This window comes from Mesocricetus auratus, unplaced genomic scaffold, assembly GCF_017639785.1.
Source record: "Mesocricetus auratus isolate SY011 unplaced genomic scaffold, BCM_Maur_2.0 Super-Scaffold_100029, whole genome shotgun sequence".
Classification (NCBI taxonomy): domain Eukaryota; kingdom Metazoa; phylum Chordata; class Mammalia; order Rodentia; family Cricetidae; genus Mesocricetus; species Mesocricetus auratus.
This window is the reverse complement of record NW_024429210.1, coordinates 14,088,872-14,160,960: the sequence shown is the minus strand read 5'-3', so window position 1 is coordinate 14,160,960 and position 72,089 is coordinate 14,088,872.

Below are 72,089 nucleotides of genomic sequence, written 5' to 3'. Positions count from 1 at the left end.
GGCTGTTGGTTAGCCTGGATATTGGCTAGCTGGGGGCTCATTAAGCTTCTCTGGCTTAGGTATAGAATTGCATCTGAGGAAAGGAAGAAAAAATTCCATCCGTGACTCTCAAACTCCCTGATGCTGTGTAATTCATTCTTTTTCACCCAACAGTGTATATAAGGGTCATGAAGGACACAAAGTGTGACCCAGGCCTTATCAAGCTTGATGTCCAGCAGAAATCCTGTGTCAAACTCCACAGCACAAAATAGATGAGCCTGGTTTTCCAGGCTCCTTCATGCCCTGAGATCTTCTAGCCCTTTTTTCCAGGGCTGGGGCAGGGGCAGGCAGCATCCGAAATGCAAGCCTAGCATCCCATCTGCAGCATGAGAACTTGTGAAAGGGACTCAGCCCCCAAGTTCTCAGGATGCCCCTAGGTCCTGCTGCTTCCATCCATGGTCTGTTCGAGGGAAGCCAGCCATTTGCCTGAAGTTCTCCACCTTCCTCATTCTATCCAGTAGAGACGGGAAGGCCACGTTGTCATTTGGAAGTAGGTAGACCCCCCAAAGCACCTAATAACCCAGAGAGGCTGTCTACAGTGCATATGAGGGAAAACAAGGCCAAAGACACAGCAGTGAGCTACTCCGTCTCAGAGGATCATATTATTGATTATTTACTTTTCAATTAATTTATTTCTTAGAGATGGGGAACGGAAGCCCAGCTCCCCTACTCCCTTCCTAGTTTTGCAAATAATTTTCACTCACTGGCGCCTGTTTCTGGCCAAGGTGAACCCTCACTGTCCACTCAGAGAGGAGGGATCTGAGTTTGAGGCTTTTTGGTTTTGATCTTTTGCCTTTCTTTCTGTCTTTCTGTCTTTCTTTCTTTCTTTTTAAACTTTCTCACACCGTTCAATGCCAACATGAGCCTGACCATTTCCAGATGAAATTCTGCCCCCTTACCAGAATGAGATATTTGCCAAAAGGCCTTTAATGAACTGCAAACATTAATTTGAGAAGCCTCCGCTGTGGAAAGAGTGAGGCTTGGTGAGAAGAGGAAATGACACACACCCTGAAGACTGACAGGCGGCTGCTTTTGCTCGTGCTCTCCGGGGAGAGTGGAGAATGGGCTACAGCAGGTCGGGGTCCAGAACCGCCCCTCGCTCAGCCTGTGGCACTGGAGCCGAAAGTCTGGGCCTCCTTTACTGAGTCCCTACGGTATCTGCTATAAAGGTATCTGTGCACAGGGTTCCCCAGTTAAAAACGTCCGCCAGTCCTGAGGCCCCTCAAGAAACCCTTCCCCACGACCAGGAATCCGAGCCAACGTCCAGCTGGCACTATTTCAAAGGTAACCACAGCTAGAGCGACGTTCATATTAACAGCAACGTCTGACCAGAACTGCCACTTTTTAAAAGCAAGGTGTTATTCTGCCCCTGCCATCAGTGCCACCCATATCGACACCAGAGGAGACAACGTGAGAGTTACAGGCTCTTCTAAGAACGCTGATTACAAGTCACTGGATAGGTATAATTACAGGAATTGCTCGCCCTAGACGAGCTGATATTTATTCCAGCAATTCTGACCCTTCACAGGGATCTTACTGCACCCCCTTCCTCCCCGCACCCCCAAAAGGCTTTTCTAACTGAAAGTGAACCAAGCCAAGTCCTCATACTGTCGGCTCGCTGCCAGGGAAAGTGTAAATTTTCGTGAGCGCGGCCTGTTTAGCCAGAAGTCTGTGATGTGTCTGGACATGAGCAGTTGTTGCCTTTCTGTGAGGCCAGGCCTGAGCACCAGGGAGTTCTAGACGCAGCCCATGGAAAGAGAGGGAACAGACCAGGCAAAGGGGCACATGCAACCCACCAGCCTCCTATCCATCTTAGGAAACATTGGACCCATTTTCTGAAGACTCAGTACTGCAGCTGTGTGCTGTTCTCCATGGTGACTGCCTACTGAGACTCACCTTTCATAATGGAAACTAAGCCACTCGGAGTGGGGGGGCGGCGGGGGTGCTTAAGCCCTGGCATAGCTAACTAGATTTAACTCTTGGTGGGCCTGCAAGCTAGGCAGGGGTGAATGTAACATAGCACTCTGAAGCAATTTGAAAGAAAGAAAGGTTTTTAATGCCAATCAGAGATAACCAAACAAGGAGGGACACGATTAGTCAACCTCCCAAATGCTAAACAAAGGAACCTTGCTACTCTAGAGGGAGTGGGCTTCACCCCGTGGGTAAGGGTGTGCGTCAGGCAGCCCCGTGGGAGTCTCCTGGAGTTGGTGCTTTCTGTTCCTCACAATACTGTATCCAGGTGAGTGTCGCTGATTGCTAAAAGCCCGTGGCCTGTCTCTTCAGCCTCCCTTTCATCCTTACTGAGGAGGGTAATGAACTTTAATGTGGAGAGTGCAATTATTTGGGGGCCAGGTGTGACTTAACTAGCTTGAAGTCTCTGTGAAAAAGCGAAGCCAAAGAGAGGGTATATTTTTCCAAGGGATTAGAAAGCAGGCACCCTGTCCCCTCTGCTCTCAGAAGGCAGGAAAAGGATGAAATCAAGAAACCTGGCTTCAGCCACCAGAAGAAGGGAAGACAGACAACCGCTGCCCAAGATTCTACTGAACTGGTCATGTCTAGAATGGGACAAGGAAGAGTTTGAGAGAAGGCAGTGGGCTGGGAGACCTATAAAGGAACCCATGTGTCTCCAATTACACAGACTCTAATAGTGAAATATCAATCATTTGACCTCACAAACTCACTGCCAGGGTCCCAGCTATTGTTGCTGAAGTGAAGCTCTTTGTAATTGGAATGGGGGTGGTGGCAGCTGCTATTTATCTTTCCCGTCAATTAAATTGTAGAAATGATATGAAATTATCCTAAGATAAAAATGTAGTCGAAGCATAAGGAACTTCTGAAGTTTTAAAAAGTAGAATTCCAGGAGAAATTGTCGCTGCAAGGAAGGGTAACACGAGCCAACTAGCGAGGCTGAGAGGGGAGGGAAGAAGAGGGAGAAAGTCCTCTTGAAAAGGCCAATTCCACTGAGTTAGACCCCCAGTCTTAAGAGGGACAAAGTCCTCATGATAAGTCCATTCCACTGAGTTAGACCCCAGTCTTAAGAGGGCTAGCAATGGGCAGATGAGGCAAGAGAAGCAGACAGCAATGTCAGCCAAGGGTGCTGACTGGAAAGTGAGACCCAGGCTACGTCTTTGAAATCACTCTGGTATGTCTGAAAAGGAAGTAGGAGAGATGGAGTAGAGATACATAGGTCTCCCTTGTTCTCCAGAAAAGAGAGAGAGAGTCCAGAATAAACTATGTCACTGCTACCTTGGAATTCATCATAAAATGCATAAAGCACACTTCTACCACAGGAAAGCATTGCGGAAAGTGTTGCGTCCATGTCGGGAGGTGAAATGCACCCACATCTCTTGGACGCAGGAAGACTCATTTCAAAGACAGACAATGGGAAAGTCAGAAAAGAAAAACTGTAGGGAGACAGGACAGGAAACCTTTGATGGCATTAATCTCTAACAACATAAAGTCTATTTAAAAATCATAAAACTTAAAATTTTTGTTTGTTTTTTCATGCATTTTGCTCAATTTGTTTAACAGGGAAGTTCAGAGTCACTGGTACTTTCCTGTTTATTTTTGAAAATCTGTCTTAGAAACTGTTACTCTTGGTAACTTGTAGAACCCACGAGGATTATGAGCCCCCCCCACTTTGGTACCTCACACGCAGGGAGCTCCTGAACTGTGCAAATCTGCACCTGGCTGACACGAGGTTGTGGCGGGATTGTACACGGCAGTGGGGGACAGGCCAAACAAAGAATTAGCAGCCTTTCTTTCGTTTTAATTGACAGGTATTCCTTGAATATACTGATTTACATGGAGACGCTTTTTCAAGTATGCCATGTCTTTGACCATGTTTACCCTTCTGTCCCAATGTGATTTTTGACAAAAATGTCATGTCCTACATAGTTACTATGGCTACGATGAAACACCATGGCCAAAAGCAAGTTGGGGAGGAAAGGTTTATTTGGCTTACACTTGCACATTGTAGTCCATCGCTGAAGGAAGTCAGGACAGGAACTCGAGCGGTGAGGAGTGGGGGGGGGGGCGGCGACGGAGAAAGGAGCTGAAGCTGAGGCCGTGGACCGGCTGCTTGCTGGCTTGCTCAGCTTGCTTCCCTACCCAGGACCACCAGCTCGGGCGTGGCACTGCCTACTGTGGCTTGCTGTCTCCCTCCACCACACCCGCATCAAGCCCTAATTAAGAAAACGCAGTACAGCCAGATCTTATGGAGGTATTCGCTCAGTTGAGGCTCCCTCCTCTCAGATGACTCTAGCTGTGTCAAGTTGACATAAAACCAGCCAGCACACACCAGAAACATACACCAGAGAGAAGACACCCCATTCAGTAAATGGGGAAACGGCATGTCCACATATACAAGAACGAGATTAGAACCATACACCTCACCTAGCACAAAAGTGAAGTCAAAATGGCTTGACAGCCAGCACCGTTTCCTTTTAAAGGGCCAGCACCACACCAAGAACTTCCCTCTTACTGCTTAAATAATCCTCACACGGGCTCAAGGATGAGATTCCTGGCACTTTACGAAGACGCAAACAGAGATGCTAAGGAACTAAACCCATTGCTGAGGACACACAGTTAAGCAACTGGGCCCAGACAACTGAGAAGAGTCGCCTGCCACCTGTGCAGTTGGGACTCAGAGGCTGGGAGGGCGCTGGTCAGCTCTGCACAATGCTCAAAAGAAAAGCCACACTTTATGAAGCATGGGAAGGAAACCGGTTTTTCTATCTTTGGGTCATTCTTTGCCTCCCCAGCCATCTGCAGGGTTAGAACTTGGTTTCATTAAACATGATATTTTTGTCAGCTCTCTTATGCTTTTTGTTTTGTTTTGTTTTCTCTTGCTTTCAATTAAAGGGTTTTTCCCCTCCCTCCCAGAAATTCCTTGGGGATTTGAAACCCACTTCAAGGAAGAATTTCTTTAAAAAGGAAATTCATCTCACAGCATTAGTCACCATGATGGGTGTGAAGACAACAGGCTATGAACCTGAGTCCGCTGCAGCCCCAACAGCAGAGAACGTGCTCCAACAGACTCATCTGAATTCTGAGCACTAGCAGTGAAGCTGGCAAACTGCTTTCTTTTTCTTAAAATGCAATAATAGTAATTAAAAAATGAATAAAGCCTTCAAATTGTGTCCTGTTGATTATAACCAAATTAAGAAATGGGCTGGGCCTTCAAGTATAAGCCAGGATGTGCCACCAGAGAAAACAGTTAGCTACGAAGACATTAAAATACGAGCTGGAAGTAAATTGACATCTCAAGAGAGTAAATTGGCACGCACCAGCAGACAAATCCACCAGGGAAGCTGTCATGCCTGGGGTGCTGGACTGGGCACCGGGGCCAGCTAGAGGGAGGTCTACCTGAGTGTCTCTCCACCCTGAAATAAAAGTAACGGGCATGAGTGAGGTATCTGCTGTTTGCCCATGGCTGTCCCTCTTCTTGGCAGTCTTGACATAACCTCCCTCTTAATCACAGCCTTGAGTCGCCAGCCACCTTTCCCATGGTATGAAGCGATCCATGGCTCCGCAGGTCAGCTCTGCACCCTTGAAGTCCTCTTCCCACAGCTGCCCACATCAGGGCTCCGCCTTTCTTTGTGTCTTGTCAATCTTGCTGTTCTCATCAGCTAGGAGCCATGGCGGAGGCCAGCTGCCGCCCTCCCTGGGGGAAGTTAAGCCAACACCCCTGGCCCCCACTACACCGGCTCCCCCAGACTGGAGCTGGGTCACAGAAGCCAGGGGGTTCTATATGGGGAGGGGCCCTAGCTCAGGGAGGGGGGAGTTCACACTTGCTGGCACTTCTCAGAAACCTCTGGCCATGAGTTGGGATATTATTGAGCCAAACTGCAGACAGGAGCTCAGTGGAAGTCTAGTCTTTTGTCTTCAGAGACCATTTCCCATGTCCTCCAGGGTCCCCTCTAAGACAGATGGTAATGAGTCTGTGTGGGCCTGGAAATGGCGTGACCATTCCTGCTACCTTTAATCTGCCCTGCAGGGCAGTCAAGAGTACCAGAATTGAAATCAGCCTCGTTAGATCTCCTCACCTCTAAAACCTCATCTCCTTCGTTTCTAGAATGAAGCCACACTTTCTTTACATTGTTTAATAGATGCCCCATGTTATAACGATACGTGTGCAAAGCACCTGCATAGCCCAGGCTCAGCCACCCAGCAGGCACTGCAGTGCAGAGGTTTCGGCTCCAGCCGCCCCATCCACCACATGCATTCCCCCTCAAAGGAGTCTCTGGTACTTCCCATGTACTGAGCTAAGTGTTTTCCAAAGTCGTCCGTAACCTCCAGGAGAGGAGGGCTATGAAGCAAGCGATACCCTTACTTCCCTCCTATAAGTCCAGGCGCAGGAGCCCGTGCCCCACACGTAGAACTCCCTAAACTTTGAAGAGTTCCCCGTCTGGCACAGCTGACCTCTCCACTGCCTTTGTGATTCTTGTGAAAACACCTGCCTGACTTGCTAACTGCCGCCGTTTCTGAAGCCTCCCTCTTAATATTTCCCATTCGTTCACTCACAAACAAGCCCTAGCTCGTGTGTGGCAAAGACTACAAGGGGTTTTACACTTTGAAGGCATTTACAGGATCCACAGCTGAGAACCTCCGTGAGTGTTGGCAAAGAGGAGACAACAGAAAGACACTGTCCTTGACCAGGCCCAAGTTCTAGCCCAGGAACGAGCCGCATTCATATTCCCGGGGCAAGAGGCCCAAGCCTTCACCCTGAGGCGGCACCCACCCGCCCTACCGCCTTCTCCAAGCTCATTTTCACTTATCTTTCCTAAGGCACAATAAAAACGTTAAAAGCATTACTATTTGTGAGTTCAGCTTTCCGTCCACACCCCAGATGGAAACCCTCCTTGCTTTTCAGCCCAAGGCCCCATCTCTGCACACAGCTTTGAGCCGAGTCCGCAGACACCTTGGGCGCGTCCTCAAAGGAGACCTTCTCACAGTGTTTCACACATGGACCTCTCGTCAACCTAAGGAGACTACAAATCCCTCCAAGCCTTGTCTTCTGTTTCTCTAGAAACTTCTGAAGTGCTTAACACCTTACCAGGCATCAAGCAAACGTGTGTTAGAATGTCTGCGGGTGTCACTACCCACAACATGCAAGAAGTCGTAAATGCATGTGCTTTCCCTTTGCCCACCACCTCTAGACCCTGACAGACAAATGATCAGAAAAGGTTATGTGGTCAGGCAGAACCAGAATTAGAAGTCTATAGCCCTGTTTCCATGGACCACAGAGGCCAGCTCAGCCCAGACCCACATTTCTTTGTCCCGTGTGCTCCAAAGACAAGCACATCAACCTGCCTTCCCATCTCTGGTAGCAGAGCCCCATTCCCACTCTCTAGAAAGACCCTCTTCTAACAGTCAGTGTCTCTATCTACAGTGACTGGTCCAGGGATGCCCACAAGGATGACCAGGACGTACTCTGACGACACTCATGGGCTCAGGTACAGACTGGCAGAAGAAAGTCTGCTTCTATAGTAACGGGGAGGCTATAAACATCAAGTTAGAAGCTGCTGGTTTCCTCTGGAGAGAGAGCCCATCTGAGGACAGAGCAGACGGACAGAAGGTGGGACCCGAGAGTGCTGACAACACTAGCTCTGGAGGCTTCCATCCTTTTTATTGCTCTGCCTGAAACACAAACACAAGACTAGTTTTTTTTTTGTTTTTTGGAAATGTTAGCATTTAATTAACCTCCCTGGGTGGTTCAAGCCACCAGGACACAGGCACCTCCAACACCCTTTATCTTCTCTCCAGCTCTTCTGCTGAAAAATTTGGCTTTCACGATGACAGGCTGCTTAGGGAGCTTCCCCTTCCCCAGAACTTAGAAGCAGCCCCATCGCACAACATCAGAGATGGGAGCAGCTCCTGTCTTGTTCTTGGTGGCCTTGACCCGTGTCTGCTCACTGACCAGTGTCCACAATTTACCCAGGTTGACAGTCGGGCAGAAGCTCTGGTTCCTCTTTAAGCGGTAATGCCTCATACCAACTTTCCCAAAGTAACTTGAGTGGTATTTGTCGAAGCTGATCCTGTGGAGATGCGTGCCTCCAGCATCCCCACTGCCTCCTGGATGCTTGCAGTGTTAGTTTCCGGGTCTTCCTCCGTCTGGATGGTGTGGTGACAGCAGAAAGGAAAGAGGAAACACAAGACTCTTAAAGTCCCTCCTTTTTTAATCTAAGCCAGGGTTCAGTTGCCTTCCACCCAAATGTCTTCCAAATACATAAACAGAAACACACCTCCTGCGAGAGGCGCATACGTAAGTTAGTGCCAGGAATGCAAGAGTAGGCCATCTTGCAGGTAATGTGGTGACAAGGATTTAGCCGCAGATTCCCACAAGCAGGATCTCTGCTGGTCATGGATGGACAAAGGAAATATGGAGGAAGGACTGCACAGCTATTATATCTGTGACATGTCCTACAGCCATGATGAAAGGCCTAAAAGAAACACCCCTTCCATCCATGCTGGCCACAAGCGCCAATGGCCGAAGGGTCTCCCCTGATACCTGCATGGACTCGGGAGGGAGCAGCTGCTCTCTCTGCTCTGGGGAAGGGGACAAGTAGAGTGCGTCCTCGATAGCATTTGCACGTGCCAAAATGGCAGCGAAGCAAACCGGTGTATTACCAGCTGGGTCAGAAAGCACAGACCTGGGAGCTCTCTGAAGCTCTCCATCTCTCCGAGTCCTGTTTCTTCACCTGGGCACATGGGGGAGTGGTGCCCGACTGCTCCTTCCGTACACAGATACAGGAGGAGTGACAGTGGGTGCAAGTTCTCAGCACACACTGTGGGTGGAGCCTGCACACATGTGATCTCAAAGCTCCCAACAGTCAGCCAGGCCCACGTGCTCCGAGGCATGGGAGGGAAAGGACGGAACTGTCAAAACTCAACTCTACCCGGATACACGGGAGCCGGCTCTGTCGTGCTCAGGTGGGAGCAGGCTCTGTCACGCTCAGGTGGGAGCCATCTGTCTGTGGCAGCAGTGTTTGTGCCTTGGTCACTGTGGTGTCTACTCTGGAAACAGAATGAGGGGATTTAGGATACAGAAAATAATAGGATGCCCAGCTGGGATGCGCTCAAACTTCAAATAAATAAGCTACAATTTTTGTTTGAGTCTATGTGTGTCCCGTGAAATATATGGGACATGCTGTACACATATTTCCCAATTATTCTTTATCTATATAGAATTCAAATGCAGTCAGGTGACCTGAGTCTTACAGTATTGACCTGGAGATCAACTGTATGAATGTATCTCAAAGAAAGCAAAGTGTTCACTTACATGAGGGATCTAAAATTGTCAAAGACACAGAAACAGAGAGCAGAAGGCATGGCAGTTACCAGGAGCTAAGAGAGGTGAAGACAACAAGGCATTGGTCCCAAGGTTCACAGTTCAGTCACACATGGAGAGGAAGTCTGAGATATCTACTGTACAACACAGTGTGGAGAGTTAACAGTGCTGTGACAGACAGTTAAAAACAGAGCCTGGTGTGGGGTCCCATGCCTTTAATCCCAGCACTCGGGAGGCAGAGGCAGGCGGATCTCTGGGAGTTCAAGGCCAGCCTGGTCTACAGAGTGAGTTCCAGGCTGGCCACAGCTATGTAGTGAAGCCCTGTCTCAAGAAAGGGGGCAGGGGCAGCTCTTCATTGGTTCCTATCACCAGAAATGGAGGGTATTTGCAGAGGCAATAGCTAAAGTGTGGTGCACTGTGGGCTGGGCGGTGATGGATTCATAGATGCGTTCTTATATTCGCGCACATGAAGAAGAATGCATCAAATGTCTATTGCTTCCTTTACACCTACAATACCCTGTTTTAAAAAAGTATTTTTAAAATAAAGAAAATGATGTGGTCAACAAAAGGTTATTTGCCTAACATGAGGTGGACTGTGACCTGGACAGACATTCATGTCCACAGTAGGGAACCAGAGAGGCACCCTAAGAGCTCTCTATGGAAGCCAGTTAGATAAAGTAATTAGGTTCATAAAAATTATATTAACTAATCACATAGTTTTTGTTTCTTTACCACCATGAATGTCTCCCTCCCAGCAGCCGGAGAGATCTCTGGAACGCCTCCTTCCCCCAATGCCTTGGTGCTTTTACAGCAGACCCATCCTCTGAGTGCCTTTCCCGTGGCGAACCCATTTACATTAGATCTGGGAGAACTTTACTGCTGATGTGAGGCCTGCCTCAAGGCTTCTCTTCATAACTGAAGAGAGAGTTTCTGCCTAAATGTAAGCTATAAGCCACTCGCTATTACCGGATGCCCTGCACTGTGCTAGGCCTGTTCAGAATGGATTCTTTAGACTCTCTAACAGGCATATGTGTAGTCCAGACTGCGAGAAACACACGAGGAGTTCCCACTCTGTGGTCAGTGGTGCCAAGCCAGACTCTGTCTCTTTATCAAGTTATCTATTTAAATATGAGAATAAAAGGCTTGTCTTCTTCCTTCTCTCCACCCTCTTCCTTCTCTCTGCCCTCTTCTTCTCTATCTCCGCCCTCTTCCTTCTCTATCTCCACCCTCTTCCTTGTCTCTCGCCCTCTTCCTTCTCTATCTCCGCCCTCTTCCTTCTCTGTCTCCGCCCTCTTCCTTCTCTATCTCTACCCTCTTCCTTCTCTATCTCCTCCCCTCTTCCTTCTCTATCTCCACCCTCTTCCTTCTCTATCTCCACCCTCTTCTTTGTCTCTCGCCCTCTTCCTTCTCTATCTCTGCCCTCTTCCTTCTCTATCTCCGCCCTCTTCCTTCTCTATCTCTACCCTCTTCCTTCTCTATCTCCTCCCCTCTTCCTTCTCTATCTCTGCCCTCTTCCTTCTCTATCTCCTCCCCTCTTCCTTCTCTATCTCCCGCCCTCTTCCTTCTCTATCTCCTGCCCTCTTCCTTCTCTATCTCCGCCCTCTTCCTTCTCTATCTCCTCCCCTCTTCCTTCTCTATCTCCTCCCCTCTTCCTTCTCTATCTCCTCCCCTCTTCCTTCTCTATCTCCGCCCTCTTCCTTCTCTATCTCCTCCCCTCTTCCTTCTCTATCTCCTCCCCTCTTCTTTCTCTATCTCTACCCTCTTCTTTCTCTATCTCCACCCTCTTCCTTCTCTATCTCCTCCCCTCTTCCTTCTCTATCTCCTGCCCTCTTCCTTCTCTATCTCCACCCTCTTCCTTCTCTATCTCCTCCCCTCTTCCTTCTCTATCTCCACCCTCTTCCTTCTCTATCTCCGCCCTCTTCCTTCTCTATCCTTGCCCTCTTCCTTCTCTATCCCTGCCCTCTTCCTTCTCTATCTCCTCCCCTCTTCCTTCTCTGTCTCCCTCCCTCTTCCCTCTCCTGTGCCCCCTCTCTTATTTCATCGCACATGTTGCCTGCCTTGAGACTGATCAAGATGTTTACACCTGGTCTAAACTGACCCAGGCCCCAGAGAACAAGCACACTGTATGGCCAGGACAGTAGCAGGTGGCTCTATTCCCCTCTTTCCTTGTCTCTGCCCTGATTTTCTCACTGTGGACGTGGATTTCCCAGGTAACCCACTATAAAGCATTGAAGAAAAAGGATTCAAGGAAGACTTTCAAGCCTAAGAAAAGCAAAGCAGATCATGGGACAAAACACCCATGCTGTTTTCAAATCCCAATGGCCTTTTCCAGCTCTGCCTCTGGCAGGTCTGGAGACATCACACCCAGGTCCCTCCCAGTGAGAGCAACACAGAGGCTTCACAGGACTCCCTTCTGTCTGTTCAGTTCTGAGAGACTTCTGCCCTTCTGTGTGTCTACACCTCATTCTTTCCATATTTGCGTGAGATAGTTTTGACTCACCTCCCAATTTGAGTGTACTGTGGAATCCTCTAAGATGAGGGAAAGCTGGGTCCCGAAGGACTGACTTCTTCAGGTGCTGTGTGAGTTGGATCAAGAAGTCTAATGGTCAGGATGTGACCTGACATGTTCTGGGACCTCCTGGCACAACCTCATCTTTCCTTTTCTATTTGGGGAATATGTCGATAGTTGTCCCAACACTGAACATGATATCTGCTTCCAATCCCAAAGCCTTAGTGTTTCATGGATGATCCATACATCCCTTCCCCCTTCAAAACTTGCATTCTCCATCATTGATTTGTAGCTAAATGATTGTTTTTGCTGGGGTTGGCAAGACTTAAAGCTTGTCACCAAACTTGACTGACTTAGTTCCATCCCTGGAACCCACATGCTGGAAGGAGAGAAGCCACTCCCCCAAAGTGTTCTCTGACCTCCATACACACAACGTGGTGCAGGTGCACCCATATGAAAAGTAGAGCATGTGTAATAAATGTATATAACTAATGTTTTAATGAAAAGGACTGTTTTTGTTGTGGCTTCATTGTTGTCTGGTTTGTTTATAACTGTTAGGTTGTTGTTACTGCTTAAAAGGGTCTAGGATCCTTACTTCAGGTTCAATACCTGATATATATCCTAACTCTTAGTAGTTAACTGCCTCTAATTCTTTGATTTCCTCACTTAGAATACTCAATGCTGCCTCATATGTCTCTGAAATTCCCATGATCATATCATTTCTGAAATCCTCCATTACTGTAGTGAATTCCTGAATAAAGGGGTCAGTAAAATTGTTTCCTTCAAATCCGGTACATTCAATCAATTTCCATGGTAAAACTCTACCTACAATCCAACATAAAAATTAAATAGTTTTGGAAACTCTTGTTTCAGATTTGAGCCCATGCCAATCACATCTGTGAGCTTTCCAAATGGATAGCTACTCTTGCTGCATAGTGACTTCCCTTTTCAAATACTGCTCCCCAAAAGCATTTTCTCCCTGTCAGCTCAACACTGACTCTCTGCAAATCATCCTGTGATCCCCATGGAGAAAGGACATGTTACACATATAAATTTTAGTGTCCTATGCTCGGGGTTACAGCTGAAAATACACTGGTAGTCAGAAAAAATGAAGTATAACACAAATACATGGTTTGCATATGTGTGTATAATGCTACATATATGATACATCTGTGAACAGTCTCAGGTATAATATGACAATTTGCAAAATAAAACACTAATGTCTAAAGAACTTAAACATGAGACAAATGTTTCATGGAAGACAAAGCTGGGTGTGGAGTACATGCCTATAATCCCAGCACTCAGGGTAAGAAGCCAGAGCATCTGGAGTTCTAGTCCAGTCTGGGCTTCATGGGAAGACCGTGTTCCACCAAAACAGAAAACAAAACAAAAACAGCAATGAAACCAACCACTTAGACTCTACCCATTTGCATACATTACAGCCATGTTGCCTTGCCCTCATCACCACTGGGGCTTGTGCCAGCACAGGTGTAGATCTCTCTCACCTCATCCTGGACTCTCGGAAACTAAAGTTTAGAGAGCTCTGGTAGCCTGTCTAGTTCCACTAAATGGACAGGTTGTGCAGAACAAGGTTAGGACCAAGCTTCTCTACCTCGGAGCACACCACGGCATCTGAACCCTGACTTCTCGAGGTTCTACCTGGGGCTACCCTGCACAGCTCGGGATTGGCTCTCCCACCACCAGGCTTCCCAGTAAGATGCTCATCAGGCCATTCTGCTCACTGGGCCCAACTTTGCCCTCTGCCTATTGTAGAATATAAAGATGGCTAATTGCTTAGACAGAAATTGGTGAAAAATTTTAGAAGGACTTCTTGAAGATACTTGAATAGGGAAATAAAGTGACTTTATTTTTCTCTTTCCTGGCATTTTCAGCTACTGCTATTATGCAGAGTTCTGCGTATTGGAAAGATTTAAGAAAACAATGGTAATATTAACCCTTCTTAAAAAGCTTGCTATCAGAAGGGATAACTGGAGTTTTTATGTCCAAGGTTAAAGTTCACAGAGGCCAGCTTTGTTGGTGGGAACTGAACACTCTTGATCTCATGACCTTTGACATTTCCTTACAACTCTAACTCCTTACCAGAGAGAGACAGAGGTCCCCCTCCTTATCAGTGCCCCAAACCCCCTATGAAAAGGACTCTGTGAGGTTGGCTACCAGGCCAGACGGCATCCATCCGTCCTCCGCATGCCAATGATGCCCTCCCCCGTCAGCTACCCTTCCAGCCAGGCAGACCCTTAGTCCCCAGCTTTGTCCCCTAGTCTCTAAGGCTGCAGTTGACCCAGGAGGATTAACCCCTCCCCCTCCTCACCCCACCCCCACCCCAACGCTGTGCCCACCCCCTGTTCTTTTGGGTAGACATGACTGACAACAGTGCCATTGGCGATGATGTCACAAAGAGAGGGGGCAGTGTGCCCTGTTAGGCCATCTTTCACTCCAGTGGACTCGCCTTCACAGACAAATTGATTTGCAAAGGTCCAGGCTGCCAGCCCAGCCTGCTTTGCATACAGAACGCTCCCTGGTGACACAATAAAAAGTGGCCAGGCTCACAGAGGAGCACAGCAGGGTCTGGCCGGTTCAAAGTCCAAACTCCACACCCCCCTCACCTCAGTCTGGTTTGAAAGGTCACTATGTGTCTGGGAAAATAGTCGCAGGATACGATCCTTTATTAAAGGTCACTATTTTTCAACGGCACTTAGCACATACATACACACACACACACACACACACACACACACACACACACACACACACAAGTTGAGACCAGAGAAGGGAAAAAAACTGGGGGTTGCATCACATTGTATATTGTGCTTGCAAGATTTATGTCTTGTGGTCACCAGCAATAAACACACAGTGTTTCAGTATTAAAGTTCACATTAATCCACTGAGCCCTCTCGCCTTCAAATCTGACTCTTCTTGGCCAGGCAAACGGGGCAAATGGAGTATTTTGCTGCTCTCTTCTGTTGCTTCCTTTTTCTCCTTCTCTGGTTGCAAGTTGCTTGGCGGTGGATGGTGGTGGGCAAAGGCAGTTTTACTCTTGGTGGCCGTCTGTGTGCCCAGCATTTGGTCCCACAGGCCTCTGTGCTCGTTCCACCTAAGCTGCAGAATGAGAGGCTGGGGCCTGAGGAAACAGGGGCAAAGTTCCTTCACACTGCCTGTGACCATTCCCAGGACCATGGCCTTAGCCACAGACGTAAAGCCATCAAGGAGGTGTCAGGCCTGCATACCAATTATGTGCTGTATTTTATTTGAACAAATACTTCCAGTACGAGCAAAAACAGCAATTGTGTTTTACCCCCTAACAGACAGTTCACATTGGATTAACAATAGCAAGCCCCACATCCAAACAAAAGAGATTATCAAAGAAGTTGAACTGAGCTGTTAGATTAATTTAGGCAAAAACTGTTCAAGAAAATATCTAGGGGGACCTCGATGAATCTCAAAGAGACAAGAAAATGCATAATACTGAGGATCCCACTCTCTTCCTGAGCACATTTTAGCAAAGCTTTTCCTAGTGATAGATTTCTGAGCTATCAAAAGCACATTAATTTTTTTCTGATTAAAACAGCTGTGAAAATATACAAGTGTAACTGTGAAAAATCCAAGCTTATTGTAATACTGTAAGCAAAACAAGGATAAGGGGTTTTAAATACAGACTTGCCCAAAGTGAAATATCTAACATGAGAAGAGCTAATTCTGTGTGTGCTTCTAATATTTTGGCACAAATACTTTAATCTTCTTGTCCATTCCGTTGGCACCTCATCTACAGCTGACTTGTTAGGGGTGAACTCCTTTGTAATGTCGTCAGCACCCCTCCATAGCTATTGACTGGCTCTCATTAAAACGACAAGATCACAAAACAACAGAAATGAGGAGAGGTGGGTGGGCAGCCGGCTCCTCACTTCAGAGGTACCAGAGAGGCACGGGCACCTAGAGGAGAAATGAGGGCAAGTGGCCCAAGAGATGGCGTCTGGCACGAGGCAGGAGGAGGCCAGCTCCCCTGGAGGGGTTTGCAGGCGGCTCTCATGCCTGTGTCTGTAACACCACAGAAGCCAAGCTCAGGCTGATGATCGTATTTGCCCAGAGTTACACAGTGACACAGCACATGTATGAAGTCTACTCCCTGACACACGTGTCTTGCCTTCCTGTCGCTTAGAGGCAAATCCTTTTTGGAGAATGATGACACCTTAGCTTGCTCACACCCCTGATTTGGGCTTGGCTGGTCAGAATTTTACTGCGGGACCTGGACTTTTCCATTGCCAATCTATTGCCTGGACTGAGGCCACCTTGTGTGTAAAGTTGGTGTGTGACTCAAAAACATGTTGGAGTGGAGAAGCACGTCTGATACATTTGAGGAGAATCATTCAAAGCCCTTCTCCCAGTAAGGAAGACAATGAAAGACTGAGGACAGCAGAGAAAACAGGAAAGGGAAGGAAGGAAGAGAAAACCGTATCTTCTGCCCAGCCCTCCACAGTACAGGCAGGGATGGGAGGTCTGGCTTCCGGCCCTGCCCTCCTCAGCCTTCTCCAGGCTCCTGTCTCAGCAGGACTCCTCACACTGGAGTTGCCAGTTGCTCCCTGTTCCCATATAGAGGCTGCTCCACTATCTCCAAGGAGGAGGAGGCCACTTTCCTGGCCACAGCGACCAACTCTAAGCTGCCAGGACAGGAGTCAGCAGCCCCTCTGAAAGCAGAAGTCCCGGGATTCCAGCCGGAGCCCTGGAGCCCTGGAGTGTCAAAGGCAACGAGGAAATGCCGAAATGCCTAAGTCCTGGTGAAGGCCTTCCTTCCTCCTTTCCTTCCTTCCTCCCTTCCTTCCTTCCTTCCTCGCTTAAGGGCTTTGGGGAGGGCATCAGATGAGAGCTGGGCAGAGGGCTTGGGGGCTCCTGATCTCTGGCTGCCCTCTCCCTCCCAGCTTCCACCCCTCCCCTCTCTCCAGCAAAGAAACCACTTCCTGAGGAGACCCTAGGGACAAGGCATCTCCGCTGCCAGCTGTGGCCAGAGGCCAGCAAGTCTCCTCAGGCCAGCAGAGTGCGCCCTGGTCCCTGGGCAGCCCAGCACTTTGTCTGCCTCAGTAAATTCCCTCCAGAAACACCCTGGCCACACCTTCAGGGTCGGATGATGCCTGAGAGCTTCCTCATGCCTTTAGCCCAAGAGCCCCTCTGAATCCTGCCCTCAGGACACCTCCACTCACGTCCACCCTTCCTGCACCACTCAGGGAGTAAATCCGAGGGAACTGTCACCTCTCAGTGTAGTTTCCTCTCACCCCCCACCCCTGCTCCAGGTGGACAGAGACAAGCGGATGCAGAGACCCCCCACAGCAAGGGAACTTAGGGAGTTCTGCTTCCTTCAAGCCTCAGGACTGAGGAATCTTCATTTTTTGGTTTGTTTTTCGATTTGAGCCCCCCCCTCCCGTTTCATGTTTTCCTGTTTCAAGGAGAAATGTCCCACCTGTTTTCATGTCATTCAAACCCTGCTTCAGCCTTCGCTGGCTCAGAGGAAGACCGAAGTGTGTTCAGGCTTCGAAGAGCGGTGACTCTAGGTCTGTGTGCCCACGAGCTGTCCCGGGCTGGGTTCTTCTCTATTCTGTTGCTCTCCTGCTTCAGCACCTACAATAGCGCTGGAGCACAGTCAGCATGCAGCCAGCACACACGGGAAGGGTTTAGAGGTCATGCTGTAAGTGGGGGGCTCGCTCGTGTCTGGCATTTTCTTTCTTCTTTGACCTCATCAAGGAAGGGAAGACTCACCTTAGTAGAAAGAAGTCCGTTCTGATCACTGGGTCTTCCATAATGCTTCAAGGGGAAGACGAGGTGTGTGTGTGTGTGTGTGTGTGGGTGGGTGGGTGGGTGTGTACACAGTGTGTTTGCCTGTCTGTGCAGAGTCACGGGTATGTGTGCATGTGCCCAGGTGCTGAAGGCTACCATCTAGACATGGGTTTTCCCTCTGCTCGGTCTCAGCCAATCCCTCTCCTTCCTCATCGCCTGGGTCATGCACCTGAGCTCGGTTATAATAGGAATTACAATGGATTTGACAGCCTTAGGAGTATAGTTCAGAAAGCAGCTGTCATAGAAATTAGCAAGTTTTGTCAACAGCTCAGTTCCAAGGCAATGGGAGCCTAGGCCAGGACTGGAGGAGTTAACTGAAGGGGGGGGGTGGTATGCAAAGAACCAAATCCCTAAACTCCCGCAAAGATCTTTGATGGCTGTGATCAATAGATTCTCAGACCACACTGACATAACCTTGTCATGCCTCAGCAAGGGTACAGTGGCTAAAAAAAGGCGCGGGGGGGGGCGGTGGATAGGTGGGAGGCGGGGCATGAGAGAGATGGGGGGATGAAGATATCGTGCCCTCCCCCACAGCCCCCGGCACCCCTCCCTCCACACCAGCCCTCTTCAACAGGCATCACACAGCAAGTGACTGGTAATGGTTCTTTGGCCTCGTATAGCTTTTAAAATCCTTCAACTGAAGCATCGCGGCTCCAATCGCCAGCAAAGCTTGAGTACCCTTGAGACCCCGGTGCAGATAATCATCATCCACTCAGTGACAAGAAGCTGAGCGCCGCTTCGGTACCAAGGAGACCGAATGTGGCAGGGCACCAAGGTGCCATCTTAGACGCATCCAAGCAGCAGCCGCGGCAGCTGCAACAGCAGCATACAGGGATGAGATGTGTTTGCAAGTCGTTGTGTGTGGGGAGGATTCTCCCTTCTTTATCCGCTTCTCCCTCCTTCCTCTCACCCTCCTCAGAGAATCCTCCTTCTCAAGGGGGATGCCGTTATCTCAGCTGCTCTTAGCGTGCTTCCCGTTACCCAGCACCTGCCGGACTAAATTGAACCCTGCAGTCAATACTGTCGCAATGGAAAATGACTTTAATTTGTGTAAAAGTGTAATCAAAAGGTGGGTGGGTGATTTTTCTTGCTTTCAGAGAAGTGCAGGTTTGATTTATGATTTTGTAAAAGAGAGCATGCCAGTCAGTCGCTTCCTGGCTCCCTCCCAGCGCCTCTCGAGCTCTCTTTGTGCCGCACTACACCATCGCCCTGAGCGGCACGGTGCTACGTAGCCCTCGTGCTGTGGATGGCACAGCTGGTTGGAACGGGCCTGCGGATCAGGCTGCCCATGGGTGTTCACTCCCGCTGAGAGGTGGAAGAAACCATCAGAGTCAGAGAGGCTCACCAAAGCCCAGCAGCTCAGAACAGCAGGGCAAGTCCGGATAGTTTATACCCCTCTCCACCTCAGGCCGTTGCCTCACATTTTCCATTCACAGGGCTCCCTGGCAAATTGAAGATGGTCTAAACAAGGAATGCCACGTCTCCTGCATGTGGTAAAAATAGCTCTGCAAACAGCCCCAAGTATTTTGTTTCCATTGTCTACTTTCTGTCTCGTACCTTAACGAGGGGCAGTCCTTGGAGAGGGACAGCTCTAGACAACTGTCCTTCACAGCATGACTTTGTTTAAGGCCGTGTCACCAGGCCTGACAGCCCTATCCAGAAGCAGGTTGATCTTACTGAAAGCAGCGAGCCATGCAAAGGCGGCCTGGTGAGGGAGGCTTGGGAAAGGAAGGATACCGCTCTCTTCCTGATGCAACCGAGGGGGGGGGGGTATGGCAGGCGCAGTTTTGCCATCCCCCAGGGTCGAGTGAACACGAGCTTCTGACCACCACACTTCGAGGTCACCATAGTGAAGCTGAGGGCCTAGGAGAACAGGGAAGGAAGCCATCTTTGTCCTGAAAGTATGACAACTTTCCCAAGAATCAAAACAGGGCATTTCAGTGTCCCAAAGATCCTGACAAAAGAAAGCTTCATCTTTAAAAGTCATTTAAGAGATCTGCCCTTCACGGGCATAATAAGGAGATGGTGACCTTGGTGCCTGGGGCTGGGAGGTCCTGATGTTTTAGCTCCAGGCACTTCCCTTCACAAGGATAAAGTGTTTTTGCAACTCACCAATGTTTGAATTTAGTTGGTGTGTTCACTCAGTAAAATAACATTGACCCACAACTAGAGTCCAGGCACAGTACTAGACTTGAGGCTGTGACAATAAACCAAACAAATAAAAGTACCAGTCTCTATGAGATTTATGTTCTGTCCCTTTCAGGAAGGACAACGCCTTCCAGAATACAAAGAGGTGCAAACAGCAGGTAATCTCTAAAATGCCAGTGACTAAGAGCTGTGTTCCTTAGGGAACCATTCCTGGGCCAGAATGCAAGGAGCTAAGGGGTGAGTGAATGATCCAGACATGGCAGGGAAGTCAGGGGGTCGGGAGAGACAAGGAGTCAGGGTAGGAAAGGGTTTGAGGTGCCTAGTAGCTGAGGATTGAAGCTGCTAGTAAGGAGATATTGCACATATCCACGGGTTCTATGTCAAGATTAAGTTACTATTAAACACAAGGCAAGAACTTCCAAGTATTTTCCTCTGCTCAGTTGCCAGTGATTCTGGGTCCCAGGGTAAGGCTGAGCTGTAACACTGCTAGAGACGGGAGGTAACCTGCTCTTGTAGGTGGCTAGTGTCATCCTTCACTGTCTGGTCATCTCCTCAAAGCTTTGTAGTATCTCAGAGCTCAGGCATGTCAGTCAGTGCTCCATCATAGAGGAAGCCTAGGAACTTGTAAATAGCTATTATTTCTTGAAAACTCCAGTGTTTCCATCAAACTCACCAAAAAGCTTACCTTCACCCCTACCCTGCACAGTATTAAATGGTGCCACAGATTTCGCTTCACTGTGGTGACCATTCAATGTTTGGAGGAATTCCTGAGCTGCAAACAAACCTGCCTTGTTCCCACATCATTCTGGCTCCGTGTCTGGGTACCAGAGAAAGGAGTCCCTCAGCCTCCAGACTGTAATAATGTTCCTGGCACTTATGTAAGGGTCAAATCCCTCTTCTGAACCAATTTCTTTACCCAAAAATCAAAATTATGAATCCTGTACCCACATCATACCACCTGATGGCTTTGGCACTGCCCTCACCCTACACCCAGAGAAGGTCTTCCTCCAGTTTCTAGAAATGCCACCAGATTTGTTTTCTCATAAATGAGGGAAACAAGAGAATTTTTTAAAGCTTTTTTTGTTGCTTCGTATGAGTCAAAGAGCAATCTAAGGTGAGCAATTAAGTCCCACCTCAATGCCGCATGAACGGCACATTCTCTGTCTCTCTCTCTCTCTCTCTCTGTCTCTGTCTCTCTCTCTGTCTCTCTCTCTCTCTCTCTGTCTGTCTCTACACACACACACACACACACACACACTTATTCATGCATGTTCAACCACTGCAAAACTCTTGGCCCTCCCACTGATGCCCCCTCAACAGAACTACATAGAAACAGGCCAGGACTCAGTCTGCATTGGCAGCAGCCCGATCTGTGGTCTGCCTGGGGTCAGCAAAACATAAAGCCAATTCCAGACAGCTAAGACAAGCAAAGCTCCTCAGCACACACAGCACCTGAAGGAGCACGGCCAAGGCTGAAAATGCAACCCAGACGTGGCTGCTGAGGGGAGCTGGGATGCTGCCGGTCTGGGATGCTGAAGCTCCTTCGGCATGTCGAGTGAGGGTCAGTCATGGAAAGACTCTAGCTGACGACAAAGACACAGCTACACAGAGGGAGGCAGACAGAGGATGGGGCAACCGCGGCACACAGACACAACTCAGCCAGCCTCAGCCTGAGGAAGGAGACCCGGGCATGAAGGGCAAAGGTTTGACCCTAGGAAACACTTCTCAGGCAGTTAGCTCACCACACCCTGGGTGGCCAAAGAGCTTCCCGCCCCGTGCTTTCCTTATGAAAGTAACTGGTTTTCCCCCTCTCCAAATCTTTTCATTCTCATTCAAGGAGATGTTGTTCCCACCCTGGCTCAGGCCTGACTGACTGTCTCCCACCACTTCCATCGGTGGCTCCGCTGGTTCTGAGGTCTTCCCTAGCCATGATGACAACTGATAGTGCTAACCCAACTCCCTGCCACCTCCACCTTCCTCAAGGGATCCAGCAGCTCTCCAAACTGCCAGGTTGTGTGCGGCCAATGGGAAGGCATTTGCTACTTGCAAATGTTCAAATTAACACTTACTCCTGTCTCAGAGTCTACAGGGAAACCAAGCCTGGCTACTAATTACAGTTTGGGGAGTGAAAATAAACAGGCAAGTGGCAAGTTGAGGCCTTGGTGCGGAAGAGAAATGTCTTCATTTGGCCGTAGCACTTTGGTATTTAAGGTCTAAGAGCTGGGGAGAGAGGCCTGGGCAAAAGGGACCTCACCTGTACAGGCCCAAGCATGGTGTCCTCAGGCCTTGTCAGGAGGGCTCTGGATTCCCAGTCCCAGGGCTGCCTCTCCCAGCTTCGTCAGGGGTTTTGCTCATGGTAGTTAGGGAGGAAGGTGGGTAGGGAGTGCATGGAATAACACAAGGGTCCAACACAGCTGCTCCCTTTCTACTAAGCAGTAAACGACTACGTTTGCCCTCTGCTCCTGAAACCCCACTACAGCAGACTTCCCCTTCCCGCTAGTGACAATGGCATTTTCTGACCATGCCAGCTGTGGCAGTGCGTCACCCATCACTTCCTCAAAACCCTTTTCCCACTATCCTAGTGCCAGGGTGAGCACTTGGTATAGGTAGCGACCTCTGTCCGCACTGCTCTCCCCTCGAGAGAGTTTCCATCTGGAAAGCAGCGTCTAATCTTGGGGAATTCTCAAGTATCTCAGCCTCAAACATTACCTCTGCATCTTTCCCTGTCCTGTTGGGGCTCCAGTTAAACGTGTGTTAGAGTTCTCGGGTGTGTTCTTGGGTCTCTTAACTTTCTCTTCATGGTTTTTCATCTCTTTAGAACTTCCTGCCGCATATTGCTCACCTTAGCCTTCCAGTTTCCTAATTCACCTGCTCACTGTGTAAAATCTGGCACATAGGCCATTGTGCAACTTGAAAATACACCTGTAAAGTCCCTAATGACCCTCCTTCAGGAGGCGAAATCTAACTCCTCTCCTCTTAGGGCTGATTTCCTTGAGCCTCATTTAGTGAACAGACCACGATAGAAGTGACACCACAGTAACTTAAAGCGTTGGTTATGAGCGTATGGAAACCACCATACTCTTGACTCTAGTCTCTAGAGTCACCTACTGTAGAGGAAACCAGCAGCAGTGATGGGAAAGACTCATCTGGGGAAGATTTAAGGTGTTTTGTTTTGTTTTTATGCCAGCTATGTGAATTAGTAGTAGTATCTTCAGATCCATAGGTCTGTCTTAGCTACAACCTCCTGGGGACTCAGCACTGAAATAAACCAGCTAAGCAATGCCTAACCTCTTGATGCAATGGTAAAGTAATGTATTCATTCTTTTATGTTGTTTGTCTATTGCACGATTTGGCAACTGGACACCCTGGTCTGGTTTCTTCCCCACACTGCAGTAGCCGTTTCTTCGTTGTCCAGGTCTCTGATCTTTTCTAGCTGGCTCTTGTTTCGTTGTCCTCTGTTCTTATTTCACCGTTTCTATGCCCTGTCTGATGCTGGAAACATCGAGACTGAAGCTAAAGCTTCTTTCTCTTCCATGCTGTCTACTTCTTGTCTCTTGCTGTCTGCCTTTCATGATGCCGGGCTTCTAGACAAACCGTAACGTTCAGCAAGAGCCCAGGGTTCTCCCTTCAGGGCTGCCACCCCAGCCCGGGGCAGGGATGCAGGGTGTTTCTGATGTCCCTCTTTCATCTTTACCAAGGATTGTGTGTTCCCTCACCAGACAGATAGTGTAAAGAGATCCCAGCCTGACCAGACTTCTTTCCCCACCAGCCTCCCAGCTTAGGCCTTCAAATCCCAGCAAGGGTCATGTGTTGAGCTGTTTTATGGAAACTTCTCCGTCTCAAAAATGGACATCTCCTCTCTGGTAAGCATGGCCTTGAGCTTGTGAAATGTCTTCTCTCCTTGTTTATAAATAGAAGGGATATTTTGGCTTCTGGACAATCTACTTGCATTGGTCCAGAACTCTGGTCACATTTGCACATTTAATTTTTCTCTCTCCTCAATTATACCTTAAGTTTCTAAAAGTCAGGGTAAGGATCATGTACTCTTCAGTTCATCCTTATTGAAGAGTACAAGGCCTTCAACACAGTCGCTCCTCTGTAAGCAATCAGTCGACACTTGACACTTGCAAGGATGGGAGAAACAGCTTGATCGGAAAAGGAACCAAAACGTCCTCGCTGATCAGCACTTATGGCCCTTGGTTCGGGATCCCTGTAAGAAGATGTGTCTTGAGCTTTCCTGGATCCCAGAAACTTTGAAAATCTAATTAGACCCTCACTGAAGAAAACACAAATAGATATACAGGAAACTCTGCCTCCTGTTTCAGGAAGCTAAGTAGTTGGAAAATTCATCCCAAAATAAAAGAAGTTTCTTCTTGTGTTGGGAATTTTCTTGCCACTCACCATCGATGCCTTTTCTGACGACTAGAGTTCCGGTGTCCATTGCTGGCTGATGTGAGCCTGTGTGACAATCTGGCAGAGACATCTGCTAGCAGCATCTTCGGGCTCTGCCATCCCCCGGTCCCCACAGCCAGACTGCTTCTCCTCTTCTATAGCACAAAGTACCCCGTGTAACAGCACCATCAAAAGTAAGAACTAACGGCAATCCTGCCAATAAACAGCAGTTGGCTTCCAATATAGAATGGGACCCATCTGCTTCACAAACACCCCTTTGTATCTGAAGTTTTGCTGTGGATCAATAAAGCCAACTGCAGCGCTCGTCTAAAAATGGGATGTACAATCTCAGCCCCCTTAACTGGTGGAGTTTGTGTCATGTTCCTATCTGTCATTCAACGTCAATTCAACCGACATTTACTGATGCCTGGTATATGCCAAGCACAGCTCTCAGAATCACCAAGACCCCAGAGAGTTCACTGCTAACGGAGCAATAGGCACGAGAGACGTCAGTGTAGCAAAATGTAAGTTGAGCTTGAGGGTGCAGAAGGTGGAGGCTCTGGCCTGGGGCTTTCCCTTTGGACCACAGATCAGCAGGAGCTAGGAGGGGTGACTGGCACCGGACAAAAGACAAAGCTAGAAACACTGAAAGAACCTAAATTCTGGAAGACTTGGTTCACAATGTGAAGGACTCAGGGTTGTGTCCCAAAGGCAGTGAGGGAGATCAATCAGAGGAATTTTGTATAAGAAAAGCAAATACTATTATTTATTTGGCTAGGGTTTTGTTTTGTTTGTCTTTTGGTTTTTACTACCATTGTCTTGGTTTTTGTTTTCTTAAGAATCTGTTTATATGTGTGATTGTTTTGCCTGCATGTGTGTAAGTATACTCCATGCCTACCTTGTGCCCTTGGAGGTCAGAAGAGGTTGCTGGGTTCACTGGAATTGGAGTTAGAGACAATTGTAAGCTACTGTGGGGGTGCTGAACACCAAACCTGGGTTCTCTGCAAGGACAGCCAATGGTGTTGTTAACTGTTAAGCCATCTTCCAGGCCCCTTTAAAGTGTGTGTGTGTGTGTGTGTGGTTTGTGGGTGTGGATATATGTGGTGTGTGAGTGTCTGTGAGTGTGTGTGTGTGTAGATCAGGCTGGCCTTGTACTCTCACCTGCCTCTGCCTCCTAAAATTTGAAATATACTTTTTGAAAATTGAAGAATAATTCACAAAAGTAAAATACACTAAAGAATTCAAAGAGAAAGTATAGAACTCAAACTTATACAAAAAAGAAAATATTCAAAATTTGGGGTAAAAATATATATATAATCCATAAGCATAAAATGTATTTATATATTTAAAATTCTCGTTTGCAAATGAAGAAATTTTTGGAAAATCACTTTCTATAAAAATGTATATTATCAAAATTATATCCAGAACTGAATAGACATATTCTGTAGAAGAAATTAAAAGGGACTTTTAAGGGATTAAACCAAGAGATTTTAATGAGAAAATTCTTTAAAAAAAAAAACTTGGCTAACCTGATACCACATTGAATTTTTCAAACTATGTAATTTTGGTAAGAGACCCCATGTTTGTTGTGTGAATCTGCATGATTTCAATACAGAAGCCTGAGCAGGACAGGAGAACACAAGGTCAGCAGGAACTCTGGCCAGTCGCATAGTAGAACAGTATTAGAGCAGAGTAAAAAATGACCTGAATTTACCAGTCACGCAAAGAACGCTCATTACTTCCTCAGTGGCTGACATTTAGCCAGTTGGGAACAATGATAAGAAATAAGGACCCAAGGGTGGGAGAGGTAACCAAGTTAGCAGCCCTCACATAGCCTGTAATGTAAGAGTCAACCCCTGAAAGTCGTCGTCCAGTAATCACAGAAGACAGCTGAGACATCTACTTCCTGAACAGCAGCAGTGAGCAACCTGACGACTCCCACGCATAAACGGTTCTAATAACAATGTGCAGGGTCTTCCTACGGAACTCCATGCTTCACTTGGGTCCACAGAGAGAGAAAGGGTGCGGGCATGCCAGCCTGTGTCTAAATGGTGAGGGTTAGTGTTGGGAAATTCCCCCTGAGTTAATGGACTTTGACTAGAAAATGACAATGACAATGGGAATTTTTGAAATTTGAAAAACAAAAACAGCACTGTTTTGAACTCAAAAATTCTTTTGAAAAATATCAAGAATGAAGTGAATTTGAACTTCAATTGCTAAAACAAGTTGTAAGACTAGTAAATAAATCAATAAATAAAATAAAAAGTACCTAGCCAGGCCTGGCAATCAGATTAGAATTTAGTCTAGAAAAGTGGCAAAGAATAAAATACAATTGTTAAGAAGTAGTTCCAGATCAACTATATAACTGTCTAGAATAAAGTGTAGATCTAATCCTTAGTTACATGCCATTCTAAACAGAATTAGGAAACCAAATGCTTAAGAAGAATAACAATAAAAAATAAAATACAGGGGCTGTGGAGATGTCTGGGCGGTTTAGAGCACATGTTGCTCTTCCAGAGGTCCTGGGTTCAAGTTCCAGCACCCACGCCAGGTGGTTCTCAACTGCCTGTCATCCCAGCTCCTGGAAGACCCAATTCCTCTGGCCTCTGGGTGCCTGTATGTGATTTAAAATAATTTTAATTAAAACCAATAAAATAAAATGCAAACAGTGATCTGAACATGGTATAGAAAATTTTATGAAGATGCTTTCTGTGAATAAAATGGAGCAGGAATGGGGAAGGAAGGAAGGAAGGAATTGAAGAGGAGAGATACCAGAACTCCTAACTGTGTCAAGGATGTTTCCAGGAATAAAATGTCCTAACTATAAAGACAAATAACTGGATAAAAACCAGTCACAACCTGTAACACATAATTAATATTCTCACAACAAGCTCTTACAAACTATAAGAAAAATTAAAGTATTGTTTAACAAAAGAACAAATGTCAGGGCCTCACCCTTCCTGGGGATCAGAGTGGAGATTGGGTGGGGGACTGGGGGACCTGGTGGGAGGGGAGGGGGAAGGGAGAGGGAGCTGGGATTGGCATGTGAAACAAGATTGTTTCCAACCTAAATAAATAATAATAATAATAGTAAAAAGAATGAACACAAAAAAGAGAAAAAAAGACGTCACAAACAGCAAACCAAAATGGTGAAGAAAAATGTTCAGCTTTAATAATAACTAAAGAAATTCACATTGAAACAAGGTGCCATGTTTTATTTAATTTCAAAAACTGAACTACTCAAAGGTTCATAAGATAACAATGTTTTTTTTTTTTTTTAGATTTCTGTCAGTGGAACCACAGAGTAATATACCACTTCTAAGGAACAATGTTACAGGCATCAAAACCCACAAAATATTCATACTCTTTTGAAAACATACTCTGTTGTTACTGTTTGCGAGGGTGCCATGGAGCACGGGTGGAGGCTGAGGACGACTTGTGGACTTTGTCCTCTCCTCCTACTTTACGTGGTTCCGAGGCCTGAACTCAGGTCGTCAGACTTGAGCCGCAAGTGCCTTTACTCACGAAGCCATCTTATCAGCCCACATTCATCCTCGTGTCTCTGGCTTTCGACCTCTTAAATTACAGCCTAAGAGACTGATCACCACTGCTGCTAAAGACAGACATAGAAGAGTATCCTTCACTGTGGCACTCCAGTAGAGACTTCACGCCCTAGGATATATACCAAGGCCTTGGTTACATAACCTACAACATTTTCAACACTCATTAAATTTTTTATTATAGATTATCTCATGGTGCAGAAAAATGTTACAAGTAGCTATTAGAGAGTATGTTGCAAAATAGTATACATTACATGTTTTAAAATGCTAATCATAAAATTTGTTGCTTAATGTCTGTCTCATTCACTCAAGCAACTCCCTGGAGTTCTGCAAGTTAGAAACTTTGGAAATACTTTAACAAAATATCTTTGCCCAAAATGCAATTAGAACAGAATCTCTGTGAGCCTTTTGGGGGTTTTGGTTTAATTTCTCCTGGTGATTACAATGTGCAGTCAGCATCCAAACTTCTCCAGTGGTTCTGACCTGGGCTGCTCTGTCCCCAGGGACATTGGCAGTTTCTGGAGATAGTTTTGGTGGCTGTCACAGCCTGAAGTGTGGGAGGTTACTGGCAGCTGGTAGGTGGAGAGTAGGTTGTATGGGGACCCCCAAAAGGTTCTTATACTGTAGTCACCTGCAACCTTACAATGTAACTATTGGGAGAATGATTTTTCTAAGGATGGAGTTAAAATGAAGCCTTCAGGATGGACCTTAATAGCAATAGTGGTGTCCTGGTAGGAAGAGAAACACCAGGGAGTTTTCCTTGTAGAGAGGCCATGCAAGGACAGTAAGAAAAGGGCCATCTGCAAGCTTTGGAGAGAGTTCAGGAGAAACCAGCCCTGCTGGTACCACGGCCTTCCAGCTTCTGGACTACAAGAAAACACGTTTCTGCAGCTCGTGTCCCTGTGGTCTGAAATCTTTAGCCCTCACATGCCACCACACACAGACAAGGCACCTTCTCCACAACAAAGCCAGTTGACCAGTTCTACAGCATTGGAAACCCTCTCCAACCCCTGGTTCCAAGTCACAAGTAAATGGCCAGTGTGTGTTTCTTTGAGATACATAAAGATAGAAACATCAGCAGGACTCGGGGGGGGGGGGGGGCAACTGAACATGAGGAAATGTGGGGATGGCTAGGTTTCAGGTTGAGGTCACAGGATGAACAAGGAAGATGGGAGGTGGACAGGTCAAAGGGGAAGTAGAGGCTGACTATCCCGCAGACATGTTCGGTGGCTTCTAGAAACACAACATGAAGGGTGAATGGGGCTATGTCCGGTAAGTAAGGATTCCTGGGGTGGCAGCTTCTATCACTAACAAAGGGCCTGTGATGGGGTCTGGAGACTGCCTAATGGAAGAAAGAATGCAGGAAGGGGAAACATGCCCGATGAGACCACAGTCGCGGTGGCCGGGATAACTGCATGGGCTGGTACACAGCCTGGGCCATCCCATGTGTTATTCTGTCAGCTGAGGGTGTGATTGGTGCCCATCACCGACTCAAGTAAAAGGAAACTACCCTCAGCATTGGGTGGGCCTCATCCGTTCAGTACAACGGCCACAGGTGTTCAAAGGTTTCTTTGAAAAAGAAACAATTCTGTCCCCCAACACACACACACACACACACACACACACACACACACACACACAGCCTGCCAACCTACCCTCAGGACTTATAACGTGTCACTCCTTATCCGGCCTCCCTGGCGAGCCCTGACAGATACAGAGGCCAAGAAGGGACTCAGCAAGGGATGAGCTGATGGTCCATTCTTACATGATGGCTAGTATATAGAACTGAGAAAACAAACAGGTCGGACCATACCCGTGGTAACAACTTGGGAGGAAAGAAATAGAGAAAAAGGGAACAGCAGAGGCTTCAAAAATGTGTGCTGCCTGTGGAATGAAAAGGACAAGGGTAGAGGAACATGAGGACACCAAATTCTGATGGCCTACCCCGTTCCTGCCACCACCTGCTGAGTCTACCACACCTTGAATGCTGGGCAAGCCTTCCTGAACTCTAATGGTGACTTCCAGTCCACCTTTCCTTGTCATTTCACAGATGGAGCAAGTGGATGACAGGTACTCGGTGATTAACCCCGATCGTTCACTGGGCACAGGAGAAGTAGGCTCACACCTCAAAATTGTAATGTGTAGATTGGTCTGGCAGGCATGCTGGGATCCCATGGGAAGCTGGAGACTGTGGAGCCCAATGCAAACCTGTCCTGACCAGCTGCAGGAGGTAGCAGGAGCCCTTCTGCTATCTTGGAACAGCCCGGTCTTTGCATGAGACCACTGAGCTGCATCTCAAGTCTGCTATTTACTAGTTGGGTGGCCTTGAGCAAATGCCTTGCCCTAAGCAATTCAGCCTTCCCATCTCTAAAGTAGGGGAAAGGGATATGAGCTTTTACAGCCTGTGTTTTCCTACGTAAAGCCCAAAGCACCAGGTAAGTGCTCACAAAAAGAAAATTCCACTCTGTACACACACACACACACACACACACACAGGGCCAGCCCAGCGAGATGGCAACTGTAAATGTGACTGAGACTTTTAGGATATCATCCCCAAGAAAGGACACAGACGCTTCGCTTTCTGCAAACAAGGTACTGGCTGAGCAATCCTGGGCTACTCCTTTAAACTCCCCTGCCTCCCTCCGTGCCCTGTTGTGAAATGCAGGTTTAAGACTCCTGACACCTTTCCCAACACTCAGGCTCATGAGTACAGTTTGTGATTGCTGTACACTTAATGGCCTTGTGGTTATTTGGATTTCTAAGCAGCAGACATTCCCAGCCCCCTCCACAGATCCCATCATGGGGCATCTTCCCTCTCGGGGTGGCCTGTGTGTCCCCTAAAGGACACATTATGTCTGACTTTGTAGAATTTTCTTTTGTTGTTTCCATTCCTGACTCTGCCGCATCTTCACCTTGCTCTGGCTGTCATTTTCTCTCCTGACTTGACATATGGCTGAACCGGTATCCTTCCTTGGCTCCCATCCCTGTGCTCAAAGGGAAGGGTCAAGCTGAGTTTCAAGTCTGAGATCTGGGATTACATCAAATCTGTACCGTTTATCTGCCCTAGCCACCGGCCAAAGACTTCCCAATTTAGGTTTCATTCACATCAAGAGAAGACGGAATTGTCTGAGCTACAGTGCGCCCTGCTTGTGCCTTCATTTTTCTTACTTAATTCTTAAGGTAAAGCTCCCAAACCCACTTAGGCCTGTGTAATGGTCACAGATGCATGGCCACTGGCAGTCAGGCAGTATTTCTACCTGAGGCAGCTCTGGGGAGACAGGAGCTGCTGTCGCAATGAACGCGTACCCTCCTCGGGGTTAAGGGAGGTAGACCCACACAAAGGGCTTTTTGTCTCAATTAAAGAAGTTGTTTTGAGCCCAACTTCCAAAGTGCCTTGCACACCCCATGCCTTGGGCAGACAGTGCACATTATTATTGTATGACAGAGCTCCCCCACGCTGCCCTGCACAGTCCAGACTTGGCCCCGAGGCCAGACTTTTAGAGAACTCTACCTGCGGAGGGGTCCTGCCTACAGAGATGGTGCCTCTCTTCTCCTGTTCTTTGGGCAGAGGTTCACTTTCCTGCTTCTCCGTCTGTGATGAATATGAGCGAACCCTTGTGCCCAGCACAGTGCCCCGAGCCAGGAAGCATGTCTCATATCTGGGTAAGAAGTAAATGATGCACAGGCTAAAGGATCTGGTGCGGGCTCAAAGGGAAAACAGAGTTTAGGGCTTTGTTTGGGTCGTTTGGGTTTGTATATAAATGAAACAGAAGAGAGAACTATAATTTGGGTTCCATATCATTATAAGGCAGCCAAACCCAAGAAAATGCAAGTCATTTGTTTGACCATTTGGGGACGAAGTGGTCAAGCCAGCAGGTACACACAGGAGACCACACAATGCATGATTCCAGAAATCCTTACCCGGCCAAGAGGTCTGGGTGATGTCAGCCCCTGAACCTCTGCTCCTGACTTCTGCCTTGTTTTTACTCTTCCTGCTCAGCAAACACGACCCCAGCCAGGCTGTGCAGCCTGACAGTTTTCTCCAGGGAGCAATTAGAGCCTTGAAGATCTTACCTAGGCTTCTCCCGAAGTCTTCTCATTAAATAGGTACTTCAAATGTTCCTGGGGCCTAAAACATTAAGATTTAAAGGAAACGACTGACTGCTTTTCTCCATGCCAAATCAGACCGTTGTTTAACATGGGGAGAGCTACCACTGAGGTTAGCGAGGTAGAAAAAGGGGGTTATATGTGGCTGGAGAACAGAAACTAAACAGGGAAATTTAAAGCAAGACAGGCTCAGGGACCAGCACAGCCTGGATGATGCCTTTTAAAGAGTAGGATTTTGCAGGGACTGTGCAGCCCAGGAGTCATACTCCACGTGCAACTGTCCCACACTCCATCTCAAGAAGCAGGATGTACACAATGGGTAAAAATCTTCCTGGAGAAGGACAGCTTTGAGGGTGGCAAGCCAGGCAGGGGTCAGCAGATTCCAGGTACTATGGTGCAAGGACTGCTGGGGGACTTGGCAGAGCTACCCGAGACAGCTCATTTGTAGACCGGCGCTGCTAATGCTGCCCTTCCTAACCAGGCCCGCCCTGCCAAGCAGCCATGCCCTTTGTGTGAAAGCAACTTGGGAAACATTGGAGTCATCTGTGGCTGTGCTTGGAATTCATGGCTGTGTTATCTTGGAGTCTTGGCTCGTGTGTAGAGGCCTAAGCCTTGGGTTCCAATGTTCTGTTCTTTTATTCATAATACAAGGATGGTACCAAGTCATATTAAAGAAGAAAGAGAGAACAGGAAACACCATTATCTACCTCCCTGAGACTTGAAGCTCACTAACTGGGGATGGGAAGAGCCTTCTAAAGGAGTAAGGAACCAAAGCCACATCTGTTTGGTGTCCAGCTTGGGGTTGGTGGAAAATGTTCCTTAATTCCTGTCAGCCCAACTCTCTCAGAAGGAATTCTGCTCTCTTGTAAGCTGTGGGTTTGGGCAAGCCTTGGGATAATTTGGTAAGCAAGTTATCATGTAAACCAAACTCAGATGGCTTTTTCCTTGCTCTCCCCATCATTTCCCAAGAAGGCCTTGTACTCTTTGAAGGGTAGAGTGACGTCAGAAAGGCCACGCTGACATAGGTAGTACGGGGTTGTCACATTTCCCACACCCATAACACCCGTCTGACATGCCCAGTTGATGTGGTCGCTGGTGACATTTCGAGACCACCATCCTAGACAGCATTCTCTTATGGGCACTACAAGGATAGCTTAGGCCACTTGTTCAAGAATAGATCTTCCTAGGGCCTTCTGTATGCATTGTCTGGCCTTTCTACATGGAGGGGTGTTGGGGCAGAGATCAGCATGCCCTCTGTCAAGTCTCCTCGGGATAGTCACAACTCAAACTCCAAGCTTCCTTTGCAGCCAGATGCACGCATATAACATAGACCTGTTTTACACACCCTGACAACATTTTGTGTCAGAAGGAGAAGAAAACAACGCAGAGCGCAGGATTCTACCAGGGGCTCCCTTTTCTCTGAGGCACGCAGAGGGCAATGTGGACAGTCTTGTCTTTTCATTCTTAGGTGATACTGTGATAGTTTCACCTTCAAGTCAGCTGACAGTGTGGTCAGGGCAGTTTTCTGGAAGCTTAGTCTTGAACTTGCTTTTGCCTTCCCAGAGGCAAAAGAATCACTGGGATAACTAAATATCATTTAATAACCCGACTGGCTTCTTGAAACAGAATTGTTTCTGTTGTCTAGAACCAAGAGTGCTGGCATTGGGCATGTTGACAGAGGAGAGCACAGGAACAAGGTGCATGTAGACCTTTGATATCTACAGATGTCCTGTAGGACTTTCTCCTCCACCAGTCGGTAGTGACAGGGTGAGGGATAGTGTTATCTCTTTCAACACTAGACAGCCTTGTATGTGATGAGCAAGCCTTTCTTGGCATGAGTGAGGTCTACAGATGGAGTTCCTTTGACTCACACCTAAAGTTGGGGCATTGAAGAGCTATAACGCAAGCACACTACACAGCCCTGAACTCCTCCCGGCCCTCAGTCTTCACCACACCCATTTCCAGACACCAAGATCTCAGTACTTTCTCCCCACCTCACCTCACCTACTCTCGCTGTCAACCCTTTTAAGACATTACACCCAATAGAACTGACATGAGCAGTCTTGGCCAGAAATGTCTGTTTGACACAGGAACCCGGAGCCTTGGACTATAGGGACAATGTCTCTGGGTGGAATTCAGACATAGGCCATTTAGTAAAGAAATTTTACACTTTATTTATTTTTGGTTTGCTCTTAGCAATGAGGGCTTTCCTGGAAACAAACAAGCAAACAAAAAAAGCCATCAACTCTGGAGAAGGAAGAGGGCAGAGAGGGTGAGAGGGAAGAACTCTAGAACTCTAGCCCCCATGCAGGATGAGTACCGCATACTCTCTTCCCCACCTGTCCTTGACCTCCTCACCAAAGCCACCTCTCTGCTCTGTCTGTCTGCCAAAACCTCGTTTAAGCTTGCCTGTCTCTCTGCTTCCTGTCACTTCTCTCCCAGCTTCAAGTCTATGGTCAATGTCCTTCACCAGAGGCAGCTCTTCTCCACCAACCTGGCCTCCTTGTTCCCCTTATTCTACCATGTCAGGTCTCTGTCTCCAGTGGTGACATAGTGTGTTTACTTATTCACCTGTTGTGCCTACTTCCAAAGGTCACTACCACAACCTCAGTTACTTTTAAGCAGAGATTTAGCCACTGCTTGCCGGTATTTTGGGTTTTATTTTTCCTCCGCAGCACATAGAAGAGTCGCTAGGATGGAGTGTTGAATAAAATCTGTTAAATGAATTAAATTCATTAAGAACAATGAATCATTCTAACTTCCAGAATATAAGTTAATTTAAAAAAAACACATGAAGCTTAAGTTCTCCTGGCTTTCTCAAGTGGGCCATGATGAGGCCTGTGTCCAGATCTGAATCCCTGCAACAGCAAAGCCCAGGCTTGCCCGCTCCGTCACTCTGGACAGTTAATCACAGCTCTGCTTCTTTAGTTCCTTGGTGGCTTTCCATTCCTTCTTGGAAAGTAATACTCACATTGCCTAAGATAACATTAATTGTTACTACTGATAAGCTTCATATCTAAGTAGGTTAAGCCAGTAAGAATACACTGTTGGTGTCTGGAGTAAGAGAACACTCCTCTAGATGGTGACTTGCCCAACCTCCTTTTAACTGGAGGACTAGCTGCTCTCAGCACCGGGAGACACCTCAGCCTGTCCGCTGTCATTTCAGCCTGCCTGAAGAGGGAGGGGTGTGTGAGCATGCGATTCACACCAGGAGGGAATGCAAGGGGGCAACACTTCTGCTCACTGTGCATTGGCCAGCACTCAGTCACATGACCACTGTAAGAGCGTCTAGGAGGTCAAATGACCCTGATCCCAGTAAGAAAAGGAAAGAGGTGTGTGGTTGAGCAGCAGCCTTCAGAGGAGCCAAGGGTCACCTCTGATGATGCAGTACCCCAACTACTGAGTGGAAAGACATCTGACAAACTGATTAGCTACCCAGACCTCGAAGTCTTGGGTTCAAACCCCAGGTGACCACTTGCTGCTGATACTATCTGTCTCATGAGATGGTAGCAGGGGATATAACAGCCCGATGCACAGTTATTACTAAGGAAGCAGTGTTTGAAAGAGAGGACAGTATTATTACATCCCAGCCGTGCAGTGATCTGGAGAGCCACCGTGGCTCTCAAAACTTAACTGGGACAAGCTATGTTCCCACTTGACCTGTGACTCTCCTGCTGCATCTTATTCATGGACTCCGACAAATCCCAAAGTACCAGTCTGCACACGTTTGAAATGCCCTTTCCATTAGCAGAGGAGAGGTGCCATTGACTAATTACACTCTGCCCCTCCTGTATGTGCCATGGTGCCAGGAGAAGACGATGCCTGTGAGGAGGCCTCCAGCATGGAGACAGGTCTGTGAGGCGTGGGATGGGTGAACATGGGAAGCATGTAGGAGCCGTTCCTTGCTCTCTGTTCCTTTCTGGAATCCAGTTGGGAAAGAGGCCAGCTCTCAGCCTCTCACTGGAGCATGTGTAGAGGAACCGAGACGTGTTTCAGGAGAACTATTGACAGGGGATGAAAAGCAGGGGTGAGCAGCAAATACAGGGATTGGCCTCGGAGTCGGGGAGTGGACTATGGAGCCCGGGAGTGGACTGTGGAGCCCGGGATTGGCCTCGGAGCCGGGGAGTGGACTGTGGAGTCCCGGAGTGGACTGTGGAGCCGGGAGTGGACTGTGGAGTCCCGGAATGGGCTGTGGAGCCGGGGAGTGGACTGTGAATCCCGGGAGTGGACTGTGGAGCCGGGGAGTGGACTGTGAATCCCGGGAGTGGACTGTGGAGCCGGGGAGTGGACTGTGGAGCCGGGGAGTGGACTGTGGAGCCGGGGAGTGGACTGTGGAGCCGGGGAGTGGACTGTGGAGTCGGGGAGTGGGCTGTGGAGTCGGGAGTGGGCTGTGGAGTCGGGGAGTGGACTGTGGAGCCGGGGAGTGGACTGTGGAGCCGGGGAGTGGACTGTGGAGCCGGGGAGTGGACTGTGGAGTCGGGGAGTGGGCTGTGGAGTCGGGAGTGGACTGTGGAGTCGGGGAGTGGGCTGTGGAGTCGGGGAGTGGACTGTGAATCCCGGGAGTGGGCTGTGGAATCGGGGAGTGGGCTGTGGAGTCGGGAGTGGGCTGTGGAGTCGGGGAGTGGACTGTGAATCCCGGGAGTGGGCTGTGGAGTCGGGGAGTGGGCTGTGGAGTCGGAAGTGGACTGTGGAGTCGGGAGTGGACTGTGAATCCCGGGAGTGGGCTGTGGAGCCGGGGAGTGGACTGTGGAGTCGGGGAGTGGGCTGTGGAGTCGGGGAGTGGACTGTGGAGTCGGGAGTGGACTGTGGAGCCGGGGAGTGGACTGTGGAGTCGGGGAGTGGACTGTGGAGCCGGGGAGTGGACTGTGGAGTCGGGGAGTGGGCTGTGGAGTCGGGAGTGGGCTGTGGAGTCGGGGAGTGGACTGTGAATCCCGGGAGTGGGCTGTGGAGTCGGGAGTGGGCTGTGGAGCCGGGGAGTGGACTGTGGAGCCGGGGAGTGGACTGTGGAGTCGGGGAGTGGGCTGTGGAGTCGGGAGTGGACTGTGGAGTCGGGAGTGGACTGTGGAGCCGGGAGTGGACTGTGGAGTCGGGGAGTGGGCTGTGGAGTCGGGGAGTGGACTGTGAATCCCGGGAGTGGGCTGTGGAGTCGGGGAGTGGGCTGTGGAGTCGGGAGTGGACTGTGGAGTCGGGAGTGGACTGTGGAGTCGGGAGTGGACTGTGGAGCCGGGAGTGGACTGTGGAGTCGGGCATAGGCAACTGTGGAGTGGAGGGGCCCAATAGGAGAAGCACAGGTCTTAAAAGTTAAAGAACCCACTGCTGCTTCTGAGCCGGTGGCTGGTGTCTGAAGAGTGAGCCTGTCCGTCCCACGCTGAAGCAGGCATCCGCCATACACCTCACCTTCTTCTGGGGATTGGGCCAGGGATTAGCTGAATTTTGGACTGAGTCATCTGTGAATTCAAATCCTTTTCTGGTCTCAGCTTCCTTATATGTTAACTAAAAACTTCTTCAAGGGATTCTCACAAAGGTTGTGTGTGGGAAAGGTTGGCTCAGGGTGGAAACCAAGTGGGTGCTGGTAGCTTCCTAATTGCCCTCACTACCTCCCCTCCCTTCACTTGTCATCTCCCCTATTCCTGGAGACTGGATGTCACTGACTGTAAACCCTTTTTAGGGCATGTCTAAGACACTCACTATAAGAGAAATGACCCATGATGTTCTGGAGAGCATAGGCAGACACAAGCCAAGACGTCTCTGGGACATGGAAAACATAGGCCCAACAGAAACCCATTCAGTGGGTTTTGAAGAGTCATTTGAGTTCTCTTAAGGGAAGGTGTGGTAGTTTGAATAAAAGTGACCCCAATAAGCTCATAGAGAGTGGCACTATCAGGAGGTGTGGCTTTGTTGGAGGAAGTGAGCCACTAGAAAGCAGGTTTTGAGGTCTCAGGTGCTCAAGCCAAGTCTAGTGTGGAATTCACTTCCTGCTGCCTGCTGATCTAAGTGTAGATCTCAGCTGCTTCTCCAGCACCGTGTCTGCCTGCACGCTGCCAAGCTTCCCACCACAATGACAACAGACTAAACCTCTGAAACTGTAAACCAGGCACAATTAAATGTTTTCCTTTACAAGAGCTGCCGTGGTCATGGTGTCTCTTCACAGCAATAGAAACCCTAAGACAGAACAACTCAGAAGTTCTAAGCTTGCCCAGCCAGAAGCCATTTGCCCAGGAAGGGATGGGGATTTTGGGTCAGAATCACGCAAATACGTTTCACCATTGCATTGACAAACACCTGAGCACTGAAAGGAAAATCAAATAAAAGTGGCAAGGGCTGAGTCCTCCTCAGGATGTGGAAAGTCACAGAGACTGCAGCCCCCACCTGTGCAATAAGAGGCCACCAAAGGTACAGCATTGGAAAGGACGAATAAGAGCAGAATAAAAGCAGTAGTCACTCCCCAGCAAGGACCATGATGCTCTTCTCACAGGCAAAGGAGCAGAAAAAGACAGCCAGCAAATGGACAAAGTGGAGCCCACCAAGCATTGACAGATTTACAGCAAGGAGTGTGCTTGCCTCATATTGGGGTTCAGAGGGTCCCAGGGCAGAAGCATGTCAACCTTCCCTCACTGTTTTCATCTACTGCATGGAGGTGCTGCGCCGAGGGCTGGCGTGGGCTGGGAGACTGAGATGGATCACCTTGGGGTAAACAGGGTCCTCTCCGTGTGGAAGGCTAAGGCTGCTGGTGGGACAGGAGGTCCAAGGGAAATCCCTCCCAGGTGCCTTCGGCTCCCACCACACAGCATCTGCCTCCCATCATGACATTATACACATACACATATCACATCATACACCAACGCACACACCACACATCACATCATACATGTGCATATACTCATCACATGATGCACATATATATACAAACATATCACATCATACACTAACAGACACACCCCACACATCATACCATGCACACACACACACACCACATATCACATTAAACACACACACCTGCACACATACCACATATCACATCATATACACACTCACACATGTACACACACCACACATCACATCACACACACCATATATCACATCACACACATATGTACATACATATATATGTATATCACATCATAGACACACCACTTATCACATCATACACATATACATACATACACATACCATAGCACATAATACACTAACACACACACATGCATACACACATATCATATCACACACTTGTCACATCACACCACACACACATAGATCACTACACACACATACACACACCATGAACATATTTTAAGAAGAAAATCTGATTCCTATTTACACTGTCACCAAAAAACATTAAATGTCTATAAGTCTGTTGTGGAAGTCCTCTCCTGGAGTGATATAAACAATGTCTGTTGCCTCTTCAGGAGATCCCAAGGACAAACCAAAGCAGGATTCTATCATACTTCACCCTGGCAAACCAATGGGTTTGTTGGGTTTACGTAAAGACCATGGGTGAGCAGTTGCTGGAAGGCGTGAGGACGGCCCCAAAGCGCTGAAAGGCCTGTACCAGCTCCCCATTGGCACACAAATGCAGCTCCCCCTTCAATCATCCTTCACCAGCATATGTGCTCTAGCACCTCTGGACACCTCAAGACCATGTGCAGTTAGGACAGAACTGCACACAGACAGCTGGGAGGAGCAGCTGGATGACCCACCCCATTCCTTCCTTCTCTGAGGAAATGCTAGCGGGCAGCAGGTCCACTCTTAAATGGACTCATGCAACAAGGCATAGCTCAGGTGAGGAAGATGCAAGCTATTTCGTTCACAGAGCACAGTGTTCTACAACAAGACCTATTGACAAATAGAATACGAACAAATTACAGGAAGAAATAAGAGATGAACATGTTAAGAGATATACAATGTTCCTGATAAAAACAAAATGTTTTTATGATTCTCTCTAAATGGATCTACAGGTTCAATGCCATTCCAATCAAAATTGCAGCAAGGCTTTTTGGAAAAAAAGTGTATAAACTATCTCTGGAAGTTTAATGGGTACAGACTATCAAAAAGCAACTAAGTGGGAGGACTCGTGCTACATGATGTCAAACCTTACCATAGATTTGTAGAGTGACATTGACATATAGCAAACAGACATATCAACAGAACCAGACAGAGAATCTATAATTCAACCTACATGCATGCAGCTGTTTGAATAAGAATGCCCCCCTTGGCTCCCATATTTATTTGAATTCTTAGTCATCAAAGAGAGGCACTACTTGAGAAGGAACAGGATTCCTTGTTGGGGTAGGTGAGTCCTTGTTGGAGGAAGTCAGTCACTGTGGAGTGAGATTTAGGGTTTCAAAAGCCCAAGCCAGGCCCAGTGTCCCCCTCTTCCTCTGCCTGTGCATCGGGACGGAGCTCCTTACTACTTCTTCAGCACAAAGTATGCCACCATGCTCCTTGTCACGATAATGGGCTAAGTCTCTGAAACTGCCAGCAAGACCCCAGCTTAATGTTTTCTCTTGTAAGAGTTGCCTGGGTCAGGATGTCTCTTCACAGCAATAGGACAGTAACCACGACCACATACATTGATTCAAGCTTTCATAAGCAGGAAAGTTGTTCTAAGAATGGTGCTGGACCAGAGCTGTAGAACAATTTTTGTTTGTTTTCTGTTGGTTTGTTTGTTTGTTTATTTAGAGACAGCGTTTCTCTGTGGCTTTGAAGCCTGTCCTAGAACTAACAGACCAGTCTGGTCTCAAACTCACAGAAATCCTCCTTCCTCTGCCTCCCAAGTGCTGGGATTAAAGGTGTGCGCCACCACCGCCCGGCTTGAACAACCTTTTTTTTTAAAGAGCCTCAATTCCACTTCTCATTCAACAATTAATTTAACAGAGTGTGGATCATACAACAACCATAAAAACTAGAATCCGCTAACTTTGAAAAGATAACATTGAATTTTAAGATGGACAAAGATCTTTTAGGTGGGACACAAAAGTCATTAAGCAATAAAGAATAAATGGGTGCAATACAGCTCACCTAGGGAAAATTCTACTTTGTGAAAGTGAGCCAGCAGTCCATGTGCTCTGCTGAAACTACGCTATGTCCCTCCTGAGAGTCCCAGCCTGCCACCCTTTCTCCAGAGTCAAGGCAAGCTTGAACTTCTCCAGCCAATAAAGTATATTAGTGCGTGACTGGTGCAGTGAAGCCAAAGAGGGGACGCAAGTGTCATCTGATTCCCTCTGCCTCTTTCTTGGGGCTTGCTCACCCTCTGAGCCCAGCCTCATGAAGAGGCCATGGTGGGAATTCCTGTAGACTGATCCTGCTATGGTCTAAATGGCAATGTGTATTGCTGGACATGTGAGCACGAAGCTTTCTGATGACTTCAGCTTCTAGCCTTTGGTGACACCAAAGAGGGCAGAGACAAGCCATAAGCTCTCACTCCTGAGGAATCCCCAAATTACAGACTCACAAACCAAAGAAATGTTACTGCTCTTAAGCCACAAGAGGGAAAAAAAAGTTTGTTCTAAAAGTGCATTAATTAGAGCATTATCAAAATAAAAACAAGTTCCAGGCACCCAAAGATACTATTAGAGAATCAAACTGGCAACCCACAGACTGTGAAAAGCATTTTCAGTGTATATCTCTGAGAATGGACATGTATCCTGCATAGATGATATCAAGAAAGTGAAAACCCACAACTCTATTTTTAAACTAGTGGAAAGTCATTAAAAGACACCTCCAAAGTAATACATACCAAGGACTAGTTAAATATGAAAATGAACTCAACAGCATTACAAAAATGCAAATGGAAGCTGTGACGTCACAGCCAGCAGCATGAATAAGTGAAAACAGTGACAACGTGAAGTGTTGAAAGCAATGAGGAGCATGTGACATTCGCAGGTCATGTGGTGCAAGTATAAAAAGGCCAGCTGCTTGCACTAGGGTGTTTCTAATAGTTAGACGTGACCCAGCAACTTGCTGGCGGGCACTTACACAAGAAAAACAAAACCAGAATCCATCAAAAGATTTATATGAAAATATTGATAGCAACTGTCATCATAACAGCCAAAGCCCAAATCACAAATATAAATTTAACTATAACCATCAATATCTATATAAATATGACTACACGAAGAGCCAAGTATAAGACAATGGGAAAGGAATCCGCAGCCTACCATTACAGCAGAAAACAATTGAGTGCAATTAGCACATGCTAACCAAAAGTAAAATAATTACTGATACATGCAGCAACATGGGCAACTCTGGAAACATCCTTTTGAGTGAAAGAAGCTGGACATAAAAGAGACATAGCATGATTAAATCAAAGAAATCTAAAATGATAAACACTAGCAAGTTGTGGGGTGGGATGCAAAAGGGATCTCTGGGATGTTTTGTACATGTTTTCATCACACAGGCATGGAACACTGATGGCCCCGTGTACTTCATTGAATATAAGATATATGCAAAAAAAAGTAGAAGTTTGAGCGGTGTGCTCTAGTCACCTTTGTAAGGGACTTGGTTTCTTTTCCTGTTTCTGGGATAAAATGCCCCGAGAAATGCAACTTAACACGGAAAGAGTTTCTCCTGGCTCTCTATCTTCCCTCCACCAGCAATGCCTTCCAGGTCCTTCAGAGCCCTTCAGGTCCAGCTCCTTCCCTACACTCCCGGGAAGCCACTCTGAGGGGGCTCCTAATGGAAGCAGGAGCCATGTAGCCAACCATCAAGATGACCACCTTCCTCAAGTGCTCGCCCATGACTCTCTACTCTCTGCCGTATTACAAAAGAAGAACCCAGACTAACATCTCACACAGATTTCCACACTACCATTCCACCATGCTGCCCTGATCTCCGGGCAATCCCCCACACCCGTGTCTAGATCTTCATGCCTGTTAGCCCTGTCCTCCAACACTCAAAACGTAACCCATCCAATGGAATAACTTCAAATGCTGTCTCAGTGCTGTCACTCACCTAACTCTCGGCCCCTGCTTGCTCTAGAACTCTTAGGATCCCCTTCGGTCAGACACACTCTGAGGACTTAGGCTGGTTAAGTCACAGTTGAGGAGGCAGTTGGACAGAATGAGTCACTGTCCCTTCCAGTTCCAGCCCCCAGGAGCTCCTGGAAGGCTAGAATTCTCGATTTCCTGAATCCCTGTGGTCACTTGCTCCCTTCAACATTTAATGCTCTGGCTTTTTTATTATTATTGTTGTTGTTTTTATTACTAGTATTATTATTATTATTGCAAAGACAGCCATTGAAGAATACAAAGGACAAAACCACACTCTATCGACTACCATAGCTGTTACCACCATGCAACCTTCCAAATTTTCATTAGGAAAATATGAATTTTGTCTTCATGTTTATTTTGAGTGTGTTGCCTGGCCCATTAGCAGTAAAATCGCTATGTGAAAGTGAGCTTCAGAGCTCCGCTATGCCCTGGTATGACGGTTTTAAAAAATCCTTAAGTCCATGTTTCTTGCTTGGCTGCCCTTCCACAACTTTCTCTGGGCTTCCTGGAGCAGAAAGCACTGCTTCAACATGCAAAGAGAGGCCCGAGCCTCTCACTTCCTCAGACACACTTTTAAAGAAAAACCTGAGTCTCCAGGGCACCCTGCAAGTTGCCGCTTGTGGAATGCCACGTGCCTGCTTCTCCTCAGCCTCTCTGTCTGCTGAAAGAGAAGTCAAGAGGCTTGGGGTCAGCTGCAGCTGTGTCCCCAACTGTCCATGCAACCCTAACCAACTCTTCTGCCAGGGCTGCGCCTAGTCCCCTAGTCTACAAAAATGAAGACATGGACCACGTGACTGTCAAGGCCCTGCAGCCAGGGTTTCCGGCTCTCTTGCCTCCACTGGTGGGTGTAAGGCTTTGCGAGCGTGAGGAAGTCCCTGGAGGCACCCATGCACCGTCCTGAGACTGTTTGCTAGCCTGCTGAGCCGGGCTAAAAACGTACAGTTTTTACTGCAGCCACAGGCTGGAGGTGTCATATATCTAGGCAGAAGGTGGTCTTCCTGGGTCTATCCACAGACTGGGTGTCTTTGGCAGCTCTCTCCCCAAAACAAGTCATAGAGGCCTGGATAGGTTCCATGGTTCTCACGATATAGACCCCAAGAGGTCCACGGATACACGGGAGGAGGTCAGGCTATGCCTTCATTCTAGTTCCGGGACTAGGCACCATTCCCATACCCTTAGAGCAGGTGACACCAGCATAGGAAACTGTGTGGCCCCTGACTGCCTCGTCTGGGAATTTCCTGCCAATTCCCCCCTACCCGTCTGCCTCCACCTGTGTGAGGTGCACGACGGCTCTGACCTAAAGGGACCTCTTCACCATGTGTCCTACCTCCTGCCTGCAGATCCAGAGATTGAATCCAGAAAGGGGAAGTCACTGAGGCTGGCCACACAGCTACCTGAGGACACTATGCTTCAAGGACAGGCAGGCTGAAGAAAGTCAGCCTAGGCTTGACCATCTCTTTAGAAGACCTCATCCACACAGCCACAGTGAGACAGATGTCCTTCTGTGTCACTCCTCCCAGGCAACAGAATGAGTCCATCTCAGGGTCACAGACACCTCTCCTGGCCTCTCCTTCCGGAAGGACTAGTTGGTGAGTCAGTCCTCTCTATCAGTGCTGACGGCTGGCTAGCTGGTTGCCTCTGAGTGCCTAATGTTGGTGCCAGGCTTCCCTATACCATTGTAAGCTGAACAGGCAGTAGGGAGAGATGGGTTACAGCTTTGCCCTCAGTAGACCAACATTCAACCTAGAATGGAGAATCAAACCTGGATTCAGACCAAAACCTGTACCACCTGTCCCCTGTGGGATCGAGAGCATCGGGAATTATGTTGTTAACCCCCTCTTCTCTGTGAGTGATACCCAGTTCTGGTCCAGATTCTCTCTCTACTTTGAAACACAGCTCAAGGCTGCCTCTTTCAGGAAGTCTTCCCTGCCAAGCTCCCTCACTGAGGTGACTGAGCTCCAAACAGCTACTGCATTTCCTTCAGAGGACACCGGAGAACTAGGCGCTGTGAGGTACTCTGGGCTGCTCCTTGGAACATGTTTGTGCCCACTGCATATGACCACAGGCTGCTGTCTTCAGGAGGACACAGGATCTGCTTCCCTCATTGTCCCCACAATCCCTGGCCTGGAGCACACATAAAAGGCCTGCAACAGCCACCCACTGCCTCAGTCCCTCCTGAGGAAGCCACACCACACAGCCAGACAAGCATGGGTCCTGCCCTAGCACCCAGGCCATTCATGAGGCAGAGGGACATACAGTGACAGAGTTGTTGACAGGGTTCAGGGTCTGGGCACAGACTTGAGCCACATTTTGTCTGCCTCTTTACCGTCTCAGAGTTCTGTACTCCTAGGCCAGTAAATCTCACCTTCTATGCCCCTCTTTGACCACACACACACACACACACACACACACAGGCATACACAGACACACACACACACACACAGGCATACACAGACACACAGACACAAAGACACACACAGGCATACACAGACACACAGGCATACACAGACACACAGACACACACACACAGACACACACACACACACACACACACACACACACAGGATGTCTTTTCTTTTTCATCCTTTGTCACCCTGAAGCCTGTTACCACTCATCTTCTCCTCTAAGGACACCTTAGGACATTTATGGACCTTGTAGACTTGAGTAAAATGCGTGTCCCATCAACACACATCACCTGACAGCCGTGTCTCCCCTAAGAATTGTGTGAGAGCCCCTCCTCCACTCCAGGCTGTTGGGGGCGAGGTCAGAGCAAGTCGGTCCAGAAATGCAAAAGCAGCAGCCCACAACAAAAACAAAAAGTATCCACGGGTCTCACCAAAGCCCCTGCTGCCACTTACAAAGACCCTACCATTTCCAGTCCGTTCCGGTCAATAAGTGTCTGGGGAAAGCCTTAATGCTTGATTTCTTTTACTCCATGATTTGCGGCCAGAAGGCCCAGGATCCTGAAGACCAAAACAGTGTTTCTGTTCATTAGGCAAGATGTCAGGCCCAGGCCGAGAGGCTTTCTCCAGCCCACCCTGCAAAGCCCCAGCCTCAGGCTGAGGAAACCTCTGAGACCAGAGCTAAGGGCCTCATGGTGACAGTCACTCAGCCACATTCCACACATGTGCTGTCGCTGAGTAGGAGTTGGACTTGTAAATCCATTATTTATGATGCGGGGTTTGCGTGCATGCGCAGTGTGATGCGGGCGCATTAACAGCTCTGTGAGAAACTTAGCGTTGAATATTCTAGGTCTGGGAGGCACAAACTCTACCACTGCTGCATTACCCGGCATTTCTGACAGTGAGTTCCACACAAGTCCTAAGTGAGTGCTTATGTTTAAACTTAGAACTTCCCCCTGCCTTATTATGCCACAAGAATTATAAATGGTTCCTTCATTTGCATCCAAGTTCTGGGCTCCTACCGTAGACAGGTAGATAGGCCTCACTTCCCTAGTGCAGCATTGAACTCGAGACTCCAGTCTTGCTTGTGAAGCAGGAGCCTCAGGCCCCATGTGGACTGCACACTGTGTGTCTGTGTTGCTTGGGGCAGGGAGAGAGCAGCAGAAACAGGAAGAGCATCGCTGGAGTGGTGCAGCCCCAGGCTGGACACTGGAAACACAGAGCTCTATGTCAGCAGGGCACTGCTGGCTTCCTGTGGGCTGAGCCCTGCTCTCCAGCACAGCCGTGCCAGCCAGCACCAGCACTGGCCAAAGAGGAGAGCATATCCTCATGACCACTGACAAAAAACTAGTGTCAAGAGTCACCTCCATGCCATGAGCCTTGTCCTCTGTGAAGGCCTAGACAGGTAATTTACCAGTATCATGAAGTGCCATAGACCACGGAGCTACTGGATCAGACATGCTGTGGATCCCTGTGAAGAGGGACATATCCCCAGAGCAGGACAAACTGCAAGTGACGTTTTTATTGAAAATACTGATTAATTACATTTCTTCGGTTTCCTTTTCATTTTTATTCTCCTTTTGTCTACTTCGCGGCCCGAAGGGTTAAACCGCAGGTCTCACGAGTGCAGACAGTAAGTGCTCTGCCACTGAGCTACGCCCCGTCCACATTTTACTTTTCACTTTTGAGGTAGCATCTCACTTGGATGACTGAGCTTGGCCTTGAACTTACTCTGCAGATCAGGCATACCTTGAACTTGCTAGTCTCCTGGCTCAGCCCACAGAAATAACTAAACACATGTCAGGGCACACTTCTTTTCTTTCTCTTCCTCCACCCTTCTGGCCACAGATGGGCTATTTCTTAGCATATATTTGTCACAACCACAGCCCCATCGATCCACTGTCTCCTTAACCTACACTACTCCCCAAACCTTGTTCTCTTTTGTTCCCTTGTTCTTCTTGATCCATTTTCAGGGTCATTCTCCAGCCCCTCCCAGGGCCTCCCATCCTTCCAAGCTCCCTCTCTCCTCACTGAAGGATTCACATCATGTGCAGTTTCCTAGTGACTTTGAACCAGCTTGCCTGCCCATCTCTTCAGACCTCCGGGGAGACACCTCTCCTAAGACAGGCAGCGTTTACAAACTCCACAAATCCTTGCCTCCTTTTGGAGAAAACGTCTGTAATTGCAATCAGATTTTTTTAAATGCACTTGGCCTCTGCTTTACAAGCCTGCTTTCAGCCATCTAGTGTGCAGAAACAGCACTTCACTTACACAGCATGATAGCTATTTAAATGAGATGGCTCATGTATGGAAAGGGGCCAGAATGAGCCACTACATGTGATAAGTACATTTTTGGGGATCACGGGAAGCTGTTACTGCTGTTACATTGTGCGTTGCAGTTTGCTTATGAAAATCTGGAAACAGACCAAATGGCCAATATTAGAAAAATGACTTCAGTGGTGAATATCAGTAAGATTCTATGAAGATTTAAAAACAGTAAAGTGTGTTTCTGTATATCAAACTGAAAAAATGGCCACATAATTCATGTTTTCAAGAGCAAACTGTGGCCAGGCATGGTTGCTCACACCTGTAGTTCCAATACTTGGGAGGCTGAGGCAACCAGGCAATGATTTTTACCTTTTTAGTGACCGGAGATATAGTTTTGTGTAGATGCATTGTGATAAACCATTCACGGAACCGAGGTAGAGTTACATGTAGCGGATTCAGGACTCTGGGAACTTCACCTTAGGTTCCTGGATGATCTCAAGCCACATTGCTTCTCAGTGTCTGGGTGTCCTCAAGTGCCAAAGGAGGAAAACAGTCCCGCCTGCCCAGCAGAGCAGGAGCGCAGACTAAAGGAGTTATGGGGCGTCTGTCAAGCACAAGAGTGTCTACGCCAACAGAAGGAGTTCAACGTTGGTTGTTTGCAACATTAGTGTCTGCCAGAGACACAAGGCTGGGAGAATGGAAGCCAGGCTGTTAGTTGGTTTCTTCTGGGCAGAGGAATGAGGAGAGGAGGAAAACCCACTCACTTACACCAAGGGTAACTTACCTAACATCAAAATGCCACCTAGTGCCGGGATGTTGGCAGGTTTGACTCCTAAGGACAACTGTCACCAAAGATTCAGGAGCACAGGCCAAGTCAGTTTTCCCTGTTCCTTAGCCTGATCCAGATTCCAACACAAACTAGAAAATAAAACCAAAGCTGTTGCGCACACACCCTGCAGCCCCCATGATTCCACCCAACCACCTGCAGCCCCCATGATTCCACCCAACCACCTGCAGCCCCATGATTCCACCCAACCACCTGCAGCCCCATGATTCCACCCAACCACCTGCAGCCCCATGATTCCACCCAACCACCTGCAGCCCCATGATTCCACCCAACCACCTGCAGCCCCATGATTCCACCCAACCACCTGCAGCCCCATGATTCCACCCAACCACCTGCAGCCCCCATGATGCCGTCCACACATTCTGAAACCCTCCAATGATACCACCCCACACATATCTGCAGCCCCTCCATGATGCTGAAATAAATTTGGCAGCCAGTGTTTTTATCTTGGCTGCCACAGTAGGATCTAGTACTCTAGTAACCTTCTTCCTGTGAAGATGATACTGCCCTCCAGCCCCTTCCTATATCCCCTTTACCTCCCCAAATCCTTACCTTCCGTGATACTTTTCCAGCCAGTCCCAATCTGTATACTCTTCCTCTCTAACCCTAAGGGCATTCTCAACATCTCACCTCTGTACTGCTCCTACTATGGTGACACTGTATCATGACATTATGCCATTTGCCTCCAAGGCCCAAGCACCCTAAAAGCAAATACTTCCCTGCCTCGGGCTTCTGCCAGCTGCCCCAGCACATTCCATGAGTTGCTACCATCATGTGCCACTGTGACAAATACCTCACAGGACAACTTCATGGAAGAGGGGTTTATTTTGACTTATGGTGTCCGATTTGGTCCATCGTCGGGGGAAGGCATGGTGGGTTAGCTCAGTTCACACGAGGTGGCCAAGCCTCGCAGAAGGGAGAATGCAGGAGATGGCCCCACTGTCTGCTTGTATTCCATCCAGGACACTAACAAGACCGTGAGACGGCTGCCCACATTCAGGGTGGGTCTTCCCCTCCAATTTGTCCTCTCTAGGAGCACCTTCAAAGATATAGAGGCGTGCCTCACCAGTCTCCTAGGCGATTCTAAAGCCAGTCACGTTAACAGTAACTGTTGACAAAACAGCCCATCTAACAACTACAAGTCAAACACCAACACCAGAGTGTTTGGCTTGTAGTTGTTCCAACTCTCTGGAACTCTCCTATTCTATTTCCCAGCTTTAAGCCTCTCTAACCCACCCCCCCATCCTGTGCGTGCGTGCGTGCGTGCGTGCGTGCGTGCGTGCGTGCGTGCGTGCGTGTGTGTGTGTGTGTGTGTGTGTGTGTGTGTGTGTGTGTGTGTGCAGATGCAGTCAGACTAGCTACGTCTACTTTTCCCACCTCTAACTTTCAGGGCCACCATTCCCCCAGTATGCCGTTTCTGTACTATTAACAGGAGTTTCTCCCCTCGCTTCTCGCAGCTTCCCTCTGATTGTTCCTTCAGTTTGGCCTAGCTTCATACCTGCTCCCTGACCCCTGTGCCATGAATGACCACTTCCCTGCCTCCTCCGTCCTGCCCTTCCTGTCTTCAGCACAAAACTGAATCCCAAGTCAATCTCCAAAGTGGCAGCACTTGTGGCCTCAGCTAGACAGTGAGTTCCTGGAAAGCAGGACACGCCCATGGTGGGCACAGGAAGAGGCGGGAACACACACTGGAGTTGGAGGAGGAGTTAGCAACCCAGCGTGGAGTTCCTTTAAGTAGGGATATCTCCACTGGCATCTTGGAACTCATCATGGCAACCTTTTCTTATTTATCTTGTAGTTCTTTTTTATTCTCTCACTAGGACCAAAAATAAAAATAAAAAATAAAAGATTGTTAAAAATTAAATCCAAAACTTTCAGCTCTGATGAGTTTTCTCAAAAGCCAACAATTCCACATGGCTCATCTAAAATTAGAGAGAAGTGACCAGGATTTTTAGTTGATTGGCCCTTGTAGTAGATGCAAGATAGTCAAAATCTATTTAAATGACTCTCGTAGGGAATTGCAGCAGCAGGCTTTGCCTCCGATGCCAGAAGTCCACTTAAATATTACACGAAGAGAAGGGGATTGGTTTGGTCAAGCTGCTGACATGACTGAGCAGGCAGGGACAGAAATGCCCTGGAGGATGTGGGGTGTTTCATCTTGAATCCATTTACAAAATAAACATATGTATTTACCGAGTTTACTACTTTGACTACCTCTGGGACAAATCTGGGCTGGGGTGGCCAACTGAAATTTTAACGTGACCAAGACTAGAAAATTAACTTGCCACACTCTTCAACTGACTTTTGTGGAAGCTTGTGTGGTGTTTCGACCTACAGGCTACGCTGGCCAGCAGGGGCGTCCAGCTCCTTCTATGCAGGCTGCCCAGCACAGCTGGCCAGGTCTAGGCTGTTTATGAGCTCACGTGCAAACACACTGCCTCCTTTCTTCTGCAGAGAAAAACCTTAAATTCTCACCAACACCTACTGCTGTCCTACAGATGGGCCGAGCACAGAGGTTCAAACATTCTACCAGAAACACACAAACACACACACACACACACACATTCTGCTTAGGCCCCGTGCTACCCAGACACTTCTTAAATTGCTTTTCCAGTAGAATCTCAGGGAAAGACTTTGTTTAACTTCGACCTACACATGGACTGGTTTGGCAATCTGTAGCCCCACCCCCACCCCTGTCCCGCAGGGGTCCTTAGGGTAACTCTGGCCCCTGCCTGGTTAATGACCTCTTATGTGCTGTGGAAAGAGTGTTTGCTATCCTGAGTTTCCTGTGACCAGCCGAGGCAGGAAGACCACACAGTGTCTACCATAACACCCCACGAGATGAGGTGTGGCACGCAGACCTCCTGCGCTGGACCCTGCTAGCTGGTGAGGATGTCATTGAAGGAGCCTGCAGTGCTCCAGCCCAGACCACGCCCCTCCTTACCCTGTAAGTAACAACAGAACTCCTGCTGACAAAGCCGGCTCTCCTCAAGACTCCCACAGGTTGTAGAGCCCCTCTCCTCTCTGCCCTGCTCCCCCTACACTGTCAACAGATCATAGTTGAAGCCTCAGTGGAATACGCCATCCAATTTCCCATAAAATGAGACGTGAAAATAAACACACATTGTATGTTGGTTTACATTTCCTGTACAACCCCAGCAGGGGCGACAGGAAAGACATTAAGGGAACTATTTCTAAAGCAATGGGCTACATTTTAGCAAGAATACTCTCACTGACCCTAAAAAGAAAGCCATTCAGATGGCTAAAATCCCATATAATTCTTTGAAAACCTTCTTGAACATTCCCATTTTAATTTCTAAAATCAATATGGCTTGCTAGTGCCCTGCTCAGTGACAACAATTCATACTGATGGGAGAAATGGATGAACATTCTTTGATGGAATGGAAATTTTGGCTATTTTTCAGGACGCTATTCCAAGAGAGGGAAAGGTCTTAAGTCCATTGCCCCTGACAGAGGCATTTTGTTCCTCAAGGGCTGCTGTCCCTCGACATCCCTGCCCTCATTAAAAAAGCATATGACAGCTGGCACCTTCATGTTTTCAGTCATGCAGTTTCCAGGCCCAAAACAGAATGTCATCGTTTATTTTTCTTCTGGGGAAAAGAAAGGTGGCCAGCTCCTGTGCATGCTCAGTGCCAAATGCCCCAGAGAAAGGGGCTCTCCGCTAATTCAGAGCACCTGGCAAGCACGGGTTAACTAGATGTCTCGACTAGGGGAGAGTAAAGGCTATTTTATTTCTCTCAAGCAGATTCACTAACTAGATAATAATTGCTTGCCATTAGCGCATTAAAATTGTGTGTAAGTGGTACTGCTAACGCGCTAGCAAACAGTTTGTTCTCAGGTAGATAAACGTCCCTCCTGCAGTCTTGTTCACACTGCTAATTTGCTGAGCAAACCCCTTTCTTGTGGATGGTGTAAACATCACTTCTAGGCTCCAGGACGGGAAACACATAGGCAATCATGTGCTTCTCAAGGCAGCAACTCATCCCTCAGAGCCGGTTCACCATGGAGAGCCTGATAAAGAGCAGAAAGAACGAAGGAAGGAGAGGAGAAAGTGAGAAGGGAAATTAAAAGAGGGAGGGAGGGAGCGAGGGATGGAAGGTGTGCAAAGTGCTGCTTTTAGATCATTGTTTCTTTCACTCTTTAAGTAGAAGGAAAATGTTAGTCCTGTGTTTCAAATATCTGACTGAACCTGGTCCTCCTGATGTTAAGGATCCCTTCCCCCTCCCCCAACCCTTCCCCTCCCCTAATTATCTCCCTGCCCCACCCAAGTTGCTCCCTGAAAAGAGCGTGGGCTGAGGAAGCCTGAAGGGTGCTGACTACGATGCTCTATGGACTGTATCCACTCACCCCTCTCCCCAGACACCTCGGCCCGGGCACCATGCTGGGCATCTCAGAACAGCTCCTCTCTGGCTCCCTGTGCAGCCTCTTCCCTGGGGACCTGGCTTCTTGTCACCTCAAAGGGGAAAATACTGCAGACCAAGAGCAGAGTGTGAAGAAAAGGACCAAGGGATGCTCTGTGCAGATTTCCAGGAGCCCTGTGACCTAGCTGGGCACAGAAGATGCCAAGGGGAACAGGAGTGTGATCTGGAACATGCTGTGAAAGCCATGCAAAACTCAGTGGCTTGCCTTTGTCAAGAGCGCTGTCTCAGCCCATCTCCCCATAGCTTTCCAGCTCCTCACGCGTTTAGTATATAAATGCCCAAAAGCAGCAGCAAGGTAGAAATCTGGAACATGAAAGTCTGAGATAATCCACACACAAGCAACAGGTCTTCACATGACTGTGGGGTGACTGTGTGTACATCTAATAACCCACACACAGGGACAGGTCTTCACATGACTGTGGGGTGACTGTATGAACATCTATCTAAGCATCTTCACAAACCAGAGAAGTTAAGATTGACTCAAGCTTTTTGCCTTCCATGTTCTGCAGGGAAGACTGCTGTAATTTGTGGGAGTCTGAATTTGAGGTCACATGAGCAATAATCCATGCTTCAGAGGTACAAAGATGCCCAGCCAGTCAAGTCTCTCAGCTCTGACAACATGCTTTTTGGCTCAAGAATCGTGAAGCTTCCTACCCACCCACCTTGCAGAGAAGGTTTCAGTCTCTAATCTGGGGGTCAAAGTGGAAAACTCCAAGACGCCTACAGTTCCCTGACTATATTTGAGCTTGTGATAGAATCATGTTTTTTTCCCTTTAGTTAAATTTTCCTAGAAAATCCTTATTGTATACTAAAAACTGATCCTGGAAAATTGCCACATTCAGTCTACAGTCCTAGACTTCCCTCGGCATACAACCTCATCCCACAGTTTGAGAAGAAAAACAACAAGGAAACTGAAATTCTGAGATTGGTAAAGAAAAAGGAAACAATACTTGCCAAAGTAAGGAAAACAAAAAGAAAATTTTCTGAATGATTTAAAATTTTTATTTTTAATTTTGTGTATATGTGGGGGGGGGTTGTACATATGGCCTAAAGAGGCCAGAAGGTGGCATCTGAACCCGCAGAGCCAATGCTGTAGGTGGTTGTGAACCATCTGACTTGGGTCCTGGGAGCCAAACTGCAGTCCTCTGGAAGACAGCAGTGTGTACTCTTAACAGCCAAGGCATCTCTCTAGCCACTCCCTCACATTACAAAAAGTGCAAAGGTACCAATCCCAGGGTACATTTTCCATAACCTCTTAGTCACTACTAGAAAATGGGCTGAGCACAGGCTGGGCAGGCTTCTCAGCAGCTCTCACACTGGACCATGCTCTTGGCCTTGGAAAGCTCCTCCCTTGGGTACCATCAGAACTCGGCTTAAGAACAAGCTCTCAGAACACCTTGAGAACTTCATGTGCATAAGTCCAACTCCTTGATCCCTTAATACACCTAAATTCTGATGAAGTCACCAATGGCGTCAGAGCAAGACTCAGAGTCCTCAAGGGACTATCATCAACTTAGCATTTCCAATTCACACGAGACGCTGATTCCTCTTATCAAAGTACAAAAGGCACACTCATAAAAAGCAGAAACCCAAAATGAATAATATTACAAGTTGGTCCCAGCTGGGTTTCCCTCAGTTTGTTACCTTAGAAGACACCACAAACCCATGCTTCTGAAGCCTGAAACAACAGTTAGTGGAAAGTAACATGTCTGGAAGTCTTTTCATTGGGTCCCACCTGCACAAATCCTACCAACTCAAGGGAAGACTTTGAAATATCCAATGGGGGACGCAGCTGAGGAAACAGTGTGTCTAACGACTTGACAAGTGTGAAGCAGATTATCATCATGTTTATTTGGTATACGGTGAGATGAGACCAGGACGGAATGAAGCTAGAAGCTAAAAGAGTGGAGGAGGAAGAGGAGGAGGAGGAGGAGGAGGAGGTGGAGGTGGAGGGAATAGCAGGAGGGACTCGGAACCCTGGAGAAAGGGAACAGGAAACACAGCAGGAGGCCAGACCAGTGCATTGCACCGCTCAGAGGAAGCGCTCAGTTCAGGTTTTGGAGGTTTTGTTCTTTTCATACTGTTCCTGAACACCTGTGGCTTGGACAGACCAACTTCTCATTTGACAAAGGGAGGGGGCCTTACTTTCAACCCACACGACTTAAATGTGACCATAAGTTTTAAAAGTGAGCAAGCACAGAATGAAGAAAACTACTGAAGCCCCAAACTTGAGCAGATCACCTTCAGCTTGAACCTCAGGTGGCTTCCTGCTCCCCCTTGGAACAGAACAGTAACTGGTAGCCAGTCACACTTGTCCCTTCTTCATGATCTGTGGGAAGTGTCTACAAAGGCGTGATTGAACACAAGGAAAGTGGCTCAACACAGTCACCTGCTAGAGTAAGGGACATTTCTGTTTCCCTGCAGAGTCAGGCATCAGAGCCACCACCACCAACAACACACATATATGCATGCATGCACGCCCCCCACCACCAACACACACACACACACACACACACACACACACACACACACACACACGCACGCGAGCACACGGGAGCATGTACATGAGTATGCGCACACACATACCACATCACCCTTTCTCATTCCACTGGGTTATCTATGAATGCCAAGTCCCAAAGTGTCGTCCCCTATGTCTCCTTCACCTGCTTCCTTTACAAACTTAAAACCTGTATGTGAAGGATCAATTCAAGTCTCCCTTGCGAAACCAAAAACAGAGTCAATATAGAGGCTTAATTTTAAAAGTTACCAGATTGTCAGAATTTCAGGATTCAAAAAAGAAAAAAAACTGCACTTGACTTAGGGAGTCTTCTCCTCGCCCCACCCAACCCCCAGCTTCCTGATGGAGGAAAAACAAAACAGCCAAAAGGTTAGCAGACCCTGGGGACCATGGAGAGCAGGTGTCAAGGGCTGGAAAATTTTCCACCCCTGAATAATTAAAAGCAGCGTAGACATTCTTCTGTTTCATGGGCCCTCCATACAAGCAGAGAGGAACTCTCTGAAGAGGCCCGGGCAGTGCTTAGATATTGTCAAATTGTCTGGAGGAAAGAAAGTCCGTTGGAACCAAGAGCTTGGTGAGAGAAGCATGCTTACTGAAAGTGGACAAACACCCCAATTCTGGATATCTGCCTCCCATCTTGCTGTCACTCACCTGAGTCTACTACACTCCTGTGCTTAGATGCAGAAAATCAAAATGGCCCAGAAATCCCTTGAAAAACTGTCCTTAATCTTGATGTTACTTTAAAGCCATCATAAATCCCACAACCTGCCAGTCTTGCTGTGTTTTATAAACTGTGGGGAGAAGTGAAGCATTTCTGGCCCAACGATCTTCCAGGAACAAATGCCACTTCTAATGCTGCCGTACCTTCTCCGTGCTGCTTGACCTCTTAAACAAGGCTTTTCAAATATATTAACTGCCCTGTTCTCAATTTCTCTTTTATAATGGGGAGTGATGCTCTCTTACGACTAGCTCTGTGAAGCCAAGGAAACCGAAAACACCCAGTTGTGTCAGAAGAGCATGGCCTGTCCCACAAGCGTGACCTCTAGCATTCCTATGTGTTCCATTTTCCCCACAAGATGTCCTGAGGTCATACCCTGCCTGCCTGTGGGCTCCTGCTAAGACCCTGCTGCTGATGCAACTCATTTCACCTAAAGGAGGAGGGGGCCTCTCTGACCTGGCCTTCAGGATGGATGGTAAGAGTTCACCCAGGCAAGCCCAGGGCCTGGCTTGCCTTCAGGAAATTCCGGGCTGTCTACAGCAGCTGTGCTTGGAGTAGTACAACAAATTCACTTACTGAATGACAACAGCTTTATTGGCAAGCCAATTCAATTAAAGCCCCTACATCCAACAAAGTCTCCGGCAGCCCTCCCTGCATAAAGAACATGGAATCGTGCCTACATTTCCCCGAGTGCCCTCAGCCCTAGCTGTCCCTCTCCATGAGCGGGCGAGGGATGAATGAATTAGACGTGGGTGATGGTAATTAATGGCTGGCTGTCAGGGAGTCATTTTGGAGGCTCAGCAGTTGAAGACTCCATATTAAAGACTGAATCCCAGCACAAACTGACCAGGACACACAAGAAACCACTTTCCAAATGGCAGGAGTGCCAGGGCACCTGGGGCAGGAAGGGAGGGGACTCAGAAGAGGGGGAAACAGGCTTGGGAAGGAAATAGGCAACACGTCAGGCTGTTTGCATTGATCAATGCTTTTCTATATTATTGATATATGAATAATATGTTCATTTTTCATTTTTACAGAGTATGTCCTTTAGGCTACCATTACAGGAAGCTTGCTTCAGAGTTCTGACACGAGCTTATTAGAGGGTGGAAGGGGAAGGCTTCTTATAAAATATATATCACGGATCATTTTTGCCTTCAGTTACAGAGATGTAAACTGGGATTTTCTCAATCCCTGGTCCAGTCTTGTCAACCAGTCATTTGGCAATTGAGGTGCATGCAGGAGGAACGTGGGGCCATGAGCCACTCATTTGCATGGAGCCAGGCCCCTTGCTTTGCCAATAACCACTGCCACAACAGAGCCAAGGGCAGGCTAACCACCTAGCAAGGGAAAACGGGATGTGTTGGGACCGAACTGTCCCTCATAGGAACAGGATACCATGTGCACAGTTTGAATTATCATCAGAAGCCAGCTACTGAGAGACCAAGCAGGTTCCTCTCAACAATTCGCATGGGATGGGAAGCCAGGATCCCTGCTTGATCATCTGTTTGAGTCTTAGAGGACACAGAGGGCTGCACTGGCGCCTGTGAAAAGGGAAGGCAGGGACTACAGCGGGATAAGCTTCTTGTCTCCGGGATTCCAGGTAGAAAACTCCACCCACGGCTCGTGGAGAGCCTTCAGAATGTTTGCTTTAAACTTGACTCAGATTTCAAGGTTCAGAGCAAATGTCAACCCCACTAGGAAGCCCTCCAGTCTTTCCCGTGAGGGTGTTTGCTCCCTCTCTTACCATCCCACAGAACTTTTGGTAGACGTCTACCGTACACCTAATTTGTTGCTTTTTATTCTGCAGTCAGCTGTCTCTTGGCTGATTCCCCATAGACAGGGGCTTCCTGAGGGCCAGGACCCAGCTCTTGGATACAGCTGGGACTCAGGAAGTCTGAGTGGAACTGAACTGAGTGGCCCTTGGGAGGTGGGCATCACTTGGCAAAACCTTAGTCTTAGTTATGTAGGCCTCCGTGCCACGTTGCAGCCATCAAGAGTTCACTGCTGTTTTCTTCTCTGCAGCCACCAAATTGGTTGCCCACTTTAATTAGAACAGAGGCCAGATGTCTGGCCAGCTTGCTAGAACCGGAAGAGCTAGCAAGCTGGTGGAGTTTCCCAGCTGGGGGCCCAAGAGGCTCACTTAGTGTGGTTTGGTCACCTTCCCGAGCATACTTCCTTCCCTCTTGCTTGACTCCCCTCGTCCTCTAACCTGAGGGCAGCTGTCCCTGTTATCATCAGAAACCCTTCCTGACCACACATCTGTCCAGTGAGTCAGTTACCAAAACCCTCTGCATCATTGATCACAGGAGGGCACGGGGCGTTTGTGTCTATAAGGAGGCCACAGAAGCAGAACATTCCCTTTCAGAAGCCTACCATCCACCAAGTGATGAAATCTAATATCTAAAGGCCATGACACCCGTTCATACTAGATTTCATTAATCAATGTTTTCATGGAAAAGATAAATCCTTTATACATGCCTTTTCCCTGATTTTCCCCCATTAAAAAAATGCAATGCTTATTTTCCTTCCCAATATTCATCCACAGAGACCCACTACTGGGTACCCTAGTTCCTGGCCTCCCCAAACTCACTCTTTCAAATTCATACAGAGGGGTTGGAGTACAACTGAGAAAAAATAGAAGATGGGCTTCTGTTCTACTTAATCTTAAAGATGTTTCAAATGAGTCTTTATAACCTGACACAGACAGAGAATACTTCATAATAACAGCAAGCCTGTACTTGGCATATGAATGACTAAATATTGATGCCTCCTGAAGATTACATAGAGAATCAGGGCCTTCCATTAGACACTTATGGGGTACCATGCTGCCAATCTGGAACAAGCCGAGTTGGCATTGCTATCACAACCACCAAAGTCACAGCTTAGGTGCAGTTCATGTGAGCAGGTTTCCACTGATGTCCTTCCTAGAGGTGCTGACCAAAGGCCACACATGCTGTTCTCCTGCTGTGCTCTGGCACACAGCCCCCTACACATGCGCACACGGAACAAAAATTGCAATAAGGCAATGAAGCCCAACACCATGTGCTTGCTCACAATGCTAAGAAGAGTCCAAAGAACACTTCAAGGGCTAGAAGCAAAGCAGAGGGGTTTGCAGGGCATCCGAACCCTCTGAGTGTGCTGACGCTTCAATCCTAGGTTCTCTCAACCCATGGAACAGTAAAGATCTTCCCTTTAAAATAATCATTTAGAGTAGATTGTTTCTTAAAATGCCCCATTTCTTCATTTCCTTCAAACGTGGCACCTACAGTGGAGCAAATATTTTAGTTCCTGAATGACATTTTTAAAAACATGACAGTCTTCACAAAGACACTAGAAAAATGTAATTTATTATAGCATGAACCTAGAAGCAGTCAAAATGGTAAGTAGCTAAGTAAACTGTGATACATAGCAAGAGACCCCATGCTCCATTATGACAGTGTAGAGCAAGCAGCACTGGAGGTAAGTGGACACAGGCTGAGTGGGGGGAGGAGAAATTGTGCAGCACTGTGACCTCAGCTAGATAAAAGCACTGGAAGGGAATAAACCAAACAATTGTGTTAGGGTTTATGAACAATTTCCCCCCTTGTCTTCATGCCTAACACTACCAATATTCCTGTGTCTTCTTAGATTTTTTTAAAAAAATGGAAAGCCCACCAACTTTTTAGATAACCACTTCTAGTTAAAATAGATGTAATTATGAAAGAAAGAACAGTAATATGAAAAATATTCTAACTATAGTAAACCCAAATAAAGCCACTCCAAGCAGAGACAGCTCACAGGGCAAGCACCTCCCCGCGGCCGCTCATGCCGCAGCCGTGTTGACCAGCCTCTCTTCTGTAGACTCACATTAGAAAGAGGCTTCAGGCCTCTTTCCAGACTCTTCCATTTTGCTTAAATAGTTGACATCACAGTCACTGGATAGAGGAAGTAGCAACGGCGCTGAGGTGAGGCCTGAAGGCCGGGTAGCCACTGACTCAGAGGAGCAGTTTGCAATAGGCTGCCTGTTGGCACTGGAGCAACCACGTCTGAGACAGAAGGAGCTGGAAGAACCAGCCTCACAACGTGACGTAAGCGCGACTCTCCTTGGTTCTATTGAGGAAGACTCCAGAACACTGAGACAATCTTCAGCTTTGACCTGAAATATTTGAAGAATTAAAAATGGAGGACTGGAGAAATGGCTTCGAGGGTAAAGCCACTTGCTATCAAGACTGACTACCTGGGTTTCAGCCAGAACCCACACTGAAGGAAAGAACTGACTTCCATAAGCTGTCCTCTGACCTCCGCATGCGTATTATGGTGTGTGCACACTCTATACACAATAAATAAAGACGTAAGTCAATGCGTATGTGAGTGACTGTAAAAAAAAAAACGAAGATGAGTGAGAATAAAATAATCAGAACATTGGTTGTTACATAATAGCTAAGCTACATACTCTGCCTAGATGTCCATGGTTGTGTCTGTAAAGGCAATTATCTAGCCATAAAGAATAAGACCCTGTCACTTGCAGCAGAATGGACATAACTGAAGGATACCACTGAGTGAAATAAAGTACACACTGAAAGGCAATTAGACATCCACAAAGGTAGACATGAAAATGTAATTGTGAGTTCTAGAGGCTGAAAAGAGGAAGGAAGGTAGAAAAAATAACTAGATTTGATCAGCGTATGCTGTGTGCACATGTGGCAATTTCTCACTGAATATAATCAACATGTACAGTTTACACATGCCAATAAAAATGTGAACGTTATTGAGGGACCATTTTGTTCCCTCTTTCCAAAGTGCCTCCCATTATCCAGGCAGGTCCATTTCTAGACCAATACCCACCTCTAAGAAAGTGACTTTGGATCCTTTCAAGGAAGATTTGCCTAAAATTTGGTGTTATGGAGATAACTTGCAGGGGATCACTCACAAATAAATATCAAAGTCAAACATGGGGACTTTGGATCATCAACAGTTGCTGCTATGGGGCCCTTGCTCACTTGGCTGTACTTGCTGGGCTTCCTAGGAAAATTTTCAGGTCACAACTGTCTATATCACAAAACCACTCTCGCTATGGTCTTTTCCTAATCTGTTATATATGCTAACAATTTTTAAAACAGTGGCTTTTGACCTTATCAACCCTGACATATTAAAATATCCAAACTCCGGCTCCTAGGCATAAGTCATCCCACCCTGGCCCGTCTCCTCCTAACACTAATACTAAAAGCTATTACAACTATTTGGATAAGCAACCTGAGTTCAAGACACTATGGTATTCAGTGTAGAAGCCACACCTTACGCAGTGTGAAATCTCTCGCCACACCACAGGAGTGCTCAGGACGTCTATGATGAGTACTTCGCGTGGTTTCAAAGCCTCTCTTGCTTGCCTCTTTCCCGCCTCAGCGCTTCCGCCCTCACTTCTTTGGTGAGCAGTGCAAGGCGTCTCAGCCATATTGTTCTCAGGGAAATGAAAGAGAGGATTTCCCCTGAGTGAATGACCTAGACAATGCTGAAATAGAGGAACCTAGGAGAGGAAAATGCAAAAGGAAGGAACTATCTCCCTGGAACAGTGATTTGCTTTGTCTCTAACAACAGGTAAAGGCATTCTCAGACATTTGATTGTCATGACACACTTTTGTCTGACAAAACTGACTGGAGAAGCAGCTAGTGGTAGAGCACTTGCCTAAGCAGAGGTCAGGCCCTGGATTGCCTCCTCAAGAAACCAAAAGTGTCATTCTAAGAAACAAGTACACAGGATGACTTTTTACTTGTTCATTTGGGTTTTTTGAGACAAGTTCTCCCTGTGTAGCCTTGGCTGTCTGGAACTTGCTGTGCAGACCAGGCTGGCCTTGAACTTCCTATGTAGACCAGGCTGGCCTTGAACTCAGAGAGATCCAGCTGCTTCTGCCTCCTGAGTGTTGTGATTAAAGGTATGCATCCCCATGCTGGACTAATGATGACATTTTACTTTTATGTGCACCTGCACCACTAACCCTGAAATGTCTTGCTTGGACTCTTAGGGTTTTTCGAGGCTTAGCCTAAACAATCTATTCTAAATAAAATATTTTTGTTTATTCATTGAGACTTTCACATATGTATATAGTATATTTTAATTATAATTGCTCCCCATTCTCCCCCTCGGACTTCACCCAAATCCCTTATCTCCTTCCCAACCTCCTGTCCTTTTTTAAAAAATAACTTGCTGAGTCTAATTAGTGCTGCCCATAAGTACATAGGCATGGGACCGAACATTCAGCTGTCACCAGCTCCTCACCTAGGGATGGGAGCTCGTGTGCCCCTCCCTCATCCATGCTGGAGTGGTGATTGGCTTAGCCTTGCATGGGCCTCGTGCAGGCAGCTATGGGCCTTGTGCAGGCAGCCACACACAGCTGTTGTTAATTCACAAGTACAATGGTCCTTTTAAAACTACAGTCCAATCAAGAGCTAACTCTCCCTATGGAAAGCTAAGCTTATTCAAGACCAAGAATGATGGTTAGTATTGAAAGGTATGAAGTTGGTTGGACACTGGAGTCTCTAACCTAGTGGTGGCCAACTTTGAGTATGTCTTTAGGTCACCAAAGGAGATGGTGATTCTGCCCAGAGAGACAGATGCAGTGCTAAGAAGGACAGGGACACACACACGCGCGCACGCGCACACGCACACACGTCATGAGTGGCATCATCAGAGCACTTTGAGAACGCACTGACATAGTCTAATAGCCTCAGAGACTCCAGAAAGTTGCCCAGAACACATAGCCCATTGGCAATAGAGATAAACATTGTATTCATGTCTGTAGGCTCTTACCCGATGGAACTGTAAGAAATCCAATTACAAATGAAGCCTGGATGGCATGGGATGCCCTGGTTTGATCCCAAATTGCTATGTAGGGCAATTTGGAACCTGCAACAGGCATTGGTGAAGTTGGCAAATAAACCTAACTGCACACAACCATACCTATAGCTATGCCCTCAGTAACCATAGCAACAGCATCCCTCTAAACATCTGCATCTGATCCACTATCAGCTGGGTAAAAACATAATCTACCCACACACACAGGTTCCAATCATGCCATCTCAGGCTTCTGAAAAATTAGTCTAATATCTATCTTGCCTATTGTTCTGATTTTAGTTCAAATGAAATTTCCCGTAAGTACAGGATCCTATCAAGTATTCTTGCATTCTTTGTGGATTGTGCACAGCACAAATGGATCCTCTACTAAAAGAAAATTGGACAACCCGAATCACACACTTATATGGAGCTTTCAGGGCTAGCACAGCCCATAGAAACAGAACAGAAACAACAGGGCTCTTAGAAGTAGGGAGCAGACTCAAACTTGGTGCCATCAGCTCCACTGTCTTCCCACGGCCAAGACTGACAACCACAGAACACAGGTTTCTCTAGGCCCCTTAGCCCTGATCAGAGCCAACAGATCTAATAATTTCAGGGTCTTTCCATGGCTCTGCTCCCAGCTATCCAAACACAGGATACTAACATCACTTCCTGTGCCTGCTGACCAGCGCTCACGGGATCCCAAATAATCAATTTTCTGCCTGAGTCTGGATGTCTGGAAACATTTCATTCCTTTGGTTTTTGTTCCTGTTGGAATTTGTGAAAACCAGCCTCCCTTCAGGAGCCACTTAGGAGCAGAGGAAGGTGAAAGTGTGGCTTCTAGAGAGTTAGGGGACCCCAACTTCTTCAAAGGGGGCAGCTGCCCTCCTGTCTAAGGGGGCTTCCACAACAGGCTTCATCTTGCTGCTTTCAAAATGAAAATATAGGTCATGAAAACTATCCCTCTGATTTCCCGACTTACAGCTAAGGATGGGACATTTTTTCACCTCTTCCCTCAGTCACCTGCCCAGGCAGGACCAAGAGAACACCTGCTTCTGACACAAGGCTCCATTAGGCTGCTTGGGATCAGGAGAGCAGTTTCTCCTGTCCTGAAACCCTGAGAGGACCTCACAAGTGGCCCCCTCCAGTTCTACCATCTCAGTCCCCACTCAACATGGCTTCCTCCCGGGGCATTCCTAGAGACACCTGGAGTGGCTGCCCAGGGCTCTCAGTCTCCTAGGCCAGCTTGCTTAACTCTCTGGCTTCCATTTACAATCTGCTCCACCACAGGAGTCATTCAAAGGATAGTTCTCAAAAGAAACTTACCAATGAAATGACACTTCAGTGACTCCAGGCAAACAGGTCCACACACAGCACCACAGTTCTCAGAGTTAGTTGCTAAATCTCCTTCACTTGAAATTTGTTCTTGGGTCTCCAAACCTGTCAGTCCTCTGAGATTCTAAAGGGAAAACTTGGGTTACTTCTCAACAAACTCCCAATTCATGGCTGACAGACCTAGGAAAGTTTTGAGCTGTTCTTTATGGGACTCTCCATAAGCCCAGAGGCACAGCCATTCAAACACATACAATTAAGAAACAACACTGACATCCCAGCACTCTGGAGGCCGAAGCAGATGGATCTCTGTGAGTTTGAGGCCAGGCTGGTCTGCAAAGTGAGTTCCAGGATAGCCAGGGCTAAACAGAGAAACCCTGTCTTGAGAAAGAAAGAAAGAAAGAAAGAAAGAAAGAAAGAAAGAGAGAGAGAGAGAGAGAGAGAGAGAGGGAGGGAGGGAGGGAGGGAGGGAGGGAGGGAGGGAGGGAGGGAGGGAGGGAAGGAAGGAAGGAAGGAAGGAAGGAAGGAAGGAAGGAAGGAAGGAAGGAAGGGAGGGAGGGAGGACACCAAGTAGTACCCTAAACAACAGCTTCCCATCTGTGGGCAAAGTGTTTATGTATAAAAACTTGCAAAATTTTCCTATAGTTTGTTTCTCTAGGCCACTTGGTCCTTCCCACATGTTCCCAGGCATAGGAGGATACAAGAGATGTCCAGATGATGTGCAGAGTTCTTTTCTACAGAGCAAACAGTACCTCTAAATTCCTGACAGGAAGTCTCTGGGTGTCACTAGAATCCAGCTTCCCAGGACTTTGTCTGATGCCCAAAGACTCAACTCACTAAAGGGAGGAGACAAGAATCCAGGTCTAACAGGATGCTGCTCAATATGGAGTGTGACATGGCAACTCCCTCCAGATGCTAACAGAGTTTGCGCAAGGGCACCTTCAAAGGAGAGTCCCTGAGAGGATACAGGTGCTTCTAGATCTGAGACCCAGAACACAGAACAGAGTGAACCAGAGAGTAAGACAGGCATCAAATTAGCAGGGACATGGCAAAATGAGAGTGGGGGGAGCTGAAGTTTGAAGGAAAGGAGGGGGAAAAGAAAGGATACAAAGAGCTTTTTGAAGAGACTTAACAGTCGTAAATATAGATAATATATTTCAGATATTATGTAAATGCTAGTTCATGTGCTTAAAAGTAGGTAGTGTATTTCAGACATTATGTATATGCTGATTTCATGAGGCATGATAATCATGTGTTTGTGTAAGAAAGTAGCCTCTTTTCTAGAAATTACAACTGGAACTTACTCAAATGTGTGTGTATATGTTTATATGTATGCTTGCGTGTATGTGTGTTTGTGTTATGTGTTGCATGTGAGTGTGTATTTAGATGGGGTAGGAAGATAGGTAGAAAACAAGAAAGATGAAGCAAACTTGGTAATACGCTCATTTATGAATGCTCTACAAGTAGACATTGTATTGTCCTTCAATTTTCCCTATGATTTTAAATGTTTCTAAATAAATATTTGAGAGGTGAAGAAAGAGATCTTCTACAGAAGCAAATTCATCTTGAAAAGATGAGGGTCAAGGCCATACTAGATGAGACCCTTCAAGACCTGTTCAATGAACACAAATTTAGACAGAAGGAAACATGAATTACTATGCCAGAAAACTTGAAACATGCTAAAAATGTATATCTCAAACATAAAACCAAACAGAGATGGGCACTGGTGATGCACACCTTTAATCCCTGCACTCTGGAGGCAGATGCAGGCAGATCTCTGTGAGTTTGAGGCCAGCATGGTCTACAGAGTGAGTTCCAAAACAACCAGTGCTACACAAAGAAACCCTGTCTCAACAAAGCAAAAAAAAAAAAAAAAAAAAAAAAAGAAAAGAAAAGAAAGAAGAGAAGAGAATACAGAAATTATCCCAAATTTGTTAGCAACCCTAAACATTTATATGACATCAGCAGTAGTTGCCATTTCTATAATTATCCACAATAAAAGACAAATTTCCATCATCTATATAGGATAAGTAAGACAAAATCATTTTTGCATTATGTCTGTAGAAAATATTTTAAATCACTATCCTATGAAGTGGTGAGGAGAGAACACAGACAAACCAAATAGAAAGAAAAATCACAGAAACAAGCCAGGCAACCAACAAACAAAAATAGTATGTCATTTTTCTAGATTGTTGGTGTGTCTGTGGCATTTGTCATGTTTTTGATAATTGTGTAATCCATGTTATGGTTTCAATCTAACAATGACCCCACAGGCTCATCTTTGAAACGCTTACTCTCCAGTTTGTAGCACTGCTTTGGAGACTATTTGTGGAGCTTCAGGCGGTTGGACGTGACTGGAGGAAGCAGGGCATTGGGGAAGGGCGGCCCTTGAAGGTCCGTGTCCTCCGCTTCCTGTGTGTGATCGTGTGACAAGGCACTGTTTTTCTCACCGCCATGGATGACACCGCTCCACCACACACCTTCCTCACTATGATGGACAAGGATTTCTGACAGCATATACCAAATAAGCCCCTTCTTCCTTGAGTGATCCTGACAGGTATTTTGTTACAGGACAAGAAAATTTATATACTTTATTATTTTTCTCCTAAAAATTCATTTTCACAGCCTCCCTTGCTCAAATACGCATAATTTACAACCCAAACTAGCATAGCATATAAACACACACACACACACACACACAAACACTTAGAGCTTTGCTTTCAAGCACCATATTTTATATGTTCCAGAAAACAGTGCCCCAGAGTAGAAGCTTCTTCTGTACTCGTGTGTCTATCATGAGACTGCTACACTGTAGCCTCTGACCTCCAGCAAGTAAACGATGTTATTCATTTCTAGTTACATGATAACATACATTCTACTTTACACGGCCACATCCATTAACACAGCTGAGCTCCAAAGAGCAGTGGGCAGAAGCAGGACGTAAAATTTGCCTTTGGTCTCACTAGGCAAATGTCTACCTTTGTCACTCCAGCCTATCTGTCGTTGTCACTTCAGTGTCCCACAGGAGTAGGACACTGAGTTCAGTATCACACTGAGAAGGCTGCACTCTTTGGGAAAGTTCCGGAAGAAGATGAGGCAGGGTGGGCGTTGCACTGAGCTGTGTGGTTTGTAACAAAGGCTACAGTCAGTCAAACGGGAAGCTGGACAGGTGAGATGCCCTCCTAAGCTGTCCCAAGGCCATGGAGCCTGCTCTCCTGCACCCACACCAACTAATTGGATGTACCTTGCCCCCTGGCAGAGGGAGCAGGATTGGGTACGGCCAGTTCCCTCTGCCAGGGCTGATCGTGGGGAAAGCACACTGTAGTGGTTGGCAGCCAGCATGGTCAGTGGCTGGGCATAAGTGTCTGGGTCTTGAAATGGGGGAGCTGAGCGCTGTCCTCAGACATTTTGTACCATCCCCTCTGAAAATAGCAGTTTTTCTAGAAAGTGTGAAGCAAATGGAGAGGGGATAGGGGACTTGTGGAGCCACCACCTCAGTATTGACACAGCTCCTGAGTCTGAAATGCCAAGACTCAGACTGAATGTTCCCAGGTTCTGAGAGTGTGCTGTGCTGGACACCTGGACAGCCTCATCCAGCCACCTCTGCAGTTGCCAGAACGAAATCACCGGGATGGCATTTCCCTTCTCTCTGGCCGGGAGGGTGGAAGTCCACTGGACGAACCTCAGCTGGGTGTCTGGAGAGAGGCAGAAATGAAACAAACTTTATTTTCTTTATGAAGCATTATAAAAACAGTTCTAAGGGGGAGCAGTGCAGTGCGAACCTTTCTTGGGAACCTCACCGCGGTCAGGACCACACCTGAGGGAACATGCCCATAGTGTTGCCCACTGCCAGCAGCCATGGCGACCCAGAGCTCTGGGGCACTGCTCCCAGCTCAGCCAGGAAGCCCAGCTCCAACACAGGTTGGACCTGCAGGCATCTACACTGAGTGCTTGGAAGCCAGCATCAAGACTGCCGGGGGATGGAAGAGTGGAATATTGTGTCCAAAGGGTCACACTTACTGAGTATTCCCGCAAATAAACCATAATAATCAATAGCTAAATTTTCCAAACCAGACCAACATACTTTCCTGGGAAATCCTCCAAAGTCTTCCCAAGTGGGATCACCAAAACAAGAGGACTCCAAAACCGCTCCTCCTCGTGTCAGCATCATGCAGCCATGATTGGCATTGGTGATGACAGCGACCAGAAAGCAAACTACAGCGCTCAGGTGCCCCGTCTAAAAGAAACAGGAGCTGCACGCAGAGCTTGAGCTCCGAGGAACAGGACCGAGAACAGGCCTCTCCCCTGGGTCACTGGGAAAGTGGACTGTGAACCAAACGTTGCACCTTGCAGCCCAGGTGTGGCCATGTGTCCTTGCTACCGATGCCAGCACACACTCCACGTTCACTCACCCCTAAAGGGCTCAGAGAACTGCAAGCCTCACCTTAGGAATAGGAAGCTACAAGAAAACTGTTGTTTGGGAAATTATTTGTGAACACCTTCAATCACTGCTTTTCTTAAAAAGAAAAATCACTTTATTGTGGAGCTTCACTTAGGGTTTTATACTCTCATTAACAATTGTATTTTTATACGTTTGTCTACTACCAAAAAAGTCTATGACACAGTTGGAACTAGAAAAACAATTAGCTTTATATCCTCTGTCATGTCTTTTGTGTCATTTACCCTTATTCCAGCCTTCCTTGTCATCTAGTACTATCCTTCCTTGGCCTCCTTTCTAACTGTTACACTATATCCACACATATATCTGTTTGCATATACATGCATGCATTACAGACTAGGACTCACATATGAGGGAAAAAGAGAGTTGTGTGGCATCACTTAATATTATATATTTTAAGTATATTTATTTCCCTGCAAATTTCATGATTTCACTTGTCTTTAGAGCTGAGTAGCATTCTATTTTATATGTGCACCAGATGTATTCATTTACCTGACGGTGGACATCCAGGTTGGTTCTACATATGGAATTCTCTGGGTATATGACCAGGTCAGATGGTCATTCTATTTCCTTTTTTGAGAAATCTCTAAGCTGATTTCCATAATGGCTCTATTCATCTGTACTACTACCCACAGTGACTAAGAGTTCCTTTTTTCCCCCACATCCTCTCCAATATTTATTGTCTATTGATACTTTCTTACAAAATTCGGTGGTGTTTGACCAATTGTCCTTTAGCCAGTAACTCACAGGAAATATACAAAAGAGGGGGTTGCTCAGGGTCCCAAACAGCTCAGTCAAAACAGCTCAGTCACTTTTTCCTAGAAGAGCAGGGACACAAAGGACACCTGCCAAGCACTCAACCTGCCAGGCACCTTTAGAGACTCTCTATATTATTAACTAATCTAATCCTTACAAGAATCTTAGTTCATTATTGTTGCCCTCCACTACAAAGGAGACAAGGGGAGCCCACAGGCAGCCTTCCTAAAGGATCTCACCTAGGAACAAAGACGGTCAAATTGTGGATTGGCACACTGTCCCTTGCTCCCCTGCTTTGCTCTCAAGACAGAAAGCAGACTATCCATTTCTAAAAACAGGAGACCTGCATAGTGTGAGTCCCAAAACCAATCAGGAATTTATTGAACGTGGAACAGAATCAAAGCCAGCACCCAGTCCAGAACCTTAGGGTTTGACCAAGCAGAGAAAACAAAAACCCAGACTGAAGACACACATCTGCTCCTGACACAAAGACAATCAGACCAGCAAGTGTGGGGAGACAGGGCAGGGGCATGCTGGCAAGCTAGTTCAAGAGTAGCACTGTGTCCTTCCTCAGATTCACCTCAAGCATTGAGCCTATCTGCATCTCCTAGAAGGAATGTTATGAGTCAATGCATTTCAAGAACAGAGCAAAATGATCACAGGTATGATCTTTAATCAATTCCAAAACATTTCAAATACATAATAGCACTCAATCCACCTAGCAGCACTATGAAGGTGTATGCATGTTCATTTTAGGGATGAAGAAACAGAGGCTCCCCAGAGTTGGAATAAATCTAAAGTTCCGTAGCTTGCTTTGATCCCAGCTTTCTCCGTTGCATTCTTTCAAAAGCACTCTGGTTCCAGATCTAGCCGCTGAAGGTCAAGTTCAAAGAGAAGGCTGGAAAAAAATCTAGACCTAGACCTAGATCATCCAACCAAGGAGCTTCAAATGCGCTATAGCCAAGTGCAGGAGAATGTTGGTTTCCATTATTTAACCAAACAGGATCTGTGCCATGCACATTCCAATCGTAAATCAGATTTGGTGAATCATGACAAACTATTGTTTTCCAAGCTTTTATCTGTTCTGCCTGATTTTCAGACCACTAGTTTAAACTCTAAGGAATCCCAAGATGTCAGTGGTCAACTTGTGCAATCCAAGCATCATGTGATCAGAAGCCTGGCTGCCCTGATATGGAGCCGATTTGTCCTGTTTCGAGTATATTAAAATATCACGGCCATCACAATCCCCTGCCTTTTATAGTATGAAGTCATTCACCCTTTGCTAGATCCCCAGTGAGGTAAGCACCATTGGTATCCCCATTGATAGTACCATTGATTTCAGTTGTACCCTCTCCTGATGGACAACGAAACCAATGCCTGGAGAGTTGAGGAAAATCTGAGATCAGTGTCAGAACCATGACTTAGACCTGAAATTACAACTTAGGGTTGTTTTGTGTGATGTTTTTTTCAAGTTTGACTATTTATATGGTGTTCAACACCATAACTCATCACTTCGGCTTCATTCTTTGATCTCAAGAAGATTCCATAATGAGAAGTTATGAGGGCAATATCTAGAACACTTATTAATAACACGTTAGCAGAGAATAGGTGAAATGGTGAAGAGATAACCTCTAGAGCGACTCTGAAAGACCTGGAGGTAGCCAGAAGGGGAGAACGCATAGTCAAAAGAGGAGGAACAGGGACCTTCCCACTCCTGCCCCAACGCTTTACAGTATGGGACACACTGTCAGCACTCTGCTGACCGAGTAGGGACCAAAGAAGATGTAAGGATGAGTGACACCAAGAAATCAAGGCCCAGCCTCTCTCCTTTGCTCCAGGCCATGCAAGCTGCTGATCTTTTCATCTCTCATCCCCTCTTCCAAGGTCATCCCTTATCTCTGATCTAAAGGCTTGTCACACATCAGTAACAGTTCTCCTAACTGTAGATGACCAGGCCCAACCTTCCTACTTTCCTTTTTGCCATAAGTAGCCCTAGCAGAGACTGTAGATAGGATATCCCATTTTTCCTCTTCCAGCATTGTCTAACACCCCAATTCTAACCTTCCTGCTCTTGGTAGTTTATTTTAGCAGGCAATAATATTTACATTTATCTGAACCACTCAAATTTGAAGAAGACAAAGTGTTAATAAAAACGCAAGTAAGCAAATACAGAAATAACACCACCAACAAAAACACAGATCACGATTACAACAACCATGGTGGCAATGTGCAGAGAGTTCACTGAGTGCCCTGTACTTTGTGCTCATGGTTCTGGGCTGTCTTCTGGTTTTAATCTCAAGGCTAGTCCATCACACACATGAATAAGGCTTTGTAAAACTCAGGCACAAAGACATAGATAGCACGAGCAAACCATTCAGAAAATAGTGCTGCCTGGCTCCTTCATGAGACAAGTCTTTCCCCAAAATGCTCTTTCTTAAGTCCTGCCCTGGGCTTTAATCCACTCTGCCACCCAGAAGGCTTCGATCAAAGGAGCTGTTTTGCTTGTTTATCTAAGAATATTTGCTAATCAACATGTTACTTTTGTTATGAGTTCAGCTAACTTCAAAGTCTGAGGGGAGAGTCCCCACAAGATCACCCTGACTTCAGACACTAACTGCATACATACTGAGGGACATGCAGAACCATCCACACATCGCACCACT